The sequence below is a fragment of the Orycteropus afer genome, unplaced genomic scaffold (genome assembly GCF_000298275.1).
Source record: "Orycteropus afer afer isolate SDZICR_OR568_19922 unplaced genomic scaffold, OryAfe1.0 scaffold00054, whole genome shotgun sequence".
Lineage (NCBI taxonomy): Eukaryota > Metazoa > Chordata > Mammalia > Tubulidentata > Orycteropodidae > Orycteropus > Orycteropus afer.
In genome coordinates this window covers 10,528,479-10,599,807 of record NW_006921641.1, presented here as the reverse complement: position 1 = coordinate 10,599,807, position 71,329 = coordinate 10,528,479, and the positions used below count along the sequence as shown (strand labels likewise).

Here is a 71,329-nt window from a genome sequence, read left to right as displayed (position 1 = left end):
TGGAGAGACCATTGTGGTCACAGAGGCAGACAAGGTTGCCACTCCCTCCCTGCCTGGGGGCCTGCAGTGGCCACATCACTTCCCCTTGTCCCCAAGCCAGCCAAGCTTAGCCTATGAATGGATCCAGAACAGGCTTACCCAGCCCACTGCAGAGATGACAACTGTGTTCTGGGGGCCTGGGTCCTCCAGGCTTTCAGAGCCAGGCCTGCAACTGGGCAAGTTAGAAATGCTGATCTCTTCCAGAGCAAAACCCAGCTGCCATGGAGTTGACTCCCACTCATCATGGTCCCATGTGTGTCAGAGTAGAACTGTGCTTCACAGGGTTTTCAATGGCTGATTTTTCAGAAGTAGATTGCCAGGCCTTTCTTCCAAGATGCCTTTTGGTGGGATCTAGCCTCCAGCCTTTTGCTTAGCAGCTGAGCACTTAACCATTTGTACCACCTAGGGACTCCCTTTCCAGAGCAGCCATGATTAATTACCATGAGGAAGGGAGGACAAGGAGAATTTTAAAGGACTAAAGGCACCAAACCTGCTACTTCTGGAGGCTGGTCTAGCAGCTCCAGTCTGGCTAAGTGGAAAAGCATTCCTGCTGATTCCTTCCATCTCCTCCCAGATCCTTGACGGGCTTTTCCGTGCCACCCTAGCTGCCCCACACAGTCTGGGCAGGCCTCGAAGTGCCGTGAAGGTCCCACAATTTGATTTTCCCAGGGCCCCTCCCACTTGAGCAGGCCCAGGAGGTAGTTTCTCAGTCACGAATTGGCCTGTGAGACCAGCTAGAGCCTGGGCCTCCTGCCAGGAGCGTGAGAAGGGAGAGCTGGGTTCAGACACCAGACACCATCCCCAGCATCTGAGCTCGGGCCTCACTGCCCTTGGCCCTGCCCCTTTTCACCTCTAAGTCTCCCTGGGCAAGGCAGCCCAGCTTCAGAGGAAGGAGCCAAGTATGGGCCGGCGAGAGGATGGGCAGGGAGCAGAAAGGAGCTACGTGGGCACTGTGGCTATGGACCTGACCCCATTCGGACAGGGTAGGTCCGCCCAATCGTCATGTGGAGCTGCAGGCCAAGTGGGCAGGCAGGCAGCTGTGGTGGCCTAGAAGAAACTCTTGGGGACGAGTGACAGGGGACAGTGCCTGGGGGGTCCAGAGGCCCTGCAGTCAGCCCAGCCTGCAGTATGGATGCGCCTGGTTTTCCAAGCCCTTTCCAACTAAGATCCAGGATCCCTGGCCAAGGACTGAGTTGGCCGGCCTGGTTCCCTCCCAGACCACCCACATGGGCTCTATCAGCTTGGATTAGTCTCCAGATCTCCGTCTTCATCTTCGACAACAAACCCAGCAGTCTCTGAGCTGCACAGGCTTTCCTCTCCAGGATGGCTTTGTTCCAAAAGCTGACCGGGATGGGTATCTGGGCCACAGGGAGGGATGTAGCAGGCTGTTTTTAAGCTGAGGAGGTTGACACAGCCTGAAGAAGCCCCCTCCTAGACTAGTCTTTGGACTCAAAGACACAGCCATCTGAGAAGAGCCCAGACCAGAAGCAGGGGACCTGTCCTAGTCTCATATAATTGGCTCATCTGGCTCCCACTTAGCTCTGGTGTGGCCTTTATCTTCCTTCCTGTGCCCTGAGCTGTCGCAGTGCTCCTCCCTACCCTGGAACCTTTGCTTATGCCCTTTCCCTCATCTCTGCTAATCTAAATCCTGCTTCCCCTTCAACACTAGGTCGTTTATAGGGCTTTGGCCCCCTGCATGTCTAAGTAGGAAGGAGCCTCCCCTCTCAGGACACTCACATCTCATCTTACTAGCACTCAACTCCTTCCTCCTGGGGCTGAGTCATCGGTGTGCCAGTGTGCCGTGGACAGGACCACAGGCCATGCAATCTGACAGATTCAAATCCCAGCTCTGCCACTTCCTGGCTTGATGACCTTGGGCCAGAAACTGAGTTCAGTTGCTTCATCTATAAAATAGGCATGATAATGGTAATATCATAGGATATTTATAAGGATTCAATAAGATGTACATGTAACATGCTTAGCATGGGGCTTGGCACTAGCTGCTCAGTCAATACAGTTGTTGTGATTACCATGACAACACTGTGGGTGTGGCAGTGGTTACTGCTCTGAGCTCAGGCCTCTGCCCTTGGCCCTGCCCCTTTCCACCTCTAAGTCTCCCTGGGCAAGGCAGCCCAGCTTCTGAAGAAGGAGCCAAGTATGGGCTGGCGAGAGGATGGGCAGGGAGCAGAAAGGAGCTGCGTGGGCACTGTGGCTGTGGACCTGACCCCATTCAGACAAGACAGGTCTGCCCGATCCTCGTGTGGAGTTGCTCCATGAAAGGAGTGTAAGTTCCCCGAGGATGGGAGCCCTGTCTTCGCTGCCCCTCCCTCCACTACTCCCAGGTTCCCCCAGCACCCTGCTGAGTAATCAGGATGGGCACAGAGTAGAGGCCTGACGAAGTATAAAGTATAAAGAAATGGAGACACAGGGCTATCACCCCCAGCAGTGGGCAAGCCTGAGCTGAGATGACTCATAAGGCTTTGGCCAGCCCCTCCCAGCCTCCAGGCCAGGCTCCTGAGGGAACAAGGGCTTAGTAGTGGCCCTGGAAGCAAGGGTCAAGGCTCAGGCAGAAGCTCTCCTGCTGTGGGTGGGATTGTACTCAGAATGGAAATTAGTGGCGTAGTGCCTAAGGCATTTGACTGCTAACCAGAAGGCTGGTGGTTCAAACCCACTAGCCACTCCTCAGAAGGAAGACTAGGCAATCTACTTCCATAGAGATGCCACCTCGGAAACCCAAGGAGGTGTTGCTATGAGTCGGAGTCAACTCAATGGCAGTGAGTTTGGTTTTTTTCAGGGGTTTTGTCTTAAGTCTGGAGACATCTGGTTGCTTCTCCAAAGAAAGGTAGCATCTTACTTCCTCTCTATGTGACAAATATTCCTGAGTCCCAACTGCACACCAGGCCTATTGCTAACTGTGATCTTAGACAAGTCCCATACCTCTCTGAGCTGTCTGTCCTCTGTATGCTGAGCACCCTATAAAACACCTACTTCAAAGTGTTCTTAGAACATTAAATGAGATAATAAAGCACGGGGCTGGCCAAGGTCAAAATTTCTGAGCTGCCCTTCCCCCTTCCAGTACCCCTGAGTGACCTCCCTCAGGCTGGCACCAGAGGAGGTGTGGGGGAGGGGTGAGAATGGGGGTGGGAGGTGGAGGTGGGGCAGTGCTCTGGTTTGAAGAAGGGGAAGCCTCCCCAGGCTCAAACTCTGTTGTTCCTGCACTGTGTGGGTGGTGCAGGGCCTGGTGCTCTGCCACCTAGGGGCCCAGAAGGTCCAGCCAGTGGGGAGGAGGTGAGTGGAGTGGCAGGACTTCAGGGGGAGCTCTGCTGCTGTGGCTTCCTGCCTTCCCCACCAGCCTCCAGATCTCCAGCTCCTGGCCTGTGCCTGAGTCCCTCATTCTGAGAGCCCAATCCCAATCTGCACTAATCAAAGGCCTTGGTGTTGGAAACCCCCCTTCAGCCATCCCAGGTCACCCTGAATCTGGGCTAAGCTGGGGATCCCTCTCCCTGGGAACCTTCAAACATCAAGTAAGTTCAGGCACCATTTCCCCTAGGCTCAGCTGAAACTCACTGTGAGCCCTTAAAGTCTCTTCTGGTTTATCTGGAGGAAGGAAAATGACGTCATGAGGTAAACCGCACAGCCTGAAACTGAGAGGCTGGGTGCCCCAGTATGGTTTGCTTTTCAGCAAAATCCACTTGTGCATGGAGGGACAGGGGAGCCTGGGCCTTTCTGCTCAAAGGGTGGCTGGGGAGGCAGAGGAAGATTTTCAAACATGGAGCCACAAGAAAGGAGAGACCCCAGGAGAACATCAACATCAGAAGCTAGGCAGAGTGGCTTCCTCGGCCCCTGAAGAAGCCTCATCTGTGGGGAAGGACACCCTGCTGGGCAGGGCGGGCTCCACTGGCTGCTCAGAGGTCTCAGGCTTGGCACTTGAGGTCCCTAGGATCATGATTATTGTGGTGGTTACAGTAATGAAACCAGTGACAAGAAAAATAATATCAACAATAACACATTTTGTTCACGTGTCTTTTTTTTCTATTTCCTTCTCAACACAACCTAGTGAGATAGGACTCATGAGCAAGTCATTATCTCCCTTTACAGATGAGAAAGAGGAAGCCTATGGCTTTTAATGTTTGACTACAAAGCTTACTGGCCAGCAGGTTGGGCATTGGATGTCTGCCTGTAGGTCTGTGTGGAGGCTCCTGGGTTCAAGCCCCAACTCCCACCTACTAGCTGTGACCCTTGGGAAGCCCCTTACCCTCTTCAACCTTTGGTTTCTTTATCTGTCAAATGAGGTGGAACTCTGTCCTGCCTCACAGGTAAGTGATGTGGTGGAATTAATCTATTCCTCAATATCATTTCATTACCCTCGTCAGTGTTTCGAGAAACTTTCTGTAGAGAAATTATTCCCAAAGAATAGGCCCAGGCATTGGTCCTGGCGGGCTGGCCCAAATGGAAGCTCTGCCTGATGGCATGGGGTGTATAGAGGGATGTCCTCTGTGTAATGGGGGCCAGTGGATAGTTGGAATGGAGTGAGGACAGAGAGCTGACTGGTGAGGCCTGGGCTAGCTGAGGTCTTGCTTTTCTCAGGAGTGTCAGGGTCTCCACACCTCTACTTCAGAATTGTATAAGTTGGAGGAGAGTGTGCCTACAGGAAGTTCTCAGTGTGTCTGTGTGGGAGTTTAAGGGTAGATGGCATACCCACAGGGGTGTGTGAGACCCCACGTCTTATAGCCAAATTTTCCCCTGCACCCTGTCCTCCCTCAGGCCCACTTCCTCAAGATGGGGCCACAGCTCTGGCTTTGACCCACTCTGAGGCCTCTAGGGACTGTGATCTCAGGCAGAGGGCCAGGAACTAGGAGCAGAGGGGCTTCTCTCCTGCTGCCTGGTTACTTTGCCTCTGGCCCCAACTCCTCCAACAGGCCTCCTGGCTTATTTCTGATGTCCAGCACTTCAAATTACAGCTCCTCCTTGGAAGGAAGACTGGGCAATCTACTTCCATAGAGTTACCACCTTGGAAACCCAAGGAGGGGGTCACTATGAGTTGGATTTGACTCAAGGGCAGTGAGTTTGGTTTGGAGTTTGGTTTTTCAGACTAAGGTTCATCTTTTCCAAATCTATTCCTTTATAATGCAGATTCTACACAGGAGAGGCAGCATCTCTTAAAACTAGAATGTCAGGGCACAGAGAAATAGTGAGACACCCAATACAGCCCCTCACTTCACAGATGAGAGGAAAGGACTTGTCCAAGACCACACAGTTACCTGGCAGCAATACAGGAGCTAGACTCCAGGTCTCCTCACTCCTGCTCTGAGATGCCTAATGTGATTTGCCCATCAGAACCTTTGCAAGATGCCACCTACAAGCAGAGGCATGCCTGGGATTGAAGAACACTGGCATGTGGAGAGGTAGAAGCAAAGGAAGGGGCTTGGAGTTCAGGGGCCAGAGAAGCTGCCAAAAAGAGACTTGATGTCTTTCTCCACTTTCCCAGGGCCACCTCAGCAACTCACACATGAGGGTTAGTCATAACTGCTTGACCCCAAAAGTTGAAGTTCACTGGGTTGGTGTCACGATGATGCTTTTTCTGACTCATGGCCCAGGAAGGCAAAGCCCCACGGGACAAGTGGAGATTCCACTGGACCAACCAGATGCGCTGAGATTTCTCTTGCCTGCAACTCAGAATCAGTCCATTCTCTTCTTTGATTGCTGTGATTTTAAGAAAAGAGAGCAGAGACAGTGGGAGGGCACTGGACTGAGAGGGAGGCATGGGGGTGCAGCCCTGCATGTGCCCTGGGTTAACTGTGGTGCCCTGGCAGCTGCTCTTCCCTCCCCAAAGCTTCAGTTTCCTTGCCTGTAAAATGGGAGGTCATGCCAGACATCAGATAGTCTCTGAGTTTCTTCCCAGCTCTGAGAACCAGGTTCTGCTTCTACTGTCTTTAGGGCAGGCAGGGTGGTTTGGTCTGGGCTTGAAGGCTGTGCTCCACCCCACACACATACACACCCTGAAGGGCTGCCAGAACTTGGGGTCCTCCTACCCTAACTTCCTGTGCACCCTCTGAGTCTCACTGGGGCCTGGCTGCTCAACCCTCAGGAGCTCACCTTCTGCTTTATCTGTCATTAGAAAGAAGAGTTGTTGGGTGTCTAAGATGAAAGGTCTTCCAGATTTCTGAATCCCACTAGCCATTTCCCAAGTGAGCAGAGTGAGGCCAGGAGAGGGCAGGAAGCTTATCCAAGGGCGAGTCAGGGACCAGAACCTTCTGCATCATCTGTTTGCCCCTGAAGGAACCCTCTCATGGGGGAGCTGGAAGCAGCAGGCCAGTAGGGCTCCTCCCACCACCATCTCCATCACATTCCCACCCCACCATCAGTACCATCATCAGCATTGCCCCTCCAACACCAGTTTCATATTACCACCATCACCTACCACTCACTTCCTCCTCAGTGCTGTGGGCTTTCCATCCACTCTTCTGAGGCACCAGAGTTTGGCAGGTGAGAAGAAGGATGCCGGAGCCAGACTGCCTGGCTCCACCATTTACCAGCTGGGTGACCTTGGGTAAACTATTATCACATCACTGCAGTTGTCATGGCTGTAAAATTGGGATATTAGTAGTATCTTCTTCACAGGGGTGTTGTGAGCCTCAAATAAGTCAATCCCATAAAGTGCTTAGAACAGGGCCAGGCACATGGTAAAAAAAAAAAAAAAAAAAGTTGCCATCAAGTCAATTCTGACTCATGGCAATCCCATGTGTGTCATTGAAGAACTGTATTCCATAGTGTTAAAAAAAAATTATTTTTTAAATTTTATTGTGGTGAGAAAATACATACCAAAACCTATGCCACCTGAACAATTTCTGCACGTGCGGTTCAGTAACATTATGTTCTTGAAGTTATGTTCTTCATGTAGTACAACCCTTCTCCCTATCATTTTCCAAATCACACCACCATTAACATAACCTCAATGCCTTCTGTAGTAGTTCAGTTGGTGTGTCAACTTGGCTGGGCCTGCTTGAGTGGCTGGGCAGCTGGATGTAGTATTCCCCATGAAGAGACTGGTATTAACTCCATGGTGGAATCTACTGTGAGCAGCTGAGTAGCGGCCTTAGGGAATGTGGTCTGCTTCCTGTATGTAAGGAGAAGCCTTGGGGAATGGTCTCTAGCTTATGGCACGTTTAGACCCTGCATGTAGCTGTGTAGTTGTTCAGCAACCTGCCATGCTCTGCCAACTTTGGGACTTTCAGTGGACTTAAATTAATGGCCGTGTAGTTTGTTAACATTGGGACTGTGCCTTTTTATTTGTTGACCTTGGGCTTGTTAGCCTCAGCAGCCAGTAGCTGTCTAAATGAAGAGATGCCTCTAGCTTTAGTGGGCCAGGAGCCAGAAGCAGAGCTGAAGCCCAAGGTAGAGGGGCTTTCACACAGCCCCTAGATCCTGGCACTTTGAACTTGGACTTAAAGCCTCCAGACTGTAAGAATAAACTCCTGTTTATTAAGGCCATCCCATTTGTGGTATATTCTTGTCAGAGTAGCACTAGGTAACCAATGCACCTTCCAAGCAAAAACTCCCCTTTCCTCCTCTCTTTCCCACCCCTGATAACCATAAATAATCTTTGGTTTCTATATATTTGCTTATTTCATATACCAAAATACAAACTCACTGCCATCATGTCGATTCTGACTCACAGGGACCCCCATTGGGTTTCTGAGGCTGTAATTCTTTATGGACTGGTAGGTTTAAACCACTGACCTTCTGGTTAGCAGCCAAATGCTTTATCCACTATGCCACGAGAGCTGCTTGATTGTTTCATATAAGTATTTGTCCTTTTGTGACTGACTTATTTTGCTCAGCAGGATATTTTCTTTCTATGGCTGAGTAGTATTCTACTGTGTGTATACACCACATCAGTTTATTCATTTGTTGATAGACACTTTGGTTGTTTTCACCTCTTGGCTATTGTGAGAAGTGCTGCAATGAACATTGGTGTACAGGTTCTGCCTGCATTCTTATCTTCATTTCTGGATTGGGATTGCTGGATCTTATAGTAGTTCTATGTTCAAATTTTTGAGGAACCACTAAACTTTATTTCTACAGTGGCTATACCGTTTTATGTTCCCACCAGGAATGGATGAGCGTTCCAGTTTCTCCACAATCTTGCCAACGTCTGTCGTTTTGTGTTTTTTTATTTTTATCATTGTTATTCTCATAGGGGTGAGATGATATCTCATTGTAGTTCTGATTTGCCTCTCTAACGGCTCTAATTGTGTAGCGGTTAAGGCATTTGGCTACTAACCAAAAGGTCAGTGGTTCAAACTCACCAGCCATTCCGTGGAAGAAGAATGAGGTGATCTGCTTCCATAAAGATTTGTTGTTGTTGTAGTTAAGTGCCATCGAGTCACTTCTGACTCATAGCGATCCCATGCACAGCAGAAATGAAACACCGCCTGATCCCGCACCAGCTCCATGATCCTTGCTATACTTGAGCCCATTGTTGCAGCTACCATGTCAATCCACCTCATCAAAGCTCTTCGTCGACCTCCTTCGTCGATCCTCCACCTTACCAAGCATGATATTCTTCTCCAGGGAATGGTCCCCTCTGACAACATGACCAAAGTAGGTGAGACGAAGTGTGGCCATCCTCGCTTCCAAGGAGAATCTCGGCTGCACTTCCTCCAGGACAGATCTGTTAGTTCTTTTGGCAGTCCATGGTATCCTCAGCATTCTTAGCCAGCACCACAACTCAAAAGCATCAACTCTTTTTGGGCCTCCTTATTCATTGTCCAGATCTCACATGCATACGAGGCGATTGGAAATATCATGGCTTGTATCAGGCGCACCTTACTCCTCAAGGAGACATCCTTGCTCCTCAGCACTTGAAAGAGTTCCTTCGCAGTTGACTTTCCCAATGCTACATGTCGTCTAATGTCCTGACTGCTGCTTCCATTGGCCTCAATTGTAGAAACAAGCAACGTGAATTCTTTGACAACTTCAATTTTTCTCCATTTATTGTGATTTGCTCAGCATATAGATTGAATAAGTATGGGGAAAGGATACAACCCTGATGCACTCCCTTCCTGATTTTAAACCATGCAATGTCCCCTTATTCCATTCAAACGACAACCTCCTGGTCAAGGTACAGGTTCCTCATGAGTATAATCAAGTGTTCGGGAATTCCCATTCTTCTCAATATTATCCATAATTTGTCATGATTCACACAATCAAATGCCTTTGCATAGTCAATAAAGTACAAGAAAACATCTTTCTGGTATTCTTTGCCTTGAGCCAAGATCCATCTGACAGCAGCTATGCTATCCCTTGTTGCATGTCCTCTTCTGAATTCAGCTTGCACCTCTGGAAGTTCTCTGTCAATATACTACTGCAACCGTTTTTGAATTATTTTCAGTAAGTCTTACTTGCGTGTGATATTAATGATATTGTTCGATAATTTCCACACTCTGTGGGATCACCTTTCTTTGGAATGGGTACAAATATGGATCTCTTCCAGTCAGTTGGCCAGGTAGCTGTCTTCCAAATCTCTTGGCATAACCGAGTTAGTGCCTCCAGTGCAGCATCCATTTGTTGAAATATGTCAATGGGTATTCCGTCAATTCCTGGAGCCTTCTTCTTTGCCAATTCCTTCATTGCAGCTTCGACTTCCTCCTTCAGTACCATTGGTTCTAGATCATATGCCACCTTCTGAAATGGATGAAGATCAACCAGTTCTTTTTGGTACAGTGACTCTGTGTATTCCTTCCATCTTCTTTTGGTGTTCCCTGCAGCATTCAATATTTTGCCCTTAGAATCTTTCAATATTGCAACTCGAGGCTTAAATTTTTTCTTCAATTCTTTCAGCTTGAGAAATGCTGAGCGTGTTCTTCCCTTTTGGTTTTCTAACTCCAGGTCTTTGCACATTTCATTATAATAATTGGCTTTGTCTTCTTGAGCTGCTCTTTGAAATCTTCAGTTCAACTCTTTTATTTTTTCATTTCTTCCATTTTCTTTAGCTATTCTCTGCTCAAGGGCAAGTTTCAGAGTCTCTTCCGTCATCCATTTTGGTCTCCTCTTCTTTTGTTGTCTTTTTAGTTATCTCTTGCTTTCTTCATGGATGACGCTCTTGATGTCATCCCACAATTCATCTGGTTTCCGGTCATTGGTGTTCAATGCATCAAATCTATTCTTTAGATGGTCTCTAAATTCAGGAGGGATATATTCTAGATCATATTTTGGCTCTTGTGGACTTGTTTTAATTGTCTTTAACTTCAAGTTGAACTTGCATATGAGCAGTTGATGGTCTGTTCCACAATCAGCTCCTGGCCTGGTTTTAGCTGAAGATATTGAGCTTCTCCATCACCTCTTGTCACAGATGTAGTCAATCTGATTGCTGTGTGTTCCATCTGGTGAAGTCCACGTGTAGAGCCGCCATTTGTGTTGTTGAAAAAAGGTGTTTGCAATAAACAAGTTGTTGGTCTTGCAAAATTCTACCATGTGAGTTCCAGCATTATTTCTGTCATCATAAAGATTTACATCCTTGGAAACACAATGGGGGTCACTCTGAGTCAGGAATTGACTCCATAGCAGTGAGTGGGTGAATGAATGACTAATGGGTCCCTAAAACCAAACCAAACCCATTACCACTGAGTTGATTTTGACCCTTAGTAACTCTCATTGGATTTCCAAGGGTGTAAATCTTCGTAGAAGTAGATTGCCTCATTTTCCTCCTGCAGAGCTCCTGGTGTGTTGGCAGCCAAATGCCCTATCCACTGTACCACCAGAGCTCCTTAATGGTCCTCTGGGTAGTACAAATGGTCTTTTTGTCTATTCCCTGAAAACTTGGTGGTATGAACTCACCCAACAGTGCCACAGAAGATAGTCCTGGTGATCTGCTTCCATAAAGATTACAGCCAGGAAAACCTCATGGAGCAGTTCCACTATATAATATATAGGCTCACTATGTGTCAGAATTGATTTGGTGGCAACTGGTTTGCTTTTTGTGGTGACAGCTACGGATGTTGAATATCTTTTCATGTATTTATTGGCCACCTGTTTAAGTAAAAAAAAAAATAAGCCCTCTGCCCATCTTTTGATTGGGTTGTTTGTCTTTCTGCTGTTATGTTGTAGAAATTATATATTCCCTAGAGTTTTCAAGGGCTGATTTTTTGGAGGCAGATTGCCAGGCCTTTCTTCTGAGCTGAGTTATCTGTGTGGACTTGAACCTCCAACCTTTCAGTTAGCAGCTGAGTGCTTTAACTTTCTATACCACCCAGTGCCTCCTGGCACATGTAAAACCAAAAAACCAAACTTACTGCCATCAAGTCAATTCCAACTCATAGCAACCCCCTTTGGGTTTCCCAGGTGGTAAATCTTTATGGAAGTAAATTGCCCAGTTTTCCTTTCATGGAGTGGCTGGTGGATTTGAACTTCCAACCTTCTGGTTAGCAGTCAAATGCCTTAGGCACTACATCACTAGAGCTTCCTTGGCACATGTAAATACTTGGTAAATACTAGCTATCATTCATTCATTCCATCCAGCCTGTTTCCAAAAAGATTTGAGATGACTTACATTGGAAAAGGAGCTCTGGTAGCATAGTGTCTAAGGCACTTGACTGCTAACCAGAAGGATGGCGGTTTGAACCCACCAACCACTCCTTGAAAGGAAGGTTGGGCAATCTACTAATGCAGAGCTATGGCCTCGAAACCCCAGGAGGGTTTGCTGAGTCATGATCGACACGATGGCAGTGAGGTTGGTTGGTTGGTTAGTACATTGGAAAAGGAAACAAATATAATAAGATTTTAAAGTAAAGTTAAAAGAACATGAGCCTAGGACTGAGGAGAACATGTTATTCCAGAACCTTGGGCTAAACAAGCTATTGTATCTGAACACAACTTCCTGGAAGTCCTATCCAAAAAGTAAATACCGTGGACATCAAAATCTCTTTTTCTGATAAAATTAAGTAGGACAGCTTTTCAGGAGAACTTTATAAGTGATGTCGAACAATACATTGGACAGAGTTTCTTCCTTACCTCAACTCTACCATTTGGAATCAACCCCAGAGAAACTTGGGATCTCCTCTTCATTCCATTCTGCCCCACCCTCCCACGACCCACCCACCCCCAGCCCAGTGAGAGCTGAGGAGGCAGGAAACCTGAGAATTACTGTCCACAAAGCAAAAACCACAGCTGTCCCTGGAGAAGGTTGCTCAGGGGAGCCAAAGCTGACAGCTTTCAGCACCAGTGGAAAATTTGGGAAAAAGCCAGGTCACGTTGCATGATCTCTGATGCAAGGAGTGAGCCCCTTCCCCAGGGCTACTTCCCAGCAGCCTGAGTAGCAAGTGCCCTGGGGGCCAAAGGCAAGGCCTGGGAATGGTCCTGAGAAATCCCAGAGCTGCCCCCACGCTTCCCTTCTTCTGCTTCCTCTTCTCTCAGATGCTGAGAATTCCTTGGCAGGCCAGAGGAAGGTGAGCAAGGAATTGGGATCTTTCCCCTCCATGCTCACAGTTCCTTGAAAGCTTGGTGGGTTAGTGGGGAAGGGTCTCATTCTGCTTCCTCCAGGTAGCATGGTTCTAGGTGTAGCTATGACCATCTCCACAGATAAAGGTATCTCCACTCAGTCTAGCCTTCAAAACACCGCCCCCCCCCCCAGCTTACGGTTCACTGGAACTCTCCTGTCCTGTGAGGCCCTGCTACAGTTCTACCTCTTAGCTTCCAACCTAGGCTTTGAGAGGAGCAGCCCCCACCTTCCTTTCCCAGGCCTTAATCCAGGCTCCTAGGTGTTTTCCCAGTAGCCTGTGGACTTCCATCCTCAGCTACAGACCTCAGTGTGGGCAGGGAGGAATCCCCCTGGGCTTCCATCACTACAGAGAGCAGGCATAGGAGCCTATTTCAAAGTGCACCCTCCTCTGGGGCTGCTGTCCAACAGAGCCTGGCAGAGTTGGCCCCTACCTTGCCCACACCTTCTGTTTCCCCCAGTGTGCCTCAGGCAGTGGAGAAGCTTGGCCAGCAGCTTGGCTTTGTTGCTCTCCCTCTTGCTTGGTAAAATGCCTCTCAGCTAGAGGTGATGATTCGTCCACATCAAGGTCAGTTCACACATTGGTCATGAGAACAGTTTGCCGAGAGGGGTTTTTGAGGGGCAATGCTCAAAATGAGTATAAGGGAAGTCCCTGCGGGCCCTTGGACCTGACCTACAAGGTTGGTGTCACCCAGGGTCAGGGGGTGGAGCTGGGTAGTTGAAGTCCTGGTTAGCTTTGGGCTTGGAACTTGTTGGGTGGGTAGTGGGTGGAGTTGCAATGCCCTCCTCTCCAGCCTCACTCAGTCTTTTTCACCCCTTACTTGGACTGTAGTTGTAGTCTCCTCACTGACATCCCTGCCTCAAGTCTTTCCCCACCTAACCCATCCACACATATGCTGCTACTACTTCCTGAAGGACCACCAAGGCTGCACACAGTGAGCTGATTAAGGAGTCTCTCCCTTGCTCATAAATCTTCAGTGACTCTCCGTTGTCCATGGGAAACAAATGAGAATCCAGGTCTTGCACCCTTGGCCTCGGCCACATTTCCAACCACCTTGATCAGCTTTCCCCTAAGAGAACCATCCACCACACACCAAAGGCTGTGGGCTCCCCTGGCTCCGGGCCTCTCCTCTCCCTCCCCATCTCTCTTCCCTCATGGTACAGACCAAGTCCCACCTCCTCCAGGAGGCATTGCCTGACCATCCCACCACCAGGAAGAACATGTTCTAAACCCTTGGCATTCCTTTGGAGAGGAGAGAGCAGAGTTTTGAAGCCAGATAAGACTGAATGAGAGTCTTAATTCAGTTCTAATTCCATTTATTAGTTGCAAGTTGCTTAACTTTCCTGGAATAAGGCCCATCCTGTAAGGTGCTTGGGAGTGTTGGAGTCTGAGATGCCATCTACTACTTTGACCTTCCCAGTGTCCACCTGGATTTCCTGTTGGATCTGTGTGGTCCAAGTGGGGCTGACCTCATTTCCTAGCTCCAGAGTGAGTACATAACCCCAGCCTGGCCAACAAAAGCATTCCATTCCAGAGATTGGTTCCCTGGAATGAGTATGTGACTCAAACAAGGTCAGTGGGACTCATATGTGGAGCTTTAGCTGGAGCTACTGAAAAAGTTCTTTCCACTAGAGTCACTAAAATAAAAAACAAAACAAAACAAAAAACTCACTACCATCGAGTTGATTAGACTCATAGCAAACCCTCCTTGGGTTTCTGAGATGGAATCTCTATGGAAGTAGATTGTCTAGTCTTCCTTCCAAGGAGGGCTGGTGGGTTTGAACCACCAACCTTCTGGTCAAATGCTTTTGGCACTATGCCACTGGAGAGTCAGTAGGCTGGGAGAATAAAAGCTGGAGCTCTGGGCTATCAAATGGAGAGACCATGCCTGAGACAACCCAATACTGTGGGGATCGGAACCATGAGGGGGAAATACAGATTTCCTGACACCATAAGAACACTTGGATCCAACAGTGGCTAAAGCAAGATATCTACTCCCAGACTTTTCAGTTACATGAATACATTCTCTTTTTTATTTAAGCAGTTTGAATTGAGTTTCTGTCTATTACAACTGAGAGAAGCCTGACTAGTACAGAGATTAAATAATAAAAACAGTTGCCATTGAGTTAATTCCAACTTAGGTGACCCCATGTGTGTGAGAGTGGAATTGTGCTCCACAGGGTTTTCAGTGGAAGAGTTTTTGGAAGTAGATCACCAGGACTTTCTTCTGCAGCACCTCTAGGTGGACTCAAACCACAAACCTTTCAGTTAGCAGCCAAGTGCATTAACTATTTGCATCACCCAGGGACTCCGGTACAGAGATAATGGATGTAAAATGCCTAGCACAGTGCCTGGCCATTAGGTAGGCCTCTATAAATGGTTGTTATTATTAACATTGCTCTTGTTTATATTCCCAACTGGACTCTGAACACTCAGGAGCAAGGCCTTGTCTCTTTTGTCTGTGTCATCAACTGGGTTCCTGGGAAACAGGCTCTGAGACAGAGTTGGCACGCAGGATGTTGATTAGGGAATGCCCTGGGATCAATACCTATGGACAGGAGGGGCAGGAAGCAGAACTGGGCAGGAAGTAGAGCTGGGACACAGCCAAATGACAGCCTCAGCCAGCCCTGTGGGGAGCTCGGGAATTAGAAATGCTCTTCAGAGTTGTCAGGGCTTTGTACTCACTTCCATCAGTCACTGAGTCTGAGCTGCCCGGGAAGGGGTAAGATCTTGGGAGAAGCAGCTCCCTACAGCTGAGGCCACCCTCAGGGGCAGCCTGCTGAATAATGAATGGTGGGAGTTGATGTTCATTCCTGTACCCTATACTGCACAGCACACAGCAAATGCTCACTGTGAGAAATAATCATTCACTTCACTCATTACAACCCCAAGTCTGATGAGCAAAATTGGGGTGGCCCACCGAGGTGCTCTGAGTTGATGGAGCCCATCAGGAGTGGTGCCACAGTGGTGGCTGGGGTGGGATCAGAGTGTGATGGAAATACCAGGAAGGAGCTGGAGGGGACATAGGCAGGCTGGGTATGATGGGGTTGGTGGTGTTGCCCAAGGACTGGCCTTGTTTGAGGAATGAACTAGTGAGCCATCCAGTGCTGTGGGGGGCCACTTCTATTGTTTCTCTTTGGAACTTTAGGCTCCTGGGGCTAAGAGTTTTCCTTTCTTATGGTCAATTTCTTTAGGAAAGTGTTGGGAATGTATAGGGTGGAGCCTGGAGGTTGGCTAACCCTTTAAAAGCTCCTTTCTTGAGTCTCTCCTGCCTCCCCAGGTGATGCTCAGTAGTGGTGCCCACCAGCCCCAAGAAGGGACCTTCTGCACTTGCCCCACACACCCAGCACCTAGTGTTCTATGCCAGCCCTCACCTTGGCTAGGCCAGTCCTCACCCAGCCCTTACTGCAAATGCAGGCACTACCTCTTATCAAATGAGAAACCAAGACTCAGAGAGGAAGCAAGTTGTTCAAAGTAACAGTCAGTGGTTGAGCCAGGAAACGGGACCCACTTCTTCCTCCTTGGCCTTCTGTGTACGTGGCCACAGCTCCAGCTCTGCTCCTCTGTCTAGTGGTGTCCCAGCCCTCTGCCTGCATCAGCTCAATGCATCATGGTTGCTCTCAGCACAGCGGCACAGGCTGCAGATGTCAGGGCTTGGCTGAGGAGGAAACAGCGCTTGTTCCTACTCTGTCTAGGAAGCAATGAAGGCAGTCAGAGTCCACTTTGTTGCATTTTGTACCCCCCCCTCTGTTCCCCTCATAGCCCTGTAGTCCCCTCCCCACAATAACACAGGTGAATGGAAAATCAAGGTCCCGAGGTGAAGAGACCTTCCAAGGGGCCACACAGTGAGCCCAGGTTGGTTGTCTTGTGTTTCCCAACATCACTCTGCTCCCTGAGCTTATATAGTGCCCTCAACTCCATTTTATTTTATTTCCAAATGGTCTTGCCAGAGAACAACACAAGAATTGGTTTTATTACACCAACTAGATCATAACAAAGGAGCCCTGGTGGTGCAGTGATTAAAGTGCTTGGCTGCTAACCCAAAGGTCAGTAGTTCGAACCCACAAGCTGCCCTGTGAGAGAAAGATGTGGCAGTCTACTTCCATAAAGATTTATAGCCTTGGAAACCCTATGGGGCAGTTCTACACTGTCCTATAGGGTTGCTATAGGTCAGAATTGACTGGACAGCAGTGGGTTTGTCTGATTTTAGACCATCATATCTTGAGGGCAAGTTGCCAGCAAGGAAGAAAGATGGTGCTGGGAGAGGCAGATCACTTTACCTGTTACTCTCCATTTATAGCCAAGACTCCTCTTGTTCTGTGAGCACCTGGCTGGGTTGGATGTTCAGACAAGGGTCTAGAAAGAGTTAGGCAGAAACAGATGAAGAGGCTGAGTGGAAGCAGCCCCTGACAGAGGGAATCATCTGGAGCAGCCACATCAGGGAGGGGAAGGGTGAGGAAAAGACAGGGGAGAGGACACGGAAGACCGGAGCCTGTGAGAGGCCAGGACTTGAGACTTTGGAACTGTGGTGGGGAGGACAAGGCAGGTGAAAATTTCCCGACGGTCAAGTGACTGACAGGCATTTAAGAACTTGAATGGGCTATGTTCAATTGGAGCTGTTTGCTTTCCCCTCTCTGTCCTCCCTGTCCACTCTGAAGCAACAACCCCACCCCACCCCTTCCCATTCCTATCCCCAGGAGTGGGAGGGGGGTATTTGATGGAAACAGAGGAAGGGGTAGATGGCATGCCTGAGTTATCAGAGTGGCAATGCAAACACTCAAAAACAGGGCCCAGAGGCTGAGAGGTTCCCAAAACCTAAGCCCTGACCTTACCCCCAGTCTGAGGGATCTGCGGAAATCCTAAGGAGGATCCTGGCATGGGGTTTCATGCTGATTTTGCCTAGACTACAGGAGTCCAGGAGATCCCAGCTGACATCTGGGTTGCACCAACATTTTCCAACTTACTCCTTTTCACATCTCTCTGTGGAACTCTTCTTATCCCCATTATCTACCAGAAGCATTTGGGGTCCAGAGAGGTCATGTCACTCACACAGGCCTCTGACAGCTCATGGCTGAACATGAGGGTCCAGTCTGTGCCTTAGGGCCCAGCCAATGCTGTGCTCCCCTCTGACTCCGCCTGAGCCCACCCCCTATGCCCACCTGGCAGAGTGCTGGGCTCACCCTCAACCAACTAGGTGCTGTCGATTCAGCTCCAACTCATGGCAACTATATGTGCTTCAGAGTAGAACTGTGCTCCATATGGTTTTCAAGGCTCTGACCTTTCAGAAGCAGATCACCAGGACTTCTAAGGTGATGGGTTTGAACAGCCAACCTTTTGGTTATTAGTCATGCCCTTAATTATTCGTGCCACTCAGGCTCCTGGGTTCACCACCAGACTCTCACTAAATATATAAGGCATTGCATGTGGAGGGTATCAAAGAATACACAGGCTCTGGGGCTCCACTGACTTGGGTTAGAATCCTGCTCTGGCACACACCACTGTAAGTATATCACTTAAACCATCTGAGCTTCTGTTTCCTCATCTGTAAAATTGGGGCCATGATGTAGGTACTTGGTAGATACTCAATAAATATTAATATCATTATTACTACCAATCAGAACCAAGGACTGATGCTCTCCACTGGGGAAGCCCTGTTCTTCTGAGAGAGTCCCTCACCCTTTTCCCCCTCCTTCCTTTTCCTCCCCAGCTCTGTGATAAGCTGTGTTAGGATAAGCTTCCACATTTACCCTGGATTTTTCTGCATGCTTTAAAGAGTGAGGGTCCTACCCAAGGGAACAGAAATCCTGGCTGGGACCCTGGGGAGAGCCAGTGACCACACAGGGTTCAGAGAGAACCTTTAGGATGAGGATCATAGCGGGAAATGTGCAGGGTGAGGGTGTGTGGTAGTGACCAGTGCTTGGTTCCCAAATGAAAAGGGGAACTACAGAGACCACTCACCTAACCACAGCCAAAGGACCTGAGCCTTTCTGCGTCCTTCCCCCACGGACTTCCCAGTGTCTGGATGAAATAACATCATGTTCCTGGATCTTAAGACATGAGGATTCCCATCTGCATGGACTAGAAAACCCACTCCCAACACTCTTTCCTTCTCGCCCTTGAGAACTGCTCAACCTCTGAGCAGACGCAGCCTTATGGCACTGGCACCCTTTCCAGCTCCAGGAGATGTCATTATCCATTGTACAGCTGAGGCCCATGTGAACCCAAGCCCAGCAGCTTGTCAGTGGGGCTACTGTGATTTAAGCCTGGGTCTGGCTGATGCCAAAGACTACCTGAAGGATCTGGAAATGAGAGAGAGAGAGAGAGAGAAGGGCGAAACCATAACCAATTCCACCTGTAACCAGAAGGTGCTGATTGCATTTCTTGGGCTGTGTCTGAAACAGCATGGTTGCATCACTTAGAAAGCATTATTGTTGTTCAGTGCCATTGAGTGGATTTTTGACTCAGAGTGACCCCATATGACAGAGTAGAACTGCCCCATAGGGCTTTCTAGGCTGAAATCTTTATGGGAGCAGATTGCCAGGTCTTTCTTTAGCAGAGCTATTGGTTAACTAAAAAGCTGTTGGCTAACCCAAAGTGCTTAACCATTGCACAACCAATAATAATCACATTTGTGCTTATATCATGCTTATTCTGAGTGTCAGGCACTCTCTAAATGTTTTACATCTATTAACTCATTTAATTGAATTGGTCTAGGGTAGGTATTAGGAAAACCACCCCACCCTCAGCAGTGGCTCTAGCCATCCTGAGCGCAGCACCCCCCCCCCCCCCAAGCCTGGGCTCTCCTGGAGTAGGGCCTTCAGCTCCCTCAGCTCTCACCTCCTCACGCAAACTGAGCACTTTCCCAGCTCCACTCTTGTGGTCTGTATCAGGCTGCTTCACCCTCATTAAAAAGAAGGAACCACCTCCCCTTCAGGGTCTTTAACAACTGGGTCACCCTCTTTCTCTGTGTTGAAATCTTCCATGGCCTCCATGTCATGACACACTTGAGCTGGCACTGACTCAGCCAGCTTCTTCACCTCCATCTAGGGAGATGATGACACTCAGGGGGGTGACCCACCTAGCCCAGCACCCTTGCCTCAGAGTGCCTCGACCTCTCTAACCCCTCAGCTTCTCTTCAGGAAGCCACTCCTCTGGCCAAAATCTGAGCCTTGACCCCACCTGGAAGGGCTACCTTCTTAAAATCTGAACTTCTAGGACACTTCCCATCCCATCCTCACACCTCCACACTCCTACTGCAACTTCCTGAGTATCCATCTCCTCTTACACCTCACACGGACCCTCTCCACCTCCTGTTCTCCCACATCTCCTCCTCATTCCCCTTTGGGGCACCAGGACTCCTCACTGCTGTTACATACACTTTTACTTGCATTCTGTTTCCACCTCCCCTACACTGGCAGAATTTGACCAAGACAACAAAAAAGGGAAGACTAGGTTCTTCTCACTTATGAATATTGTTGCACAATTCCTAAATAAAATATTAGTACATGGAATCTAGCAGTATATTTTTTTAAAATAAGAAAAAATAAATATATATTCAGGGAAAAGCAAGCATAGTTTAATACTGTTAAACTTTGTACTATAATTCACATTAATAGGGCAAAAGAAGCAAAACAATTTGACCATCTAGACAGATGCCAAAAAATGTATTATATAGAACTCAACATTCATATCTGCTTTTAAAAAAAACAACAAACACTCAAAGTAAAATTGAAATACAAGTGTCCTTCTTTAACATGATTGAAAAATCGAATCCAGCCAAGAGGCAGCATTGTATCTGAAACACCAGGAATATTGCTTTTAAGTCAAGTATAAGGGAAGGATGCCAGGAATTGATATTATTTAACAATGTTCTGGAACTCTCATCCAGGGCTATTGATCAGAGGCAATTGCCTAGAGGCAATGATACTCCAATAACTTAAAGCTACTGAGCACCCAGATCTTAGTTTTTAACTACCATTCTCCCCTAAAAGGAACCAGGGCTCCTTGGAGAAATGGCTGATTCCAGGGCTGACACAGGAAAACCACAAGATGAGGTTGGAACATCTTCTTGTACCAGAAGGTAAGGAAATGCTCAAAGATTGATGGGGACATGTCCAAACAACTCCCTGAAGAGGTTTCTACTGACCAAATCTGGGATAATATGAGCATCAAACAAAATAATGATAGTAACAGATTACAATCCTTTGAATAAAATAGGAACCCATGAGTCCCTAGTGCTAGAAGTGAATTAATGAGTAGATGATAGAGAAAAGAAACTCTTCCTTAAAGCAGAGTGCCAACTCTTAAGTGTATAAGGAGAGATTAAAATGGCTGTTCACCATCTGGCATAGTGGTGGTTGATTAAGGCAGGAGTTACCAAAGAATGCTAAGGAAGATGGATGGAGATCTGATGAGGAACAGGATGTTGGTGTTGTCTTGGAGTATTTTCCCTCCACATACTTATCAAACACAAAGGGAAGGATAGTGAGTTTACGATGGAGAAACCTGGCAGGCACCAACTTGAATTGGTGTTCAAGATCAATAACATATGCCCCCAAATATGATGCACTGAAAGAGCATAGTCTCATTTCTGCAGTCTACCTGACAGGAGTGCATGGCCCAAGAGTTGGCATGAGGAAACAGTAGACAGACTCAGGTGGAGGTACAATGTACAAAATAAATGGCCTGTTCTCTTTAAGACTGACAAGGTCATGAAAGGCAGGGAAAGATTAAGAACCTGCTCCAGACCGAAGGAAACTAATGAGGCTTGACAACTAAATGTAACTTGTAATCCTGACTTGGGTCCTTGTCCAAAAGGCAAATTGTTGGGACATGATTAGGACAGTTGTAGAAATTTAGATGGGGTCCATAGTTTGGACAATGGTGTTAAACTAGTTTTGATTTCCTAACTTGGAGGACTGAAGGTAGTAATGAGGAAAAGGTGATGTTTTGGGGAAATACTAACTGGTGTATTTTGGGTATAGGGAGCATCATGGCTACAACTTGTTTTCCAATAACTCAGGATAAAGACAGATAGCTGGATAGAGAAAATGCTGCAAACATAAAACGTTAATTAGAGAATATGCATGAAGAGGATATAGAAGTGCTTTGTACTGTTCTTGAAATTTTCCTCTACCTTTGAAGTTATTTCAAAATAAATGTTGCTGTTATGTGCCGTCGAGTCTGACCTGACTCATAGCGACCCCTCCTTGGGTTTCCGAGGCAGTATCACTACAGAAGTAGATTGCCCCATCTTCCTTCTGAGGAGTGGCTGGTGGGTTTGAACCACCAGCCTTCTGGTTAGCAGTCAAGTGCCTTAGGCTCTACGCTACCAGAGCTAAATTATTCATTTTTAGACCAAACACCCCAGGTCAGTTCATCAAGCTTCTTGGCCTGGCCTTGGACTATCACCCTGCAGCTAGCTTTCAACAGGGACCACTGCAAATGTGTGGTGTCCAATGCTTGGAGTCCTTTTACTTGTCCCTGATCAACTGCCTTTTTGGATCCCAGACAGATATTCCAAAGTTTCACCACTGACCTCAGGCCCTCATCCATTTATCAATGCCTCCCCTTTTCCCAGACGACCAAACCTCCTACTTTTCAGAGAAAATATAGGTCATAATGAAGAACCTCTCCAAATTTTTCTTATTTCTACATACATTCGTAACATTTATTCTCAGTGCACTGCAATACAGTTTATCCAAATAAAACCTCTGGCAGAGCATAAACCCCTTTCAACATGAAGCACTTTTCAGCCATGGAACCAGTTCTCCTGGAAGCCTCCACCCTTAGCTGGCAGTTTGGAATAATGTATTCTGGGACAGCTGCATAGCTGTCATGTGAGACTTTGCTTCGCCACTTACCTATTTGTTTCCTAGATCTTTCTCTTTTTTTCTTGTTGAGGAAATACAACATCTAACAGCTTTCTGTGAAAGGATTCATGGGAGGAAACTTTTTTTTTTTAGATTTTGCGTATCTGAGATTTTGTATATTTCTATACTTAGTTAATAGTTTGAGTGTAGAATTCTAAGTTGAAGATCGTTTTCCCTCATAATTTTAAAAACACAACTCTATTATCTTCTTGCTTTCAACATTGCTTTTAAAAAGTCTGATTTCAGGGGAAAAAAAAAGGTGGTGGGGGACCAGTTTTGCTGGTCCGATAGAGCCTGGTGGAACCACTGAGACTATGGTCCCTAGCTGCCCTTCAGGTCTGGAATTGAACCCACACCTGTGGCTTCCAGCCAAACAAAAGACAGGCATGTGAGCTGAACATTTACCTGAGGTAGATACACTCCTTGGAGAGGACAATCATGGGAGAAAGAAGGGCTGTTTACGCACAAGGAGACAGCTCAGGGGGGCAGGAGTACATGGAGGGATGGACACAGGGAAGAGGTAACTATGGGGAGGAAGTGGGAGGGGAGCTGTTGCATTGGGGTAAATTGTAGTCAATGTCATGATACAAAGTGTATGTGAACTCTTGTATGGAAAGTGAATTTGCTGTAAACTTTCACCCAAATCACAAAAAAGAAAAAAAAAAAAGGCAGCAAACAAACAAACAGAAAACATAACAGGTAAAATTAAATTTAAAAAAAAAAAAAGTCTGATTTCATACCAATTCCTGATCCTTTGTGTATGGCTTATTCCCACCCCCTACCCCTTTTCTGGAAGCTCTCAGGATCTTCTCTTTACTCTGGTTCAGAAATTTCACCTTAGTATAGGTCTTTTATCATTTATTGTATTAGGCATTTGGTGGGCCCTTTCATATTGGCCTCCTACATCATCATTAGTCCTGGAAGTTTTTTCTTATATTTTTTCTCTAATTATTTTCTCCCTTCCAATTTCTCCAGTCTCTTTTTCTGGGACAGTTAATAGTCAGCTGTCAGACCTCTTGGATTTATTCTTTAATTTTCTTATCCCCATCTCCCCCTTTCCATCTTTTGCCTTTTTATTCTACTTTCTGGAAAGTTCCTCAACTTTACATTCCAACTTTTCTATTGGAATTTTTAGATTTTCTATCGGACTTTTTAGATTTTCTATCATAGTAACTTGAAAGACCTCTTTTTTATTCTCTAATGGCATTGATTTTGATATCATCTTATTCTTATTTCATGGATACAATAGTTTCTCTTATTTTTCTGAATATTTTATGCCATTTAAAATGGTTTCCTGGCTCCCTTACTAGTTAATTATTTATTTCTCTTGTTAGATGGCCGGCAGAGGGAGGCCCATAATGCTGTGTGTTAGGCTCCCAGATAAAGCTTCGTCCTTTCCCTTTGGACAGTTCCCTTTCCCTTATGTTCCCTCCCCTTTCTAGAAACAAACCCATCTTATACCCATTGCCTTGGCAACCTGCTGTCCACTTCTCAAGGAAACATCCAGCGAAATGGGCCTACAAATACAATCCCAGAGCAACAACTTTAGCCCTCTCTCTTCCCATTTATTGAAAGCAAGGAATTTGATAGGAATTTTCGGTGACTGAGAAAGACCCATGAAGGAACTACTGGGAGGGACCTCCCTCTACCCTTCCTGTGGCACTAAGTAAGCTCCCTCTCTCCCTAAAGAACAGGCATTAGGGAAGAGCAACAAACAAGAGCTGAACTGAACAAGTGTACGAGAATCAACTGTCAAAATTTTAGGAATCTGGTGAGCTGGTTGACAGGTAGGTTGAAATTAGCCACAGTAGGAGCATTAATATCATGGAAATGGGCAAATGCTACACATCAGGATTTTTTAAATCTTTCCTTTTCTGAGAGCTTGTCATTAAGTATTGATCAACACAGTCACGGAATATCAGCGTCTCTCATTCAGTGCTCGGTTACTTAGGAGGTAGGATTGAAGAGCAGGACAGTCTCTGGGATTGTGTCACATGGCAGTTCTGGTGGGGATTCATACTCCGAGGCTGGGTTTGCTGTTGACTACCCCTGCAGTTTGCTACATGAATGAATTGATTTTACTTTATGTACTTGAATCATGGCTTATTGTGCAAACAAGAATAATCTATCTTCTAATTACTAGCTGTGGGACACTTTGCTTTTTATAATCATGGCATCTACATGGCAGAGGAACCATCTACAAGCACCAAGGGCTCCTGTCTATCTCCAAGAAACAAATGGGCCTCTCCAGAAGGGATAGTCAGAAGACTCTTGTCCTCAATGGGGCTAGCTGCCTGGCACCCCCTACCCTTGGTCTTATGGCCTCATATTTCTTCTCCTCCTTGGCTGCCCCTCTTGGCTGGCCTTGGTACATCCATGCCTGAACATGATTCCACACACAAGGTGACCAGAGGCATTTGGGGAGAGAAGAAAGAAAGGGAGAGTCTGTGCCCAGAGTGCAGAGCAATGGGGCTACTCTGAGTCTGGCTTCTCCCTACTCCTTCATGCCTTGTCCCTCCAGCTCCCGCTGCCACCTTCCTTCAGTCCTCTCAGTGCCAGCTTCTGCTCCCCAGCCAGACTGGATGTGAGCAGCCCCTGCATACTCCCTGGGGCAGTGCAATGGGGAGGGAGGAATCAGGAAAATAGCTGGTAAGGAGCTGGCTCTAAGCCTGTCAGCAGTCCCTTCTGAATGTTGACTGACTGGTTGACTGGTAGATGTCCCTGCATGTACCATGGGGCTTAGGGGCACAAAGGCCAGGGCAGTGCTAGATTCTAGGAATAGTAGGCAGGTGCCTGCCCCTTCTGCCCTTCTCTCTGTGCTTTTGCTTTCCCATATGTGTAATGGAACTAATCACCCCCAAAACACCCCTGCAATGTACTAATTACCATCTGTAAGAGGCTTTGAGATCCTTGGATGGAATATAACAGTACTAATAATGGATAATAACACTCTGCCCTTTTCCAGGGCCTTTCATCCATGGATCTCAAAGCCTTTCACAGACCTTAATTAATTCTCACAACACCCCAGTGCAGGAGGATGATGGTCATTAGCCTTATTTTACTGGTGGGGAAACACAGAGAAGCCAGGAGACTGGCTTGAGGACACACAATAAGTTAGCAGCCTGTAAGGGTTAGAACTCACAGCCCCTGGCCCCTGGGAGGGGCTCAGAGGACATGGGCTACCACCCAGCCCAGCAGTGGGTAAGGAGGCAGAGCCTATCAGCAGCAGAGCTGAGAGGAGTATGGCCCAATGAGCTGTGTGGAGACTTGGGAATGTAGGAGACCCATAGGCATGGGTTTTGCTAGTCTGATCTTGCTTTGGGAAGAGAAATAACGTTTATAGGGCACCCAATATGTTATGCTATCTCATCCCACCTGTGAGGTAGGGTAAATTGTCCCCATGTCACAGATAAGGAAACTGGCTAGTTAAAGAAGCCACCATCTATTCTCATATACCCTGGGCCAAGAAACTTACTTTTGCCTCCACTGTCAATAATCCATACCAAAAGGCATTCAGATAGCACTGGGTATCTTTAACCACCATTTTAGAGATGGGGAAACAGAGTTACATGGAGGAAAACTGACTTGCTTAAGGGTGTGACCTTGGACAAGTCAGTATTCTTCAACAAACATCCCCATCCTTGACTCCTCAGAGACTCCCCAGCCTCTGCCTCTCCTCTAACCCCGTGCAGGCAGGTAAGGCCAAATGAGCTCATGTCAGGAAGGGCTTTGAAGTGCTTGGAGGCAGCAGCCCAGATCCTCCTGGGGGAAGATGAAAAGCCTCCTGTCCTGAGTGTCATCCCACAGGGAAGGTCTCAGAAGAAAAGAAACAGCTGGGTCACCTGGGCTGGCCAGGGATCACTTGGGGGCAGCTGCCTTGGGGACTGCCCCCTTACGTCCTTCCACAGTGCTGGTGGTGGCCCACCACTCTGATAAGGATAATGCTTCCTGGACAGAGGAGTGAGTGATGTGCTCCCTTGCCTGTAGGACTGCCTTCCTGCCAGGACTGTGTGATTACGAGATACTCCCCATCTCCAGGGCCCAGTTTTCCAAGAGGGTTGACCTAGGAGACCTTGGAGGATCCCTCCAGCTCTAACAGTCCCAGATTTCTGACTATTAGCCACACTCCCCAGACAATTGTCTGTTTTAACAATTGCCCCTGCATGACCTTAAAGAACTCATTAGAAAGCAGATTCATTGTAGGATCTATGGGAGACAACCTGGCTCTGGCCTCCGGCCATCTCACAAACAACTTGCATGGCCTTCTTGCTTCTTTCCTCAATTTCTCTGTTGGTAAAAATAGCAGCAGGGGATGCCAGTAGAGTAACTCACCCAGGTGGTTTTGAAGGCTGAGGAGAGAAATGCAGGGGATGGCAAGACTCTGCCATCTTGGACAGAGAGAGAGCTTGCAGAGAACATAGACTGGGTGAGGTGAGAAGGAAGGGTGATTGTTTTGGGAAAATGCTAAAACACCAATTAGCAGCTGCTTACAGCCCACTCAGTTTCGACAGATATCATATTTAATATTTGTATAGCTTTTTACCTGTGTTGTTTGTTGTTATGCACTGTGGACTGGGACTGACTCATATCGACCCCTCCTTGGGTTTCCGAAGCAGTATCACTATGGAAGTAGATTGATTGCCCAACCGTCCTTCCAAGGAGTGGTTGGTGGGTTTGAACCACCAGCCTTCTGATTAGCAGTCAAGTGCCTTAGGCACTGGGCTACCACAGCTCCTAGCCTTTTACCTAAGTTTGCAAAATGCTGTCTCCCCATTTTATCTCTTTCAATCCTTCCACCAAGCCTGCGGTAGAGGTATTATTAGAACCCTCAATAGACAGATGAGAAAACTGAGGCTCAGAAAGATTAAATAATCTGCTCCAGGGCACATAGGTAGTAGGGGCAGACCCAGTTCTCCAATCCAGATCTCTCACAGAGCCGTGCTTTTGTAGAAAGTTCTACACCACGGAGTACCTCCTGGAGCTAGTGCAGGGCATGTCGGTCCTAGGGGATGGGATTGTCATCCCCACATGCCCAATTGCGACTGTGGCTGGGATGGCAGAGCTCCACATACTGGGCCTGGAGAGGTGGGCGTGGCCCTTTGGGGGTGAGGGTCTGCCCGGCAGGAGGAGCCTCAGACCTCGAGGCCAGGATGTGGTCGCTTTGGGCGGGCGGGCGGTGCTGGACCCGCTGCTCGCTGGTTGGGCAGGGCTGGCACCGGGAACAATGTGACCTGGACAGCGAGATGTGCGATAAAAGGAGTGCGGCACGCAGCAGCGGCGGCGGCGGCGGCGACGGCGGCGACGGCGGCAGGGAGCCCCCTCCGCGCCTGGGGGCTCCCTCACCGAGCTCCGGGCCTCCGCGCCTCCCACCCTGCTGGCTCCCCTTCGCCAGCAGCTTCCAGGAGGCAATGTTCTTTCTGTCTCCCAACAGATACTCACCTGAGAGCCTGCTCAGACCTGCCCTCCCCACAAAGCGCGGTAGCAACTCCCTGGGGCAGAAAACGTCTCTTCTGAAAGCAAGACAAGAGTTTAATTAAGCCCTAAATGCGCACAGTTGAGCCTGAAATTAGGGCGGGTGAAGGGAGGGGGAGAAGGCAGTTGAGGACAGGGGGGGCTTCGGCCCAGCCCTGCCCCAGCTGAGCAAAACGACTGTGTCAGCAAATTATAGATGGAGCCCACGGACTTGGTTACAAAACGTTTCTGACCTAGAAAGGGGAGAATGCCATCATGTTCCCTTTTCCCTTTATGTTTTGGGTGGGTAGTTGGGTTTGTGAAGTATTTACGAAGTGGGAAGGAGACAAGGAAGTAGAGAGGTCACCTCCGAGACTGGATTCCCAGGTCTCTGGAGGGTTTGTGGGTCCTGCTGTGACTGAATGTGGGCTGGTGGGAACCCTCCCTACCCTGAGATGGAGAGAAGGAAGTGGAAGCACTGAGGCTATCTGGGCTCTGGTGCCCCAGCCAGATTGTATGCATAGGTGCACCAAGCTTGGGGCTCTTACCTAGGACCTTCAGCACCCGGTCCCAGGCTTGGATCTTCTGGGTGGGAAAAACTTACTTTGCTCCCAGAGAGGAAAGGCAGCAGTTAGCCCTGATTGGCTCAAGTGGCTGGGCTCTTGGCTTGACGGGCAAAGCAGTTGCAATTTGCTTTTTTTCTGAGGACATCTGCAGTCCCTGCATTTGGGCAGTAGTTTGAGGGAGACACTGGCTTCAGCCCTTCTCCCTCCTGTCCCCAGATCTCCCCCCACCGCTGCTGCTGAGACATTCTAACCACAGCCTTTACCTGGTAATTGATCTTCTTTTGCCCTGCAACTTGGGTTTGGTTTTAATTTGCCAGGGACTAAAGGCAAGAAGAGACGGGCAGGCAGGCATGTTATCGCTTGTCTCTGGGCAGAGAGGCTGTTGCAACAGAGCCCGTGAGTGTGTGTAAAAGTGCATGTGTGTAGCAGAGCGAGGGAACAGGCTGTACACAGGGGTGCATGCCTGGCCCTGAGCCGGTGTATGAGTGTGTGTGTAGGGGGAGGGGAAGGGGCATCAGGTCGATCCTGGGGGACCCAGGACTGAGAGGGAATCCAGCAGGATCTCAGTGGTCACTACCTGGAGACACAGTATGCTGCTGACCACCTCCTTGTACTGGTTAACAAGGAAGCTTCTCTGACAAAGTTGCTCAATGTTAATGGCCGCCACTCACTCACTTGCCTGGCAGTCCATCACCACTTGTTCATGATCAGCCCCCTGGGGGCTAGAAGCTGGCTATAAGTTCTTTGACTTTGAGGGGAGCTCTGGTAGCGTAGTGCCTAAGGTACTTGACTGCTAACCAGAAGGCTGGTGGTTCAAACCCACCAGCCACTCCTTGGAATGAAGGTTGGGCAATCTACTTCCGCAGTGATACTGCCTCGGAAACCCAAGGAGGGGTCGCTATGAGTCAGATATGACTCGATGGCACATAACAACAACTGCTGCAGAGACAAAAGCAGGTTCTTTTGCTGGTGACCGCAGAGAACATTGAGAAGCAGCAGACGGGGTTTGGCCATTAGGCTGCCTCCTTTGCTTTTCCTAACTTGAGTGTTGTATGCCAATGACTGCCTCTTCCTGGGACAGATGGAAAATCCTGACACACCTCCCAATACTGAATCAAAGGTATCATTGAGGGGTGGTGGCCTGGTGGGCAGAGAACCTCAGATCAGGAAAGTCCAAGATCACTCAGTGCAGCTTCCATATCCATCCAGTGCTTATCACCCCTTTGCAGTATCCCTACCTCTCCTAGTATCTTGGAGCCGCTATAACAAGTGACCACAAACTATGTGACTTAAAACAACACAAATTTACTCTCTTATGGTTCTTGAGGCCAAAAGTCTGGAATGAAGGTGTTTGCAGGGATGCTTTCCCTCTGGAGGCTCTCTGCAAAAATCTCTTCCTTGGCTCGTGGTTGCATCTGTCTCTGCTCTTTCTTCACACTATCTTCTCTTTTGCGTGTGTACTTTCCCTCTGCCTTAGTCTTATAAGGATACTTGTCATTGGATTTAGGTCGAGTCTACCCAGGTAATCCAGGATCATTTTCTTATGTCATGATCCTTAACTTAATCATATTTACAAAGACCCTTTTTTCCATGTTAGCTGACATTCACTGGTCCTGGAGATTCTGATGTGAACATCTCTTTTCTGGAGACATCATTCAACCCACTACACCACTCACTGGTCATTCAGCTGCATCTCAGACACCCCCAGTGACGGGAAGCTCAGTATCTCATGAGTTGGTTCAGTCCAGGTTCAGTCTAATTATTTTAAAGTTTTTACTGGAATTCTACTCAAAGGAACTTCCACCATTGACTCTGGGTTCTGGCATTTGGAGCACAGAAAATGTATCTAAATAAATAAACTCTCCATCCCTACCAAGGAGCTCTGGTAGCACAGTGGATAAGGCATTTGACTGTTAACCAGAAGGTCAGTGGCTCAAGCTCACCAGCTGCTCCATGGAAGGAAGATAGGGTGATCTACTTCCATAAAGATTTACAGCCTTGGGAACACTGTGGGGGTCACTGTGACTTGGATTTGACTCAATAGCAGTGAGTTTTTTGTTTGTTTTTGCTGTCCCTACCAACCTCGTCCCCTGATTACAATGCAAAATCCAAACCAGAGAAAGGGAAAAGTACAGGAGACTCTGATTCATTATGACTCTGTCCCTGTGTCCTGTGCCTCAGTTTCCTCACCCATAACACCACAGGATTGGTTGTATCATTGTTTCCTTGAGATGGTTTTAGGAAAGGGAACATACCCTAACCCCATCCTGGATATTCACAATTCATACTGGCATATTAAAGGCTCTGAGAAGTACTGAGCAAAGAAACCCATTTAACCCAGTAAATTCCAAACTTATCTGAAATTAGATATGGGGGCAATGGTACTTCAGTGGTAGAATTCTTGCTTTCCATGTGGGAAACCTGGGTTTAATTCCGGGCCAATACACTCATCTGTCAGTTGTGGCTTGCATGCTACGTTGCTGAACAAGTTTCAGCAGAGCTTCCAGTCTAAGATGCACTAGGAAGAAAGGCCTGGTGATGTACTTCCTAAATCCAGTGAAAACCCTGTAGATGACAATGGTTTAGTGTGTGAGAGAACGTGGGGATGGTGAGAGATGGGGCAGGACTTTGTTCTGTTGTACAGGGGTCACTATGAGTCAGGGCCTGTGTTCTGGTTCCCTAGTGCCGCTCTGACAGATATACCACAAACGGGATGGCCTTAACAAAGAGGAGTTTATTCTTACAATTTGGAGGCTTTAAGTCCAAGTTCAAAGTGCCAGGCTATAGGGGCTGGGTGAAAGCCCCTCAGCCTTGGGGTCCAGCTCTGCCTCCTGTTCCTGGCCCACTGACGCTAGAGACATTTCTTCACTCAGACAGCAACTGGCTGCTGAGGCTGAGAAGCTCCAAGGTTAACAAGTAAAAAGGCACAGTCCCGATGTTACCAAACCACACGGCAGGCCATTAACTTAAGTCCATTGTAAGTCCCAAGGTTGGCAGAGCATAGCAAGCTGCTGAGCAACAACATGGCTGCATGCAGGGTCCAAGCGTGCCATAGGCTGGAGACCATTCCCAAGGCTTCTCCTTATATAGAGGAAGCAGACCACATCCCAAAGGCAGCTACTCAGCTGCTTGTGGTAGATCCCACCATGGAGCTGATTGCCAGTCTCATCATGGGGAATAACTACCACCAGCTGCCCAGCCACTCAACCAGGCCCAGCCAAGTTGACACTCAAACATAACTACCACAGGCTGACTCAATCTCCAACAACCTTTGGAGATAGTCCTCTCATCAACCATCTTTCATCACCCTGCAAAACTTCCATGCTACTTTGGGAAATGCTTGTCTCTACGATTTCTTGGAGTTCTTTTCTAGCTCTCACAATCTGTATAGCTCCAACTAAATAGTTGAGTTCCTTGTCTTTGCTTCCCATCTCCAGCCTGATGGCTAAGCATTTTGCTGGAGGTAATAGGCTATCCATTATAGGATAAGATTCAAGAATCTGAAAAACTAGAAGCCCCTCTCCCAAACCACAGACAGCAAGAGTGAAATTGTGGGCAATGGCCTCCCCCAGGGGCTCAGGGCCTCTTTGGCCCTTTGCTGGGACTGTGGCTTAGTCCCTGCCTGGTACCACAGAGGCCCAAAACCTGTGGGAGGAAACCAGGGAAGGAAGGAGCATTTCCGCAGCCCTGTCCCGCAGGACCCAGCTCACCCTCTAGGGATTCAGATAGTGCCTTAACCTCAGAGTCAAGGCTGCTCAGCCCTCCCTCTTTAGGTAACACTGCCTCTGAATCTGACTGAAACCTTTTCTGATGATCTAAACTAAATCCTTCTTATCTTTGCCGGAAAAAAAAAAAAAAAAAAAAAAAACAATTTCAGAGAAGTTGGAGTTTTTGAGATGGGAGCAAGAATACCTGGACCTCACAAGGGCAAGATACTGATGGTGGGAGGAAAGGACGGGTCTGATGGGTGTGTCCTGAGAGGAAAGGCTGAGAATTACTGATGCCTGGGGTGCAGAGGGAGTCCCTGGTGGTACAAACTGAAAGGTTGGAGATTGGAGTCCACCCAAAGGTACCTCAGAAGAAAGGGCTGGTGATCACCTTCCAAAAACATCATCAATTGATGCGTGGAAAATTAAATTGCTCTGTAAATTTTCACCCAAATCACAATAAAAATTTAAAAAAAAATCAGCCATTGAAAATCCTATGGATCACAGTTCTATTCTGACACACATGGGGTCACCATGAGTCTGAGCTGACTTCATGGCAACTGGTTTCGGAGATGCGGATGGTGGATGGGAGATGCGGATGGTGGGTGGGCTCAAATTCCAGGCCTAGGGGCAGAAATGAAAGCTTTGAAATGAAAGCTAAATTAGGAGAATGAAGTGGACAGAAGAGGGTACAAAGTTTATTCCTCTGCCCCTGAATGAGATTACACCTGGGCTATTACCCTCTCCTGTCTTTAAGACCTCCAGAAGGGGCAAGGCAGCCCAGAGCCAGCCTTGTATGTGGTACCTATTACACGACAAATTCATCCACAGATACAAAATTCACCACTGTTAGGTACAGCTCAGGAACTGTTTATTGCATACTGATGTGTCAGGAACTATGTTGGCTGCTTTCATACATATATTATTTAATCCTTGCAACCTCTAAAATGTTATAGGTAAAGAAACTGAAGTTCAGGGAGGTTAAGTATCTTGCAGAATGTCCAGAGGCAAAGTGAGGAATAGGACCAGATCTGTTTGACTCCCAAGCCCACACCATAGCTTTCAACTTTATTTAATAACAAATCATCAAATCCAAATGGCATGAGAAGTTCTCTCCTACCCTCACCTGAGTTGGATCCAATGGAAGGACCATGTAAGTAGGTTGGATCTGCTCTCAACCCAGCCTCGAGAGAGATCACCCATCCTCTGGTGCCGGTAGTAGCCTTCCAGGTACTGGGGTGGGGAGTGTTTGCCTTCTGTTAATGAAAAGAAATAGATGTGATAATAAATAAATGCCCAACCCAGTGCTGTAATAGGTGTCCTTAACAATAAGGCTCTGTGTTTATTCTCAGCTGGGGGTTGTATTCATTGGCTGTAGTCACTGCTCAGGAGCCCCTGGGTATGTCAGCTAGGGTGGGAGCCCTAAGCACACTAACCAGGGAAAGGGGGTTAAACTTTCTGCCTTTCTGCCTCAAAGTCCCAGAATTCACCTGGAGGAGGCCCCTGGAACACCAGGTTCCAGAGTCCATGGGACAGTGGAGTCCTGTGCTTGGCATCAGGAAACTGGTGTCTAGTCCCAGCTTTGCCTCTACCACCCTGGGTGATCTAAGGCAAGGCCATTTCCCTATCAGGGATTCATTTTCCTCATTTCTATGATGGCAGGGGTGGGGGTTGTACCAAAGGAGCTTCTCAGGTTCCTTCCAACTCTGACATCACATGACCCTGTAGGCACTGTTCCTTCCAGAGTTGCTTTATGCTCCTTGTGCTAAAACATAGGGGGAGACCCTGTACTGGGGGTGCTGGTGGTGGTGAGGAGGTGCTGAAGCAGAGAAATGACTTTCCTTCCAGAGCCCCTCATTGGTGGATGGAAGACCTCAGAGATCTAAGAGCCCAATCTCTCCCTCCATGATGTGGTTGGACTGCCATTCTGCCTCAGCTTCCTGGAACCCTTTCTTTCTTTCCCACTTTCTCTAGCCCTTGCGTATATGGGATTTCCCAGATTACAAGACATTTTCAGAAACATTATCCCATTCAAAACATTTTCACAACCCTGTGAGATAGTCAAAGAAAGGAATGCAATGCTTTTGAGCACCAACCGGGTCAAGCCCTTCCCAGATTATTTCAGTGAATCTTCTCCCATACTCACCAGAAAATCTTTGGGGAATTTAAAAAAAGAAAGAAACGCTGTTCAATTCCAACTCACAGTAACCCTATAGGACATAGTCAATTCCAACTCATAGTAATCCTATAGGACAGAGTAGAACTGCCCTATAGGGTTTCCAAGCCTGTAATCTATGGACACACTCTGCCACATCTTTCTCCCACAGAAGGGCTGTTGGGTTCAAACTGTCGATCTTTTGGTTACCAGTCATGTGCTGTGACCACTGCACCGGGGCTCTTTTAGGAATAAAGCACTATCTATTTATTTATGCTTTGGGAATAAGGCTGAGCATAAGTAAATAGACAGTGGATGGATATATAGATAGATATACATACATGCATAATCCTTACCACAGTCCTGAGATCTTAGTGCTGTTATCATCTCCATGGCACAAGGGAGGAAAGTGAGGCTCAGAGGGGTCTCGTAACTGCCCAGGTCCCTCTGCTGTCACGTGGCAGCACAGATTAGCATTCTTAGCCCCACTTTGCAAATGAATAAACTGAGGTGTATAGAGACTGAGTAACTTTCTCAAGGTTATTTATGCAGCTCTGAGTGGCAGAGCCAGAAATCAAACCTTGGCCATTTGCTGACAAATCTAAGCCTGTTTCTGGACACATCACAGCTGCCTCAAAAGAAAAATCATCCTTTCCTTCCTTCCTTCTTCCTTCCCTCGCATCCTTTCTCCCTTGCTTCCTTCTTTCCAGGAACATCCCTATCCTCTCAAGTGCTCACATGTCCTGGGCAGGAAATCACATGATGTACTCACTTGTGAAGATAACAGAGCCTAGGCTTTGCATATGTTTAGAGATCTTGGTGGTGGTGGTGGAGAGTTGTGATCAGACAACAATGCTGGTGTGCTAGCCCCATGCAGCAGCTCATGTGCCCAGAGACCCACAGCAGCTGCCACATAGCTGCCACACTAGACTGGGGTGCCCAGGGTGGTGTATACTGAGCATGAGGGCATTTAGTAAGGGTCTGGCAGTTTCTGGCCCAGCTCTGTGTGGGTCATCCTTGGGCTGTCTGGCTGAGTCTTTGCAGATCTGCCCTCTCCATCTGAGCATGACCCAGACAGTTGGAGTGCAGGAGCTGCCCAGGACAGAGCACAGGACGCAGACTCCCCCTCTTTGGGGCACCTGCATTCCTCTGCTTCCCCTCACCGGCCCTGCTGTCATCCGTCCCTACCTCTCTCCTGAACTGTGGCAGCAGCTGTCTCCTCCACCAAGGGCTCTTCCAGCTCCCACTTATCCTTATCCTCTACTCTACCATAGGGTGATCAGCTTAAAGTCTGATGTTCCAACTTCAGGCTACAGCCCAGTCCCCTTGGTCATGGGGGAACCCCCCCCCCCGAAGGTATTCATCAAAATCAAAATTGTTTGGAAAACTTGAGCTTAAAGCATAACCCAGGTCACATCTTCCCTCTTTTCAAAACATCATCAACAGCATCTCTGGAGAGTCGTAATTGCTTCAGATCTCCCTATCTGTGTGTGTAGGGGGTGGCATGTTTTGGAAAATGTATGGAAGTATAAAATGTGTAAAGTGCACAAATTGTGTATACAACCCCATATATTTTCACAAAATGAACACACCTGTGTAAGTGTTATTCAGGCCAAGAAAACAAACTTGGTCAGCACTGGAGGCCACTCAGGCCTTGTAGTCTCTACCTGCCCCATCACCCCTGTGCAAAGGCAACCACTATCCTGACTTCTAGCACCATAGATTTGTTTTGCCAGCTTTTAAAAATAAACTATACAATAATATACTATTATTTTGTGTCTGGCTTCTTTTGCTCAACATTATGTGTACTATGTGTGTGTATGTTGTTGTTGTTGTTAGGTGCCATTGAGTCAGTTCTGACTCATAGCAACCTCATGTACAATGGAATGAAACACTGCCCAGTCCTGCACCATCCTCACAATCATTTCTATGTTTGAGCCCATTGGTGCAGTCACTGTGTCAATCCACCTTGTTACAGGTCTTTCTCTTTGTCCATGACCCTCTACTTTACCAAGCATGACATCCTTTTCCAGAGACTGGTCTCACCTGATAACATGACCAAAGTATAGGTACGAGAGATGAAGTCTTGCTTCTAAGGAGCATTCTGCTTGTACTTCTTCCAAGATAGATGTGCTATGTGCTGATTCTTCTGGCAATCCATGGTGTATTAAAAAATTGCTAACAACATATATATGTATAAAGAAAGCAATGCATATATGTATGTGTGTGTGTATATATATATATATATATATATATATATATATAATCTGTCCTATTCCCCTTTTTCTTGTTGATATATTTAAAATAAAAACCCAAACATCATGATATTTCATCTCTATGTCCTTTATTATGCATCTCTAAAAAATATTGATGTTATCAATTGTTATAAACAATTCCATCATCCTACTTAATAAGATTAGAAATAATTGCTGGGTATCATGTAATAAAAAGAAAAAAGCCCCACTGCCATTGAGTCGTTTCCAACTCATAGTGACCCCCACTGGGTTTCTGAGGCTGTAAATCTTTACAATCCATATTAAAAATTCCCAACTTTTTTAAAAAATAAATTTAAAAGGAAGAAATTGTGTAATTTATAAAAGAAATGAACAGACACAGGTTTAGCTCTGACTCCACACTTCTCTTGCTTTCTTTCCTCTCCCTGACCTCCTCCTGGAGATAACTGTGCTCCTAAAGTTGGTGTCTATTAGCATTGCCTTGGGAATTAACTCCAAATCCCTCCAAAATCTTCCACAATAGATTCCCATGTTGACACAAAACTCACATCTGGTTTCTGATGTCCCTTTACAACTTCTACCATGCAGCTCCAGTCTCTCTTTAACAGTTTCCTTGAAGTGTTGGCGGTATTTTTTTCAGATAGTGCTGTCTTCCTTGAGCTAAGGTCAAATCCATCTCCTCCAATATCAGCATCCATCCTTAGTCCTAGCTTTGTCCTTTGTTGTTATTGTTGTTAGGTGCCGTCGAGTCATCTCTGACTCATAGAGAACCTCTGCACAGCAGAATGAAACACTGTCCGGTCCTGTGCTAGCCTCATGATCCTTGCTACACCTGAGCCCATTGTTGTAGCCACTGTGTCAATCCATCTTATTCAGGGCCTTTGTCCTTTGGGGCCATGCCAAAGAAGCCTACCTCTTTCCACAGGGAACACCTTCAGATATTAGAGACAGGTCAGGACCATTCCATCCCTACCCTCTACCCACACAGACTCTAATTTTTAGATCATTCTCCTGGTCTAAATCAATCCAATCAATGTACTCTTGCCACCTCATACCATACTTTCTGGGCCCTCCAAATGCTATCAGCCCTGCAACCTCCCCACCATCACCTGTCAAGATCCTATAAGACTCCTGAGGCCAACGTCACTGCCACCAGCTACCTGCACGAGGCCTTTTCTGATGCACTTGCTGTGGTATGCTTTCACCCTCTGCAGTAACCAGAGCACCCTGGTAGCTGCCTTGTGGTGTTTATTGTGTTCTGACTTATTTTAAAGTTATTTGAGAACCTGTCTCATCCCTCACCAGATTCCAAATTCTTTGAGGACAGACACCTTCTTACCTGTCTTTGTTTTTCTTGAAATGTCTAGCAAACAGAAGGTGCTCTTTATGTGTTCACTGATGGATTACTCAGGGTCCTTTTAGTTGTAAGTGACAGATACCCAACTTGGACAGGTTTACACAAAAAAGGGAATTTCTTGGCTCATGTAACTGGAAAGATGAGGATTTCAACCACTTGTAGCATGATTTGGTTCAGGTGATTAAACAATGTCATCAGAAATTCGTTGCTCTCCATTGCTTGGCTCTACTTCCCTCTGGGTTGGCGTTATGCCCAGTAGCCTCTCCCCAAGTACTAGCAAACAGCTCAGTCTGCCAGTGAAGAAAGAAAGCTTCTTTCCCAAGGGTTTCAGCCAAAGTCTCAGGTCTGATTCTCATAGTCCAGTCTTGGATTATCCATATGCTCAAACCTGAACAAATCAATGACTGTAGCCAGGGAAGTAAGGTATTCTGATTGGCCAGGACTGGATCATGTGTCAACTACAGACCATCTCTACCCATGCAGACACATCACCCACACAAGGTTTCATTTGATCCTCTCAACAACATGTACTGTGAATAGGACCCACATTACTGGCCCCATTTTCCAGAGACAGAAACTGAGGCTCTGGTAAGTTAAATCACAGGTTTAAGGTCACACAGAATTTGTGTGCAGAGCAGTAGTGTAGCAGGTCTTCTGAGGCCCCATCTGCTTGTCCTTCTGCTTTTCTCCTCCATGACACTGGGCCAATTGTTTTTAGGTGCCGTCAGATCATTTCCAACTCATAGTGATGCTATCACAGCAGAACAAAACACTGTCTGATCCGCGCCAGCTCCATGATCCTTGCTATACTTGAGCCCATTGTCAAAGCCACTGTGTTAACCCATCTTGTTGAAGGCCTTCCCCTCTTTTGTCGACCCTCCACCTTACCAAGCATGACATCCTTCTCCAGGGAATGGTCTCTTCTGACAACATGACAAAAGTAGGTGAGACCAAGTCTGGCCATTCTCTCCTCTAAGGAGCATTCCGGCTGCACTTCTTCCAGGACAGATCTGTTAGTTCTTTTAACAGTCCATGGTACTTTCAGCATTCTTCACCAGCACCACAACTCAAAAGCATCAACTCTTCTTCAGTCTTCCTTATTCATTGTCCAGCTCTCACATGCATATGAGGCGATTGGAAATATCATGGCCTGTGTCAGGCGCACCTTAGTCCTCAAGGAGACATCCTTGCTCCTCAGCACTTGAAAGAGTTCCTTCACAGCCGACCTGCCCAGTGCTACACGTCATCTAATGTCCTGACTGCTGCTTCCATTGGTGTCAATTGTAGAACCAAGCAATGTCCAATAGGGGATACTAATGTGAGTATCGGTGTTTGATTACTCAATAAACAAGGTAAGCACAGGCTTACTTGTGCTTACTTACTAATCTGTAGTGAACAATTCCACATTTTTCCATATCAAAGATTCTGCTTCCGAGTATGACTGGCATCTCTCTCTCTCCCAACTCTACCACACCTTCCTACAGAATCAAATCAATGTCTCTTTTCAAATTTACAATTCCTGACAGGGATGGAACACCCAGTAAGCAAGGTAAACATGGGCTTATTTGTGCTTACTTACTAATCTGTAATGAACAGTTTCACAGATGTGGTGAAACCCATGTGAAACTGTTCACTATAGATTATTTAGTAAGCACAAGCCCATGCTTACCTCATTTGGTAATTCACTCCTGGTGAGGATTCATTATCTCCCTCTTGGTGTACCGAGACTCTGGGGCCAGAATGCCTGTGTTCAAATCCCAGCTCTGTTGCAGTTTAGCTTTGGAACTTTGAGTGAGTTACTCAATCTCTCTTGACTTCAGTTTCCCTCATCTGTTGAGTGGGAATAATAATTGTAACTTCCTGACAAATAAGTGTGTATTAAGTGAGTTAATATATATGATTCAATTAAAACAATGTCTGGTGCAAGGTAAGCTCCATAAAAGGTTTTTATAGATGTCACCATCATTATTGCCTCATGCCCTCACTATTTTGTGTGTTACTCATTCTTCTCAGCTAGACTGTAAGTTGCCTGAGGCTTCCAGCATCTCTTATGCCTGCCTGTCCCCAGTAAGTGCTCAGTAAATCTCTGGGGCCAGGCTGAGGGATGGTTGTGAGACCCTGCCAGGATCTTGGGCTCAGAGCAGATTAGAAATAGATGGAGCTTCCTGGAGCTCCTGGCCTGGATGCAGATCAGGAGGGGGAGCCTTAGATTGTGCCTGAAGAGCCCTTTCCCTCTTGACTTCCACGATCCTCATAGCAGGAAGGGTGGGAGAGATGTATTTCAAAGTGGGACTGGGAGATGCCTGACAGAAAACTGGTCCTGGATGGAGGAGTGGTGGGGACAGAGTTTTCCTCCTTTAGGATGTCTGTGTCTCCCCTATCCTAACGACAGACCCTGGTAGCAGATCTGCTGGGTTTCAGAGCCAGTTGTTAGAGATGGTCCAATCCAGCTTGTTGGTAGCAGATGAAGATACAGAGGCTCGGAAGTGTCAAGGGTTTGGCTAAGGCCACACAGCTGGCCATAGCAGAGACACCCTCACACCTCCATTTACCAACTCCAAGGCCAACCCTGTGCTCTTCTTGTGCAGATCTTCAATCCAGAAGAAGTAAAGGACGTTGTCTTGTTCCACTTCTCCAGGCCCAAAAGATTTCTTACTAGGGGTGACTTCTCTTCTGACTCATAAAATATTTCTGAAAAATAGTGGTCATGTTATCTCTGGAATGTATCTGGCTTTAAACATATACATGCAAAAACTGGATATGGGGAAATACCTTCTTCCTGTCCCAAATCCTTCTAGGGCAGTGTTATGGATTGAATTGTATCCCCCCAAAATATGTGCTGTAAATCCTAACCTCTATGCTTGTGGTTATAATTCCATTTGGGAATGGTTTGTCCTTGTTATGTTAATGAGGAAGGATTAGTGTAGGGTGTGTCTCAAGTCTTTTGAGATATAAAAGAGGTTAAACAAGCAAATGAAAGCAGAGATGGGGAAAGAGAGAAGTCAAGACACATGGAGATATCCAAGGATCCAGGAAGCAGAAGCTGAAGAGACAACACTCTTCTTTCCTCTAGAGTTTACAGAGACAGACAGCCTTCCCCTAGAGCTAGTGCTCTTAATTTGGACTTCTAGCCTCCTAAACTGTGAGAAAATAAATTCATTTGTTAAAGCCATCCACTTCCAAATTGGTGGCAGTGAGTTTGGTTTTTGAGTTTTATGGTAATTCTGTTACAGCAGTACTAGAGAACTGAGACAAACTGTGACTCTACTTAGAATTTCCCAGGGGCCTCAAGAGGTGCTCTTGAGGGACAGAAAGGCCTTGTTTGCATATACTTTCTGAAAAGTCTTTCACAAACTTTGATACAGCTCTAAGTGTTGTCTAAGACAACAAAAAGGCTTTTTTAAATTTTTTTTATTTTTTATCCACATGTGTAAAGTGGATAAAGTAATTAACTCAACACCTACTATATTAAGGGTAGAGGACACAGGTGGTTCAGTGGTAGAATTCTTGACTTGCATGTGGGAGACCCTGGTTTAACACCCAGCCAATTAACCTCATAGTTAGTCACCACACATCTGTCAGTGGGGGCTTTCGAGTTGCTACAATGCTGAACAGGTTTCAGTGGAGATTCCAGACTCAGAAGAAATGCCAGGAGACCTACTATTCAAAATCAGCCAATGAAAACCCTACTTCACAAAGGTCTGATCCCACCACCACCCAGATGAAAAAACATTCAGTTTTAATCTTACTATTATGATGGCTGTAGGGCGGTAAGTTCTTGATTTCTCTATTCCTATTTCTTCTCATTGGTATATATCCCATGTATGAATCTCCTCTTATTGAGGGAAGGTATGTGTCACATTGTGCACTACTTAAGGTGGGAGTGATCTCCTTGGAATTTAAAGGAGGTCCTGTAATGTGCCACAGGAGAGGATATCCACACAGCTTACACAGCCCTTCTTTCAGATGCTTTGTCCAGGGGTTCCCAACCTTTTTCCTGCCCCCATCCTGAGGGATACAACTCATTCCTTAAGGATTAGTGGCTTACTGTATCAATGAAGTAAATCCATGAAAAGAGCTGACCAAGTTATTCTGATACTCATCCTCACTCCTGGAGAAGTGTGAGACTCACTGGTTGACTGTATCTTCCCTACTCTGCAATGCCATCAATGGCAAGAATATTAGGATTTTAACAGCAGCTATGCTATTAACATAATACCTAACAACAACAACATGCTTATTATTTCCCATTTGCTGAAGCATGTCCCCCACACTCACTCTCCACCCTTCTTTGCTTTTCTCTGTGCTCTGGAAGGACTGCATTGATTGGACTCCCTGACCTTTGGCAGGAGATATGGGAGGAAGTAGGAGTTAGGGCATTTCTTCTCAGTTCCCACCCCTCTTGCATGGACCCAATGCTCACTAAGCTTGGGTTAAACTATTTCCTCCCCTTTCCCTTTCAACTCTCAAGTGGTCATAATTTCCAGCTACTCATAGACTTGGGTGCCTTAAAGGCCCTTGTTGTTCCCTTAAACCTGTCCACACCTCTATGAGGAGCTTCTCCATTAAGGCTCTTCCTTTGAACCATCTGTAGTGAAGTGTGTTTTCTGATGGATCCCTGACTGACCCATAGGTGTTTGGACAAACACTTCCATGGTAAATAGTCATTGATTCTAACATATACCAGGCTTTCAGAAATATGAAAATATCAACAAAATGTATGGCTTGCTGTAGAGAAACCATGGCAGATACGTTCAGGTAAGATAGATAGAAGGCAGTGAATCATTAAGAAAAGGAGTTTGCATCTAACATTTCAAGGTTGAGAGCATGGGTAATGAATGGTCAGAACACTGAGTTTAAAATCAGGTGAGCTGGGTTCAAGTTCAGGGTTGGGAAAACTTGAGTAGGTTGTTTTGCCAGCCTGTTCCCCAGCCTCCTCTTTGGCAATCCAGCATTACTTTGACTGAGTCCACATCCCTTGCAGGGATGTTGAGTGAGAATAAGTGAGACTATGTATGTGAAAGGGCTTCAGAAGCCAAGAGTGGCCCAGAAGCCACCCTTGGAGTCAAGGTATCTCTTAGTTTGACTCTCAGGGATCAAACACTGGGTTGCATGGGCAAATGATAAAACTGGCAAAGGCAGAGCAGGAAGACTGAGAAAGGCAGCCCAAGCCACTCTTCCTCTCTCACTTTAGCTTCTCTCCTTTCCTTCTCTTGCTTGACATCACCTTCTCCTTAAACTAAGTGATAGTGCTGGGCTGTTTATTTACTCAGAAGAGAATTAAGGAGCATCTGGTGGCATAGTGCCTAAGGCATTTGACTGCTAACCAGAAGGCTGGTGGTTCAAACCCACAGACATTCCTTGGAAGGCAGGTTGGGTAATCTACTGTAGTGATACCGCCTCAGAAACCCAAGGAGGGGTCACTATGAGTTGGATTCGACTCCACGGCAGTGGGTTGTGTTTTTGCATTGTAATAAAGCCACAAACCACATGAAGCCCTTGCTTTCAGGAGACCAGTTGGAGAGAAACAAAAACATTCCAGTAAGTAAGTCATTGTCCTAGGTAGTAAGAGCTTGGTTCAGATTGTCCCAAATGCACTCCCAAATGGATCACTTCTAACCCATTAACCAGTTATCTTGGACAACTTACTTAATCTCACTTTCTTAATCATCCATAACTAGGGAAGGATGCCCACCTCATACACTGTTGTGAGGATTAAATGAAACAAGCCCAAAGTGCCTGACCCTTGGTAAAGGCTCAATATGTGCTAGCCTCTGTTCTTAGCCTCTGTTATTCTAGGGAGGCAGAGGACTTCAAGGAAAGCCCCTTTCTAACTGGGTGATCCTGGAATGATTCCTGAGGGAGGGGGCAGTGAGCTGGGCTGGGAGGCTGAATTCTCGGTCTGACTGAAATGGTTCAGGAGAGGCACTGGTTGGATCAGGCAGTCACTCCTGCGGCGGCACCGGGGCGCAGCTCTGTATGTCTGGCGCTCCAATGACTGAAGTGAGGGCAGGCTGCGGAACAGAGACCTTCCGGCAGGCAGGGGTAACCAGCACAAGTCCTGGAGCAGGTGAAGGCCGGGATCAAAGTGCTCTGAGGCAGGCCGGGGCGCACCAAGGGGAGCCTGGCTACTTGCATCAGCACAGATTCCGTGATGCTCTGCAGACGTCTTGAGGATACTGGGCTTTACGGGAACCCACAAGAAAGGAAAGGGCCCCGGGGAGCGCGCAGGGCGGGTGTGGGCGAGGGCGCGCGGCTGCGCTCGTCCGCCCGCGCGCTCCTGGCAGCGCCGGCCCAGACCCCAAGCGCGTCCTGGGCGGCCGAGGCCGCGGAGGAAGCTCCCGCTTCCTTTCACCCTCCTCCTCTCCCCCGCATTACTGGAAGGATTGTGTGCTAGAGACCCAGAAGCACCCACATTTTTGAGCGCGGGGTGGGGGTGGGGGTGTAGGGTGGGGGCTAGGGGTGCAGGGCAGCCTCTGCAGCTCAAAGGAAAACCAAAAGTGCGTCTGTTCGCGCACCTCGGATACGCTGCTGCACTGGACAGGGCCCAGGACGCCCCGGCTGTGCCTCCCTTTGCAGCCCCACAGGATCTCGCTGGGGTGGCTGAGGACCCGCGTGGCCCGTATTCTCTGAGCCCCAGGGTCTTCGATGTCCGGCTGCGGCCGCCAGCGCGGGGAGGGGCTGAGAGGCAAGTGGGAAAGTGTCACGATTTCTTCTCCTGCCTCCTCCCCCTGCCGCCACTCCCAGTATTCTGGGTTTTGCTGCCGTCGCTGGGGAATGGGCTGATCCGTTTTGCGTCAAAGGACTACATTTACTCAGCCCTGCTGGGAGAGGCGCGTAAACACCTAGGCAGGCCAGAAAGCAGGGATGAAAAAAATCATCAACAACAAAACCCCACCACAACCAAGGTGCACGCGTCCGCCTGCCCCACACCCCTCTTCAACAGGGCTGCGGAGCTGGAGACTATGCCTGGCGGGCAGCGGCAGAGGTGCGAGGAATCTGGCTGGCCCAGCCTCGCTGAGCGCGTCCTTGGGGATGGAGCTCAGGACAGAATGTGTTTCATAGCCGTAAACAATGACCCCGAGTATTGTTTGGGATTACCGTATCTCGAGGCCACTAGGGCGGCCAGATGCCGCCAGCCGTCCCGGAAACACCAGCGCTTTATATAGAGCCTCGGGAAAGCTTCGAGTTTCCGTACTATTTTTCTTTCCTAGCAACACCCCCACTTTACAGATATGGAAACTGAGGACCGGATCTGTGCTGTGTTACAGTGCACAGTTGCTTCACAGTCCCAGTCCACTATGGACTCTCAAAACACATTCTCCCATTTGGTCTTCAGAAAAACCTTGTTGGGTACCAAATCAAACCCAATCCACTGCTGACGAGTCAATTCCGACTTGTAGTGACCCCCACTGGGGTTCCCAGGCGGCAAATCTTTACGGAAGTAGATTGCCCAGTCTTCCTTTCGCAAAGTGGATGGTGGGTTTGAACTACCAGCCTTCTGGTTAGCAGTCAGATGCCTTAGGCACTGTACTACAGGGGGCGCCACTTATACTGGGTATACTGAAGCTGAACAGAGCCTGAATCAGAATTCAAATTCCTTGACTCAGTACAACGAGGTACAGCGCTCTTCGGATGACACCACGGCATCTCTGCAAGGGGTTGACGCTCCCGAGCTGATAGGGGCCTTAGGAAGTCATCTGGTCCAACCTCCACACTTTATATGAAGAAACTGAGGTCCAGAGAGGTTAAGGGACTCGCCCAAGGTCTCACTGCTCGTAAATAGCACAGCTCCGCCTTCATACTCCAAAGCCTGTGCTCTTTACCCTGCACTGCGCCCCGCCTAGGGAGGCGGGAAGATCCCGGAGTCTGGACTACCCACGCCCTGAACTTCGCTCCAAACAGCTGAAGACAACGTTGGGACACACCCTTTCTCTGGTCGCCCTTCTGCACTCCCTCTCCCCCTTTTAAGTCACAAGTCTGTTTTTTGCGTATAATGCCGGATTACTCCTATCAGATACTTCCCAATTGCTCTGAAAGGAGGGCTGCCGGAATGTCTTGACTAGTCTTCAAGGCTACTCCTTACAAATCAATTGTAGGGCCTAAAGAAAAGAAAAAAAAAGAAAAGAAGAAAAGGAAGCAGTGGGTAGCCCGCCACAGAGAGAAAAATAGGCAGCCCGGCCTCGCCTGGTGGCGCCGCGCCTCGCCAAGGTCTGGCCGCAGGGCGGCGCGGGTGCCCTACGCGCTTAGGGCGCCTGCTGCACCGGGCGGCGCCGCGAAGGGCGCCGAACGACCGCTCGCGGCCGCGCCCTTCCTGCGAGTGGCTCTGCGTGCCCGGCTCCCGGCCTCGCGGTGGCGCCTCACAAACCGCCCGTCTACTTCTTCAGAACTGTGATTATTTTTTAAAACACTTAGCCGAGGCCTGCGCGGCCGCTCTCTGAACCCCCGCCCCACGCCCCGTCCTGGAGGGGGTGGGGGGAACGGGAGCAGCGCTCTCGGGAGCGGGCAAGGGAATTCCTCTCCCTCCACGTCACCCGAAAGCAAGGAAACCCGCACTCACGTCCTCTAACGCAAATGACCATCTTTGGCAACGTGCGCCAATGGGGCAGACCAAGGGCACTGGGCCTGGGGGGTGAGCAGGGAGTGAGAAAGGGACAGAGCCGCGTGGATTCCCCTGAATAGCGCCGCGGGCCCGCTCCCAACCAGTCGCTAGCCTTTCCTTCCTCACACCCGGGTGTGCAGTTGGCGTCAACGCAGCCTGGAGCCCGAACAGGGAGGGGAGCACTCTGCCCGTCTCCTCCAGCTTCTCTTCCTCCTCGCAGTCCTCCTCACCCCCGCCTCCCCTCACGCGCTCCTCCCTGCAAGGTGGAGTCTGGGGTTGACGTGAGTGAATCCACATGGTACAGGGGTGGATAATAAAGAGTGTGGAGTTGAACTCGTGCCATTGTAGTGACTCATCTCGGGCAGAGCTCAGGGGCTCCAAACGAGCGAGCGAGCGAGCGGCGCTCCGCGGGGAAAGAGAAAAAGAGGGGGAGAGGCGCAGACAGGCAGAGGCAAAGCCCGGGGCTGACGGGCGAGGCGCGGGCGAGGAGGCCCGTCTGGGAACGGGCACCGGGGAAGGAGTGCAGATCTCGGGCACCGGAGCTGCGGCGCGGGAAGCCGGGTCCGTGTCCCTCGCTCAGCGCGCACAGGCGGTTCAGTTCGAATTTCACGGGCCAGCTTTCCTGCTGGCGCGTCGGGGCCGCGGGACGGGTGCGGGCTGCTGTTCTTTTCCTACTCTGAGTAGCGTCGCAACTCGGGCGGCGAGTCAAGCCACAGGAAGTTTATTCTCGGGCTCTTCTAAAAGAAGGAAATAGCAGAACTTTCTCAAAGCGGACAGCCTCGCTTCTCTCTCTATTTTATTTCATTTTTCTTTCTCTGAAATCTGGGGGACCCAGACCTGGCCGACAGGGCTTCTTGGGCCCCTAATCTTTTTTAATTTTTAATTTTTGGTTTAGACTAAGGTGCCGGCAGGGCTCCGGTTGCGGGGCGGAGGCGGGAGGGAGCGCGCGGGGGAGGGACCGAGGGACGCACGGACTTTTTTAGAGGGAGGGATTGGGTGGACAGCTGGCCTCGCGGCACTTACAGAGCAGGGAAGAAGTTCAGCTAGAGGCGCTCGGGGGGCACTGTTGCCGCCGGCTGTCGTCGCTGACTCCCCTTCCGCGACCAGTGCTTAGGGGGAGAAGCACGAGCGTTGGAAGGCTAGAGGGAGCGCGCAACAGCCTGTGTGCGGCCGCGACGAGGGCGGGGGAAGAAAAACACCCTGTTTCCTCTCGGGCTCCCACCGCGGATCATGTACCAGGATTATCCCGGGAACTTTGACACCTCGTCCCGGGGCAGCAGCGGCTCTCCTGCGCACGCCGAGTCCTACTCCAGCGGCGGCGGCGGTCAGCAGGTAGGTGCCGGCCCCTGATGCACCTGGCTGCGCAGGCGGACCCTCGCCCTCCTCTCGCCGCCACTGCCTTTTTTTTTTTTTTTTTTTTTTTTTTGATTTTGCGAGAAAATACCTACAGTCTGTGGTTGTAAGTTCTGAATTTTCGTCCGCACCTCCCCGCCCCCCCCCCCCAAAAAAAAAGGTTGGCGCTGGGAGCAGGTTTGAAGAGCCAACAAATCCTTTCCTTTCCTCTACATCTTATCCAGCTCCTGTTCTGGAATTGCACTCCCTTCCCAGAAACCTGATACCTCTTTTCCCAGAAACCGTTTCCCCCAACTCCCTCCTTGCTTCCTTCCCGCTTGTTTGACTGACAAGAAAATCAGAAAATCTTTGCACCCACTGGCCCCTTCCAACACCCAGGAACCCTACTCGTGTGGTAAAACCTTCTCCCCTCCCTTCTCCCGTTCTCCACGTCTTAGTTCATTTCTGAAAGAGATTTGGGACTTGAAAACGCGACTGGGCTCATTCAGGAAACCCAAAGTGAGGGGGAGGGTTACCCCTCGGGAATCAGGTGCGAAGGTCAGGAAAGAGTAGGCAAGCCTTAATTGGCTGTGGTGGCCGCCTGTATGACCCGCACCCATCCTCTGTACTGGTCTGAGACGGAAGCACAGAGGAGTGTCTTGAGGGTCGGGCAAAGAGACTCAGCAGAAAGAACTGGGGGAAAGAGACATCACTTAGGCTCTGGGTGGTTCTGGAAGTGGAAAAACAACTTGTTTCTAAAGCAGCCGGACTGGTTTGCACTAGAGGGGTTGTGCATGCTCTCTGTGTGTCTATAAATACCAGAAAGGTGCTGCTAAGGTGGTGGTAGGGTGCCTTCCGGGTGGGGCTAGCTGCCTATCCTCTGCAGCAGATCCCTGATCCCAGGCTTGTGGGGGGCTGGGTTCAAACAGAAGACCCCCTATATTCTACAGCCCACCTTGGGCAGGATCTGTGGAGTCTCTAGCCAGCCAACTTGTGCAGCAAGAGTTGCCCTGGTAAGGTGGTAGCTTTGACCTCTAGAAGCCAGCCAGCTAGGAGGGGCTAGGGTGGGGTCCCAAGAGGGGTAGATTGAGTTGGGGAATAAAATGGAAACATGGCTCTGTTTTGGACCTGCAAAAGGATACCTTGTTGCAGAGTGATTCTTCTATCTGGTGAGTTCCCAAAATAGCTTTTCTGTGCCTTCCCTTTACCATCCCTTCTTGTTGGGTACTAGAGTAGATTTTCAACTCATATTGACCCCAGGTGACAGAGTAGAACTGGCCCATAGGGTTTTCAAGGTTGTAATCTTTATTTGAGCAGATGGCCAAGTCTTTCTTCCACAGAGCCAAGTCACTGGGTGGGTTCGAACCGCAAGTCTTTTGGTTGGCAGCCAAGTGTGCTTAATGGTTAGGCTATGAGGGCTCCTTTTACCTATCCTGTTGTCTCCCTAATCACCCATCGTGGAAAGCCAGATTGGGGTCTTTGCGTTGAGGGTGCAGTTACTGCACTCTTAATAAATGTGTACCAAGGTGATAAGTTTAAAATCTCACCCTAGAAATAGTTTGTTATGTTTGCTTTCCAGTCATGTTGATGGGTTTTATTGGATTCAGACATCATTAGGCAATGGGTTGGAGTCATTTATACGCATTCCCTCAATGTCCAATGCAACAAGCCCCCAGTGCCCCTCTTTTCCTCCTCATATCTGGAAGGGATCCTTTAATTTCTTCCATGTTTCTGTGGTGGCGAGCATTTAAATATTATGTACCTTTGCTGCCTGACTTCATTCAAACCCTGGGGGCCCATATGGGAAGTTAGACTGGACATCAGTGCCCCGACTGAATAATCTGTGTCACTAGGGCTTTGAGCCCAGGATGTGAGTGGAGGCAATTCCCTGTTTTGGAAGAAAATCAGACAGGAAACCAGTGCTAGGAAGAAGGAAGAGGATTGAGTCCAGCAGAGTGTAATGGGGACTCATTACCGAAGCAAAAAGCAGCTGTTGGCTAATTCCTAGCATGCTGTAACACATGAAGATTTTGCAATTAGTATTAACCAGTGCTCAAGGTTCTTGCATATAAGGCTGCCTCTTCGGCACAGCAGTGGGAGTGAGGCTTCTTTCAAATCAGAGGGGTTGGCAGGGTAATGCCACTTTAGACAGGTTTCACAGCCGGCCCACTCCTTGGGAGCAGGGGAGGGTTTTTCCACTTTCTATCCAACTTTGAGCCAAGCTGTTCTATGGTCACAGGATCTCAGAGGCTTTTTTTGTTCCTTCCCAAGTCTGTGCTATGACTCTGCCCAATTTGGGGCTCAAGCTAACTTTATTTCGTATCAGGCAGAATCTGTAACCACTTTATTTCCCTCAGTTTCCTTTACTAGGAGTCTTTCATGGCAGTTAAGTGGATGGGCCTTCCTCTTTTATGGCGTCTCAATGGATCAATCAATGTAAGATGGTCCCCAGTTTTCCCTTGTGGAATTGACTGTTCTTTTTGCCCTGATCTCTTTCTTCATAGGATCTAATATTCCTGAGAAGATTGTTTACCCACCTCAGAGCTTTCCGCTCCTCTCTAGCTTCTTAAAGTTTGATCTTAACACATGGCCATGAGTTCGAGTGACTTTGGGGAGGTGCAGATAACTTTTTTTAAAAAAAGCTTCTGTTCTTGAATGTGACTGGAACTTGAAGCATGAAAAATATTTCCTGTACCACTTGTAGTTTTAATCTCAAAAGTCGGTCATTGGTGATTTTGTTTTGTCAGTAATCGTTGTGGTATCATGTGCCTTCCCCTTCTGGATTTTTTGTTTTTGTTTTTGTTGTTGTTTTCTCTCTCCTAACTTTCCTGGGAAAACACCTCCCAGATACATACCCTGTCTGGCTGCTTGACTATTACGGTTTCAAGGCCTGAGTATTACGTAATCCAGCCAGTTACACAAACATAGGTCATTTCATAACTTGTTTTCATCAGCTGGGCCCCCTTTTTATAAAAAAGCAAAACAAAAACAAGACCCAGAACTTTTCCAAGGCTGCTGTTTGTCTCTTTCTCAGATAACTTGTGAAAATAAATCAAAAGGCCTCTTTCCTTTCTGGAATCAAGGAATACCAGACTAGTTCTCTTCTTTTCTTCAGCAACCACCCGCTCCCAAGACACACACACATGCACACACCACACACACAAAATTCCCCAGAGTGAACTTTTGCCAACTGTACCAGGCTGGGACATTCCTCACATCAAAGAACTTTTACCAGAAATGACTGTGATTCCCAAGTCAGCGCCAATCCTACCTCTCTAGTGCCCCCTACAGGACGTTAGTAGACGAACCATCTTGGGAATGTATTTTTCCAGTCCCGGAGTGTTAACTAGGTTAGTTTTTGTAATTCTTTGTTTTTCTTTTCCCTTTTAATTAGGAACCAATGCATACCATATATTTACAGTAATTAACTAGGAATTGCTGTAACTTCAAAATGAAGTTTCTTCTTTTTTAAAAAAATTTCTATTTTGTTAAGTTCTCAAAGTCTGGTTGAAAAAGGAATGCTTTTCGCTGTCCCTGTTTTGATCCCTCTGTTCGTTAAGCAGTTAGTACAGTGCCTTCAAATTCCCAAGGCTTACTCTCTTTTTTTTTTTTCTGAAAAAAATGCATTTAACCAAATTTGCCATTTTAACCATTTTGAAGTATATGCTTCAGTGACATTAATTACATCCACCATGTCATGCTATCATCACCACTATCCATTTCCAAACTTTTTCATCACCCAAACAGAAAATCAGTGCCCCTTAAGGAACAACTCCCCATTCCTTCCTCCCTTCAGTTCCTGGTAACTACTTTGGTCTTCATGCCTTTGCCTGTCTTAGGTATCTCATGTAAGTGGAATCATATAATATTTGTCTTTTCATGTCTGATTTACTTCATTCAGCATATTGTTTTCTAGGTTCATCCACGTAGTGGATTTGTCAGAACTTCACTTCTCTTTGTAATGAATAACAAGGCTTGATTTCTTGATGTGTTTGTATTAGGACACTAGGATTTTTTTTGGGGGGGGGGTGGGAATTGGGGAGAAAAGGGTGAAAGGTTCAGAATTGGTGGGAAGCTGGGAGATGGATATTGTGGTGCACTTTTTTTTGGCCTTGATCTTACAGATGTTGTAGATTAGGATCAAACAAACTGTTATCCCAGGAATTTGTGTGTTCCTCTGATTCTTGATGGTGGAAGTCAGCGTCACTTTTTCATCAAAGCGAATGGGGTGAAATAGCAGTCATGTATTGTCCAAATGGCAGTTGCATTTTTCTATCTAAAACCCTGAATGCATTTCCATTTCTTTATTCTGGCCTGCTTTATAATTCAAGGAGGGAGCCTTCATGGTGCAGGGGTTAAAACACTCAGCTGCCAACTAAACAGTTGGCAATTTGAACCTACTAGCCTCTCTGTGGCAGAAAGATGTGGCAATCTGCTTCTCTTAAGATTACAGCTTTGGAAACTTTATAGGACAGACACATTCTGTCCTATAAAGTCACTACGAGTAGGAATTAAGTCAATGGATATGGATTAGTGGCAGCTATTCAAGGTGGGTGTATAGTTGGAGACTTGTTTTTAAATTTCCTTTCTTAATACAAACACAACCAGAGCCTCAGCATTCAAATTGCTTTTAACCCATTTGTAATTATTCCTAGAGGAGACAAAATGACCCGGGAAGGTTTTGTCATGCCTCTTTTTTGGAATTGCTCTTAGTAAATTATTTTGAAAATCTTCCCTGTCCTTTGAGGGACAAATTAATGAATTTTGGAAATTACCAAAAGATCTTTGGAACTAAGGCTACTGTGTGATCAGACTGGGTCCAAATCCCTGGGTCCCTCTGGTTTTAATCTCGGGAGTCTGACAAGGGGATAAGGGATGACAGTAAATTTGCCTTTTCCATGTCTTGGATTTTTACTTCTGTTAACCAGGAACAAAGACATTGTTTCCAAGACCTAAGTAAGCTAACTTTCTGGTCAATTTGTTGAAAGAAAGGGAGAAAAAAAAAATAGCTTAATTACTTTGTGGACATATCTGTGTGTGTGTGGTATCATCTGGTGGATACAACATTTCAAAATGATGGCATCTGCCCTCATTGAGGCAAAGGTATCTGTTATTGTTCCAACCCTACTGGGTAATTTCATCCTCTGTCAACTCACTAGGCCAAGAGGGAGTATAGGACTTCTCTTGGCCCACCACTGTCTCTCATTTCTATCACATGGCGCTAACCATGCTGTAGTTCTTAGGGAAGCCGAGATGACATGTCTTTCCCGTTGAGTGCATAGCTGCTTGAGGCCTGGTGGGGGTATAAGAGAGGTTCACAGAATGGAAGAGTGACTCTCCAGGGCTTGGGGGCATGGCTTCTGGCCAGAAGGGCCTTCTGCAGTTTCCTTCTGTTAGAGTCTCTGGGAGGAAGGAAACCAGTGACACTGGAGGATGACTCCATGTCAGCCACTTTTTTCTTTCTTCTTTCCTCTGGAAGTTAGGTGAAGGAAGATAGGGTGGTTCTTTCACCTTTCACTGGGAAAGAGAAGAGGCTGATGCAGGCAGGTCACCTGGGGCAGTGTTTGTATCCTGTAAACTTCAGGGAAATCATGAGTTATAACATCAGTTTTTATTGTGACATAATGGCATTTTCTCAGATTTTAAAAAAGTTGCATTGCGTGGACTCCGGCTCATGGCCACCCGGGTGTGTCAGGGTAGATAGAACTGTACTCCATGGGGATTTCAGTGGCTAATTTTTCAGAAGTAGATCATTAGTTCCGGTCTTTCTTCCAAGATGCCTATGGGTAGACTCAACCTCCAACCTTTCAGTTAGCAGCTGGCACTTAACTGTTTGTGAGGCCAAATGAAGGCCCAGAGTATAAGGGAAACTCTGTGATGTCCAATCAGAATCTGTGAAGTGTGATTGAATTCCATACAGAAGACTTTTGAGAACATCCCAAGTTCAGTAAAACTGTAGAGCAGCTGGGTGAAAATGGACCTCAACAAGAGTATTATGGGAAGTAAGAAGTAGCATATGCCCTTACTCTTTCCTCTCTGCATGGACCAGTGTCCTGGGATGTCAGAATTTGCCTTGCCTGTGTTTAGGAGTTCTGGTGGCATAGTGCCAAAGGCACTTGACTGTTAACCAGAAGGCTGGCAGTTCAAACTCACCAGCCACTCCTCAGAAGGAAGGCTGGGTAATGTACTTCCATAGTGGTACTGCCTTAGAAGCCCAAGGAGGGGTCTCTATGAGTCGGGTCTGACTCGATGGCACATAACAACAACAACAACAAGAAAAAAAACCTAGTTCCTTACCAGACACACACAATCACATTCTTGGTTATACAGGTCACAGAGCTGACAGGGGTCATAGCTTGAGTGTTTGGTGGCCTAGTCAAAAATCAGTTTCAGAATTGCCCAGCCAAGGGGACAGGCCAAGAACACCATCCCTGACTTTCATTTCTGCCCACCTCAGGAGTCTCTACCTCCTCTATACCTCTGGGAAATGGGTCCAGACTCTAGCAATAGGGCTTTTTTGATGAGAGGCATGGTTGTGACCCTCCTTTCTGAATCCAGGGCCCTTTGGTAGAGTCCAGAATGGTCATTTCCTTAAATCAACAATTGCTGAGCCTATGAGCTGATGAAGAGGCTCTGTTCTGAATAGTCTGTCTTTTAGGTAGTGGGAGAACCATGTACATTTTTACTGAGCAGCATCACGGCACCCTTAGATTCAGGGGCCCAAGGGTAAAGAACGTTCTGTTGCCCAAACACCAGCAGCACCCTAACCTTTGGCCTTGGGGTCTGGAGATTCAAGTTGATGAGTGTGAGCCTATCCTCTGGGCTTCTAGGTGAGAGAAATCTTTCAGTCTTGATTTTCTGCTTTTTTATTTCTTCTTTGTTCTTTTGCCTCCCACCTGAGCATACATTAGGAGAATGATCCTGTAGGACAGGGGTTGGGTAAACTCTGGCCTGAGTGTTTTGGTAAATAAAGTTTAATGGAACACAGCCACGCCTGGTTGTTTGCATATTGTCTATGGCTGCTTCCAGGAGACAATTACAGGGTTGAGTAGTTGGGACAGAGACAGTATGCCCCACAAAGCTTAAAATATTTACTATCTGGCCCTTTACAGCAAGAATTTGCTAAACTCTCTTAGGAAGTTGGTGGGGGCCACTTTGTCCTTTTATAGGCATTCTTGCCCACCCAGTGTCAGCAGGGTGATGCAAGGCAGTAGAGCATCTGGAGGCTTTGTCAGGATGGAATGTCACATGGATGCCTAGCGTCTTCATCCAGGCCCCCAGAGGAGGAGTTTCCAAAGGGGCTAAAAGGCCCCAGTGGAGCCAGTTAGATCCTGGGTAACCCTGTCCACCTGTTGTTGTTGTGTTGTTATGTGCTGTCGAGTTGGACCCAACTCATAATGACCCCTCTTTGGGTTGCCGAGGCACTATCACTATGGAAGTAGATTGCCCAACCTTCCTTCTGAGGAGTGGCTGGTGGGTTTGAACTGCCAGCCTTCTGGTTAGCAGTCAAGTGCCTTAGGCACTATGCTACCAGAGCTCCCAACCCTGTCCACCTACCTTCCCCTAATACATACCTGCTACTACAGCAGGAGGGATAAAACGGCCCTATTGTCCACAGCGGGAGCTCTGGTAGCATAGTGGCTAAGACACTTGCCTGCTAACCAGACGGCTGGCGGTTCAAACCCACCAACCAGTCCTCAGAAGAAGGTTGGGCAATCCTACTTCCATAGTGATACTGCCTCGGAAACCCAAGGAGGGGTCGCTATGAGTCGGGGCCGACTCGACGGCACATAACAACAACAACAACATTGTCCACAGCTGGGAAATGCTGCCTTAGTTTCAATTGAATATTAACTAATTTATAGAGACCTATGACTTGTCCCCAGCATGATATTTGCCTGATTTTGGGGTTCTGTTGGCATAGAAGAATGCCAGGCTAACTTCTGGGACCACAAGCTGTTAACCTCACTACTTCTCTTCTACCCTGGTGTCATTTTCTGAATAATACATTCAGAGCTCAGACCAGACACATCTGCCAGATCTAATTTAAACTTCTGTGTGTCTCCCAGAGATGCTCCTCTTGGAGACAAAAGCATTCTTTATTAGAGGCCCAGTTCCCTCTGGGGATGGGACATTGTTTTCCCAGCAGTTTAGAGCCAGTGTGTTATCCAGATGGCTTTACCTCCTGTCTGAAACAAGGTGTGCATGCATTTCAGAGGCAGTCATTACCTACTGCCTTGTTTTTATTGCTGTCTTGTTTTGTCTAGACCAGGCCAATTGCTGCGAGGGATCTGGCTGACATGCGCAGGGGAACACATTCTGTAGACCCGCCATCCACAGAGCAAGTGGGCTGGAGAGGCCGAGGCCCATCCACTTAGTCCCTCGGGGATCTTAGTTTGCAAGCGTTGCTTCAGATTGTTTGCTGGCTTCCTCAAACTGGGAGCAGTTTTGTTTGCTGGAATGGAGAGTGAATTTCTTGGGTGCTTTCCTGAGAGGAAAGCTGACAATCCCCCACAGAGGTGGGGTCATATTAGACCATTGTACTGGGTGGTTTGGGTGCACATCAGCCCCAGGCCAGCCTGCTGAGATAGAACTTGACTTGGGAAGAGAAATGGAATAAAAATGTTGGGTGCTTCCCTGGAGTGGGGAGCTGGCAATCCTCCCAGGAGCCACCCCATGCAGAGCACAGAGACACAGTGATGATAAGATGAAGATGATGATGATAGCATCTTCTCTTTGTTGGAAGCCTGTTTCTCAAACCTGGTTGTACATTAGAATCTCCTTAGAAGCTTCCCCCCCCACACACACCAAATACCGTTATCAGTATTCCACTCCAGACTAATTATTTCAGAACTCTACGGGTGAGGCTTAGCCTTAGTGGTTTTTCTTGTTTTGTTTTGTTTTTTAAATCTCCTCAGAATATTCTAATATGCAGCCAAGGCTGAGAACCACTGTTGTAATGCTTTATACTCTGATTATCTCTTCTTGTAGCTACTTATTTAATCCTCATGACAGTGCAGTGGGTTTGGTGGTAGTCTTCCTCTTTATAGACAGGGAAACTGAGTCCTCCTCAGTGATTCGCCAAGGACAAAGCACTTAGTGGCTGAAGTAGGCCTCAAATCCAGGGCTCCTGTCAGCAAATTTAGTGCTGTGCTCCTCTCCCCACCCCTCCTGTTCAGCAGCCTAAGAGAAAAATAGCTTCTGGGACTTGGTGCTTCTGCACATACTTAGCCATGCCCACGTGTTCTCACGTACTCTGCCTCCTCACAGCCCAGCCCCTGTTGTCTCTTTTTTTTTCCCCTTGTCTTTGTAGACCATTTCCTGTTTGGATCCTTCCTTGTCTGCTACACCTTTCCCTTCTTTACACACACACACACACACACACACACACTTCCTTCTTTTCAATCAGCTCCTAATAAAGCCCAGTTGCCTTGCCTTCAGAGGTTCAAGGTTAGAATCCATTTCACTAGTTAGCATTCCTCACAGAATCCCAGAACCCCTTGTTCTGGGCAGCTTTCTTTGTGGAATCCCAGGATCCATTGTGCTGGATAGCTGTCCTCGCTGAATGCTATTGGCCTGGGACCCTGGACAGTCTGGGAGGTGAAGCAGCCGCATTGTACCATGCAGACTGAGGATGGGCAGGTGGCAGGGGAATGAGGGAGGGAGGGTCCCCAGCTCCCTCAATTAGAGTGAGGTACCCTAAGCTTTATTTTAGTTACACAGCAGGAACCCAGAGGGACAAAGACCTAGTTGGTCTGATAGAATGGGGTAAGAGAATGCTAGAATTGAGTTCCAGGGAGGTCAGTGATAATGATAATGGAATTTCACTTGGGGCCAAACAGACCTATGGGGCCTCCTTGGTGAGAGGGAAGGTCTTCAGGGACCCATGGCAGGTCTGACCAGATATACTTGGGTCTGAATTTCTGGGAAGAAGGAAGCAGTGCTAAAGAAGCTTTGTAGCCTTGTTTAAGAGCTTCAGCTTTATTGTCAGGCTGAACTTGGCTTGAATCCTGACCTACTGCTTGTTAGCAATGTGGCCTTGAATAAGTTATTTAATCTCTCTAAGCCTAAATTTCTGCCTCTAAAATGGAGATGATAGTTCCTACCTTATAGGGAGAATTAATGAGATAATGTGTGTAAAACACTATTATGGTGCCTACCATTGAGTCAATACTGACTCATGGGAACCCTATAAAACATAGTAGAACTGCCCCAAAAGGTTTCTAAAGCTGCAAATTTTTATGGAAGCAGTCTGCCATACCTTTCCCCTGTGGAGCAGCTGGTGGGTTCAAACTGCCAACCTTTGGTTAGCAGCCGAATGGTTTAACTACTGTGCCATCAGAGCTCCTTTTAAGTCACTAAGTGCTAGCTGTTACTGTTGTTGTCATTTAACCCACTAGGTAATGAAAGAAAGTGTTTAGAGAAACTTTGTGGAAATCGGAATTGTCTGAGGATAAGGGTTCACCTGGGTTCCATTAGAGTGGCCTTCTTCCGAAAAGCTGGAAGTGAGGGATCCTTTTCTTCTCCTTCCATCTATTTTTCAGTAGCTGCCCTGAAGAAAGGTTAAGCTCAACTATTAAGGAGCACAGCCCATTTTAGTTTTTGTACTCTGTCATCATCTTACATTTTAAATAGAATGCCTCCTGCAGTATATCGCAGGGAGTGCTGCAGTGTGGTCTGGACATACATTGAGACAAGGAGAAAGCTCTCAGCTAGCAACACCAGAGTCTTCACAGACATATCCGTGAACACAGGTAGATAAATAAAGAGATGGGTAGAGAGAGATGTAGTGTCTGTCCCAAGCAAGATGTGGGTAGGTGAAGAGGAGAAGGGATGAGGCTACAAGAAGAAGTCTGGCCTTAAGCACCCCTACTTTTCAGTCTCAAGGGTTGTAGGATACTTTTTCAGGGACCTGGTTCACCTTCATGAAGTCATTTGGAAATTGACACACGCAGGCACAAAAGCATCCTGGTGATCTCCGAGGCTTTAGGCGGTCGAGGTGGGAGGCCTACCTCCTGCACATATAGGCATAGCTAGCCTGGAGGGCTGCAGAGAGGGCTTGCTGAGTGCCGGCAACTGGGAGCTGCGTCTTTCTTGGAAGTTGCCTAGGATGTGACAGTATCTTCCTGAGTCCCCAGGACCTTAGTCAGGGAGCAGAGAGAATATGAGGCTCTAGGACCAAAGCTCACCTTGTGTCTTGGGTATGCAGGACTTGCCAGCACTTCTTCAGGAGGCACCCCTGGTGTCCTGACTTGCTCTTCAAGCACCGGTCTTGCTTTCTTTGATGGTTCTCACCTCTTGGATCTGTTTGTCCTGCTTCTGCTCAATATTTACCAGCTCCATCATATTTTTCTTATTTCAGAAATTCCGGGTAGATATGCCTGGTTCAGGCAGTGCCTTCATCCCTACCATCAACGCCATCACGACCAGCCAGGACCTGCAGTGGATGGTGCAGCCCACAGTGATCACCTCCATGTCCAACCCGTACTCCCGCTCACACCCCTACAGCCCCCTGCCAGGCCTGGCCTCTGTCCCTGGGCACATGGCCCTCCCGAGACCTGGTGTGATCAAGACCATTGGTACCACCGTGGGGCGCAGGAGGAGAGATGAGCAGGTACACCTCAGACCAGTTGAAATGGGCCACACTGGGGGGTTTTGGGGACTTCATACACATAGAGTGTTTTTCTGCAGACTGGCAGAAACAGGTTAATGTTCTGGGAGGACTGGGGAGAGGGCAGCCAGGGGATCAGGCACATCACCCTCATCACTGAAGGCAAAGCTGGAGACCTGAGAGTCAGGCCTGGCTCTGTCATGTCATCCATGTTTCTTGGACTTTCTGAGGCTCAGTTTCCTCCCTTGTAAAATGGCAATAAGTACCTGCCATACAAATGAGATCATGTGTGTGAAAGCATGTCTGAGTGGTCAGATGTCAACAGATGGGAAGGACTGTGATGACCTATCTGCAAAAGTGGCCTTTGAGACATGGGACAAGTAGCCACGGAGCCTTGGGTGTGGGCTCATTTGATTCACCCTTAGCTATCTCCCAGGATCTGGTGCAGGCAGACAACTAGCCGACCCAAAGGGTCAGACTCTAAGCTGGCACTGCTCAAATTACTTTCCATTCCTTCTCAGCGTCCCAGCCTCCAACTTGAAGCAGGAGCCTATTTTGGGTACTTAGAACGCATATTTCAGAAGTACACTGATTCTGGGGTCTTAGGAGTCTGTTCAGCTGACTTAGCTGATAGGGTGAGGGTGGGAGGTCAAACATCAGCCTTTCTTTTCCCCAAGGGGCTCAGCTTTGAGAGGGAATCAGCCTGGCTGGGAGAGAAGCCAAGAAGTGGGGGCAATGTTTTCCCAGCACTCAAAGGCCCATTGTCGATATCGACAGTGAGCCAGGGCAGCAGTGAGCCCCCAGTCCCAGAAAGAGAAATCATATCATGCATGATTTTAGTGAGAAGGGAATGTGGTTTTCAAAGAGTCCCATCTCCCTTCACAAATCGTATAGCTAAGGCCCAGAGACACTTGCCTGGGATCACTTAGCAAGTGAGTGGGAAAGTCTGGACTAGAGCCCAGCTCCCTGGACTCCCTGTGCAGTGCTCATCATACAACGCCATGCCACCTAGAACCCAGAGGGGAAATACTCTAGCAGTGGAATCCCTTTTTCAAATGAAACGTTAGCATTGCAAACTACTGCAGTTACAGCATTGGAATTCTTCCCCATTTCAACCACAGTCCACCTCCTCTCTAGGATCCTCAGGGTCTATCATTTTCTAATATATGATCATTTCCAATATATGATCAATATATGATCCTACCAGTGGGTAATCATGGCTCAGTGTATTAGTTTTCAGGATGCTTAGAATTACCTGGATCATCACTTCAAGGAATTGGACACTTTCTCAGAAACTGCTCGTCTGAGGACAAAGCTGGGCCTGTATATACCCCTTCTTGTTTTTTTCTGCTAATGCTAGGCCCATGGTACAGGGTAACAAGGGGAGGTATGTGTGACACATAGTATAGTAGCTATAGCCCACGGTCACATCTTGGGCTTCTGCTTCTGGGGCAAATGGCCAATGTGCCCCTCACTGTTACTTTCCATAATTGCAGTTATAAATAGTGCAGTAGTAGTGATCATAATGTCATTTACAAATATGCTTCCTCCAGGGAGTCCAAGGTACAAAGCTGAATAGCAACTTATGAGCTGGGTTCTGTCAGAATATAATGGCTTCTGAGTGACAGCCAGGTCTATAAGGGACTCTTTTTGGCTAGAGGACAATAAAGCAAGATGTGCTTAACACTTCACTATCTTCTGGGCCCAACTCACACCAACTTTAAAACTTTATATCTGGAAGTGACTTTGGAGACCATCTTTTCTAGTTTTCCCTATGTACCCATTTTGTAGATAAGGAGACTGAGGCCCAGAAAGGAGAAGAGCCTTGTCCAGGGTCACACAGTAAGTAGCAGAGCCAGGCCTGGAATCCACTCCCGTTGACCCTTAGCTCTGTGGTTTTCCCACCACCCCACCTAGGCGTGCCTTAAGACAATCTGTCTAGAGAATTTCCTTCCTTTTTTTTTTGAGAGGGAGGGAGAGAGCACAGAACATTTTATCTCACATCAGTTAGAAGTTCAGATCTGACAGCTTTGAGGAGTCTTGGCATAGCAGCCTAGAGCTTTGGCTAGTTGGGTTTCTAGCGTGAAGATCATTTCTCTGGAGCCTACTTCTGTCCCTTCCTGTGAGGGAGGAGCCTTTTACGGAGAGCCAGCCTGGTGCCTTAGCTGCCCTCCTGACCCTGCCCAAGAGGCTCCCTCTGAGGCCAGTGGCTATGACTGAGGAGGCGGGGTGGTGGTGGTAGAAGGGTGTGTGTAGCTTGTGGGTGTGTATTTGGCATGCTGACATACTCAAGCTATAGCCATGTTGATCTCACTGTTCTGAACACTTCCCATGTTGACAGCTCCACAGGTTGCTCCATACCTCACCAGATGGGTGTAGGGGGAGGAAAAAGTCTAGGCCAACTAAGACACCACAAGGTGTCCAGAAGCAGCTAAGGGGGAAGGGAGGCTGAAATAGACCAAGACTTGTTCTCCCTCTTTTCTGGCCCTCACCAGTGAGGGACCTGAGGGGTATGCTGGGCCTCAAGGGAGTCCTGGTGGCCCTTTCATGGGTGAACCTGAACCCAGGACTGCAGCAGGGGCATAAGGCTCTCTTGATAATTATATTGGGCACAGGTTCAGACAAGTTTAAGAGCAGCAAGTATTCAGGGCCTTTGCCAAGCAGCCTCATGACCTTGGCTGGGCAGCCCACCCCTGCACAGAGCACAGTACGTGAATCTGTAGACTGTGATCTCAAGTCTGTTTAGATACTTTCAGGACTCAGACCATCAGAGAAGAAATCTCTCCATCTTTCTAGCATTTTCTAGCATCTTCTGTCTTTTTAGCACTTTGTAGATTAGAAAAAGCTTCCACACTGTGTCTCATTTGAGCATAGCAAAAACTTTATGTGAAAGGTTGGGCAAGTATTATGAGGCTGGCACAGTTCCTGAGAATTAGGTACAGGGATTTTGGCATGCTGGGGTCATGGGGTCACTTCAGTATAAACAGGCCCAAGGCTCTCTGATGTGCCCTGCTTTGCTGTTCAGGACATCACAATGACAGACCTCTAGGGGTGCAGGGAGAGTCCTGGGAACTCTGACGTGGACAACAGGAGAGGGGCTCCCTCCCTCCTTGGGTGGCTGACAAGACGGCTTCCCCCTCAGAGTGGCTTCTCTTTTTTTCCTGTGTGTTTCTTGAGGGCAAGACTCAGGTCTTACTCTCCTTGATCCCTTCTAAGGCCCCAGTACTTCACTTGGCACATAGTAGGTGTGATAACTGGCACATAGTATGTCTGATAACTGAACGGGATGGTCTTTCCTTTTGATTTGCTTTCTGCTTTGGCCCACAGCCATCTTCTGGGGTTGTGGCTCTGGAAGGGCCATGCATAAACAGAGTGCCAGACCTTGCCCTGGTGGGTACCTAACCATCCTCATTGGAAAGAGCTAGGTTGTAAGCTCTTTGCAGGAGGGATATTTGTTTATTTGGTTCACAGATAAATCCCAAGCCTTTAAACTGCCTGGCACACAGGAGGCTCTGGTTTGTTGAATGTGTGAATGGGCATGGTGGGTAGTAGGTTTTAACGTGCCTAAGGGCTCCTCTCCCCTTTTGTACCTCTTGGCCAGCCTAGCGCTGTGCCAGGCATCTAAGGGAGTCCTCTGGGATGGACTGTGAGCAGCGGGCACTCCAGGGCTGGCAGAGGAAGTTGGGAGTGAAGTGATACCCTTTTCCCTCCCACTGGCAGTGGAACATTCCCCCCTGGCATTCTAGCATTTCTTAACCTGTGTGGGGTATCCAAGCCCAGCTACTTACCAAAATGGGGATAATGAGGCTTGCAGAGCAGGCACAGTGATGGGGAGGAGTAATTAGCCAGGGTTTGAAAGAAGCTGTTTATGTGGGTGGGGCCAGGCCCACTGGCGGGAGGGGGACTCTTAGGGATGCCCTTCCAGCTCAAGTTCTCTGGCCTTGGCGCTGAGTCAGGGCTGACATGACAAATGCTGCCATCATGCCTGGACCGGTGAGTCCCTGACCCACAGCTGCTCTGTTCTCCCTTAAAACAGGGCCATCACCCTCCAGGGTGGGTTCATGGGCTCACAGCCTCCTCCCAGGCAGCTAAATGGCAGTGAGCTGTAAGTATTCTGGGTCCCTGGACCCAGAAGACACTCCTCTTACCCTCTTACCTTCCCCTCCCCAGTTCCAGGAGAGCTTCCCACCCTATTTAAAAGACAGTTTTTGAGCAAATGCTTTGCCCCAACCTAATCATGCTTCTCAACCTTGATCTCTAGCTGTCTCCTGAGGAGGAGGAGAAGCGTCGAATCCGGAGGGAGAGGAACAAGTTGGCTGCGGCCAAGTGCCGGAACCGCCGCAGGGAGCTGACAGAGAAGCTGCAGGCGGTGAGGAGCTCTTGTGGGCTGGGGGCACTTCTGGGTAGGCCAGAGTGAGAGCCACAGGGCTTCTGGCCCTCCCACCCCTCCTTGCTCACTTGTACCCTGCAGATGAGACAGTGGAGACAGAAACATTCCTTCCTATGAGCACATGGCTTAGCATTATGCTGACTGAAAAGGGAGAAGGTGCTGGCCGATGGCACCAGCCTGGCCCAGACGGAGAAGAACTAGACAGCTTTCCTTTTTGTGCTCAATGTCTGAGCCTTCCCTGCTCTCAGATCTGCTGGGAATCTCAGGTGAGGGATGGCAGAAGGTGTTGGCCTTCTTGGTCCCAGGAAACCAGGGCAAGTCCAGACCTGTCCCCTCTAGGCTACTTCCAACGTTCCAGCTGCCCCCATTCTACCTCCAGCAGGAACCAACTCCAGCCTGGCTTAAGTGCTCTGGTTTGGGCAGGGAAGAGACCTGCCCTCTCCATTCCTTAATGTCTGCAGAAGTCTGGGTCCTGCCAGGGATGGACACATGCCAGTGAGGCTTGTTTTCTTGGGGTTTTCTCATATCCTAGATAGGCAGAAGGGTTCCCTCTCTCTGCTCTGAGCTTAGAGCTGTGACCTTGGTACCTCCATACTGCCCTTTGAGTCACACTCTCATGCTGCCTGATTGTCCCAGCTAGGGGCCCACGGCCCTGCCCTTCCCTCTCTAAAGCTGGACTTGACCAAAGGCATGTAACTCCTTTCAGAGTCTAGCCCTACAGGAAAGGCTGTGTGCCACGTGGGGGAAGCACAGAGCCAGGACTGACTCTCCTGAAAGGTTTTCAAAGTGGGGAGATGAAGGAGACTGTCAGTGGTCCTTAGGATGACCAGCCAGGACGAGACTTTGCATGTCACAAAGTGTCTTGCACCTCTTTTCATTTTATTTAATCATCGCAGGTACCGCACGTTCCTTAAGCTCCGCATTCTCCATCCTGGAACTCTTACTCTGGGTATTGAGTGAATGCTGTGTGGATTCTGTAATGTCTATAATGTTAGCAGGAAGGGTCCATTAGTGATTAGTGACCAGCATTCCACAGGGAGGTTATCTCAGGAGAACCATCCCCACTGTTAACTCTTCTCCAAGCTGGCACTTTCAAGACTGTGCCCTCAGTGTCTACTCTGGACGCTCCTTACCACCTGGTCCAGAATAGCCTCCAGCCTCCAAGGTTCCTGCTTTCCTCCCCTCCTCCCAGAAACCTCACACCCTACTCCCCTGCCTCCCCCACCCCCGTCCCAGCCGCCCAGGCCCCTGAGCCACATCCTCCACAGGAAACCTCTCATAAGCTTATGACGTTTGTCAGACCCTTGAGACAGATGGAAACTTTTTTTTATTTTTACTGAGAAATATGCTATACTTTGCTTAGTGAAGCTCTTGCCCTCTAGTTCCTCGTTCCTGAACGGGAATCCATCTTGGGGAAGAAGGGAGGAGGCTGGTGACGCACATCTTTCACTCTTTTCCCCGTTACTCCCTCCGTGTGCATGTGCGCACCTCTTTGGCTTTGTGTCAGAGAAGGGGGCTGTGGTTCTGGCTGTGGTCCTGGCATCCTCTCACGTCCTCACAAGCTCTCTGTTCCCTCATCTGTCAAGCAAGGGGCTGAACTGAATGTTCTCCAAGGGTCCTGTGAGTCCTGAAACACATTTTCCAGAAATTGGAGCCAAAAAGGGAAGAGAGGTGTGTGTGATGGTCAAACAATTATTGACCAAGCACTTACTCCATGATGGGTACTGTTCTACGCACTGGGGACATAGCAGTATGTATGACCAAGTGTTCACTCTCATGGCGCTTACAGTGTAGTGTGTGTGTCCACAGGGCTACCATGGGGTTGAGGAAGTAGGAGAGAGAGGGAGGAGTGGTCCCATATGCTGTGCTTCCATCTCCATTTGAATCTTCCTATTTCATCATGCCTTTGAGGGTATCCGGAGGGGGGGGGCAGTTCTGGGACTAAGACAGTAGAATGCAGCGGAGCATAGACTCTAGAATTAGATACTTTGGGGTTCAAATGTAGACTACCCTACTTGCTTGGTCTGTGATTTTGGGCAAATTACTAAATCTCTCTAAATCTCAAATTTCCTCATCTGCAAAATGGGGATTGAATGAGATAATGCCTGTGATATGTTTAACACAGTGCCTGGCACAGAGTAAGTGCTTAGTCATGACAGCTACAATTATTATCCACTCCTCATCTAAGCAGGCTTTCCTCCTTTCTCAGTCCTGAACTTTGAAAATACAAGGAGGCCAGCTATGTGAGCCAGCTGTTTCCGTGGCCCTCTGAAAACTTAGCTGACCTTCCCTTTTTCACCTAGCTTTGAGCCACCCCCCAGCAGGTCCCTGGCATGTTGCTCTCTCTCATGTTCTCTCTTTCCCCACAGGAGACAGAGGAGCTGGAGGAGGAGAAATCGGGCCTGCAGAAGGAGATTGCCGAGCTGCAAAAGGAGAAGGAGAAGCTAGAGTTCATGCTGGTGGCCCATGGGCCCGTGTGCAAGATTAGCCCCGAGGAGCGCCGTTCACCCCCGGCCCCTGGGCTGCAGCCCCTACGTGGTGGGGCTGGTGGAGTGGGCGCTGTGGTGGTAAAACAGGAGCCTATGGAAGAGGACAGCCCCTCGTCCTCATCAGTAGGGCTGGACAAGGCCCAGCGCTCCGTCATCAAGCCCATCAGCATCGCAGGGGGCTTCTACGGGGAGGAACCTCTCCACACTCCCATTGTGGTGACCTCCACACCTGCCATCACACCAGGCACCTCGAACCTCGTCTTCACCTACCCCAGTGTCCTGGAGCAGGAGTCGCCCGCATCACCCTCTGAGTCCTGCTCCAAAGCTCACCGCAGAAGCAGTAGCAGTGGGGACCAGTCGTCGGACTCCTTGAACTCCCCAACTCTGCTGGCTCTGTAACACAGTGGACTTCTTCCCAGCTCCGGAGGGGGCCCCATCACTGCCTCCTTCCCAGGGACCAGCACCTTTCAGCACTCCAGGGCCATGAGGGCAACAGGGGAAGCCTGCCAGAGAGCTTCCTGGCTCTGGGGAGACCCAAGTGGGATTTGGCGGTGAGGTGTTAGAGGACCTTGGGATGATCTCTTGGAAGTCATGGGACCTCCACCCTCATTCGTCTTACAAGCGAATCCTGTTTCTTGAAAAGCCTTGGAGAACTTGATTTGGTGGACTCATACATCTCTCTGGCTTCTGAAGAGCCTAAAGCTGGTCTGGACCATTCCTGTCCCTTTATTATAACATTGTCTCTGGAGTGATGGTGTCCTTCCCCACCCCCACCCAGCATGCTCAGTGCCTTTTGGTTTCACCTTCCTTCTATGGTCCCTTCCTTCTTCTAGTGTCAATTTCACTCCTTCTTGGTTTTTATCCAATTTGCCATGACATTTCATCTAGGTGGTCTGAATATTAAAGCTCTTCATTTCTGGAGATGAGGCAGCAGGTGACTCTTCTGCGGGGACTGACTGCTCCAGAGGGGACAGTCAATGTGCAATACAGAACCTTCCCTACCCTAACACTCCCCGGTCCACCACCATCTCCAGAACCACCAACAGGGCTCCCTGAGCTCACACAGAGATGCTGCCATCACATGGAGGCTTCGAGGACCCTTCCTTCCTGTCCTCAGAGACGGTTCTTCGCGGAGTGACTTGGCCAGAAGACAGGGTGTGAGTGAGTGAGACAGCCAGGGCACAGATTTGCCAAACGCCTAATTACCAGGCCAGGAGTAGTGCCAACAAAGCTACACGGTGTGCTAGCCAGCTTTCCTCCACTCCGTGTGTCTCGAGCTGAGCAGGGCGTCTCCTGTAATTACTGCCTGGCCATTCTGCCCCTGGACCCTTCCCTCCAGACCAGGCAGGCGCCCCTCCCTAGGAACCACACATCACTCCCAAGTCCTTGCCTTTCCCCTTCCCTGGCTTTCAGGGTGACGCCACCCACGGAGATTTAATGAGCGTGGGCCTAGACCCTCCTCAGATTGCTGCCAGGAGGCCCCTCCCCAAGCCTCAAAGAAGCATTTGGTGTGGATGGAAAAGCAGGGAGGGAAGAGAGAGGCAGGTGTCTGGATTGGTGTTTGCTGCAGCCTGCACCTGGCTTTCCCTGCCCTGGCTGTTCCCTGGTTTCTGTGAGGCACTGGGCCCTTTCTCCCTTCTCTGGTCATCTGATACCTGATGGATCCAGTGCTGTCTCTTTTTTGCTACCCCTTCTCTTCTGGTCTGGTCATAGCTGTTGCTATGGCTTTTGCCCCATTCCTGGTTGTCATTGTGGATCCTTTCCCGGCTGCTGAAATCTGAGATAAGATGTGTTGCTACCCACTACAGGGGTGCTGCCCCTTCAGAGCAGGGTCAGAGGGGAAGGGCTCCCGCTGGCCTTCAGCTCCAGCACAGCTTAGCATGGCCCTGCCTCCCCTCTCTGAGCCCTTTTCTCTGCAGGGCACAGCTCCTGCTGACCTTCCTGTCCACATTGTCCTGGGAAGCAGCTTCTGGTCAGAATTGGCCTCTGCTAGGCCAGTGCACTGAGGGAGACTGCTGTTGGTGATTCAGCTCTAGAGGTGATTATATGAGAATTTAAAACTATATGTATGTGTGTGTATGTGTGTGTGTGTGTGTGTGTGTATGTATATATATATATATATATATATAATTTAAATCAAGCCCAGTGAGGATTAAATTATAAAATTAGACTCTAGAGCAAGCAGTGAGGCCCTTGCTCAGCTGCTCTTGTTACACAGGAGCCTTGTGCATGCTCATAATTTAATGTGTTACCATGCACTGTGCACTAAACACAGGTGGGAGGGACATCCTGAGGACTAGAATACACGTCCCAAGACAACCAAGTGTGGCATTTGGCAGGATAGACCCTGCAGAGGGAGGAGATTTTTTTTAAAGAAAGGATTTTGTTCAAAAAATATAAAAAATGTATTTCCCACATTCCTTGGCTGTGGTGCTGCCCTCCTGGTACCCTAGAGGCTCTGGGTGGGATGCTTCTAATGAGGCTGGGCAATTGGGTGTCTGCCTTCCAATTAATGAAAGAAACAGGAGGCAGCCGGGAGTAGCAGGAGACAGAGAAAATTGGGGTGGCCTCAGCTCTGAAAGGCTTCATCATCTCAAGTAGTGTTTATAGCCAAGTGGGAACAATTTGTGTCTTTGTGCATACATAGATATATTTCTTAAATGAAGCTGCTTTCTGGTCTTATATTTCTAAAGGCCTCCTTACTCCCTGCTTTGCTCAACACTGATGCTAAAGTTGCTCATAGTGTGTGACTTGGGGCCAGGCTGGACTTTGCTGAATTTAGCTTCAGTTCAGGTCTCAAGCTGGGTTGGTTTTGGGACCAGCAGAAAGCAAAACCCAGCCAACCTCCAGGGCTGCCAGAGGTCTTTAAGCTGTGTTTCCATTCAGCACTCTCTTGCTTTGTTCTAGGAAGGATTTCTCAAAGTGAGAAGTTATTTGGGGAAGACTGAATTTGCACCTAAGTCATGAGCATATCCTCAGTTTACTTCCTTCTGGTGAGCTCTCCAAGTTCACATACACCCACACCCTTGCTCCAGAATCACCAGATGCCAGGCCTGCTGCTTCCTCCTTGGTGGCTCCATCTGAGGGAGCAGCTGGAGTGGGGATACAGTCAAGCTTGGGTTGAGACTGCTGTGCTTCCCCTGTGTCCCCAGCCATGAGGCAGCTGGTGTGAACTCCGGTTGGGCTGCAGGCAGCTCTGGGACGGCACAGGGCAGGAACTCCTTGATAGGTAGTGTGAAACATGCAGTCCTCTTGGCCACCTGGCTGGCCTCTCTGGGAACAGTTCACTCAGCTGGGGGGATGGGGAGAACTGGTGACACATGAAAGTAAGGAGCTCCCAGGTGAAGCTTTGAAATTACAGGAGTCAACCCCAAGCAGAGAATTCACTCGGAGAGGTTTTTAGAAAGAATCAAACGTTTTCCTGCCTGTGCAGAAGGCCAGGTGTATCCACTGCGCCCATCACATGAGCATCTTAAAGCCAAGAGCCATCAAGGCTGCTGCTTCTCTTACTCAGGCTTTAGGGAAACGAGTCTTGTCCCTGCTCTCACTTGGCTACAAGTGGAAGGTGGGTTGGACTCTTTGGAGCATTGGGGCCTTTCTCCCCTTTTCTTGATGGACCAACAGTGCTCTTGCAATTTCACCATTTACGTTTTAGGTTGATTCCTTCCCAGGTCAGGTATCTGCATTACCCTTTGAGGAAAGAAAAGAATAAGCATTTACTATGTGCCAGGCACTGTGTTAGGCACTTTTATATACTCTCCTTAGGAACAGACTAAGGGACGAGGGCACCCCCTTATGAAAGGTCCTCAGGTAATTGAGGGTCAATTACAAAAACAGTTGGAGGTGAGAAGGTCATGCTCAGTCTCTTCTCTGAGGCAAGATTGCCTTCAGTCTGAGGTTTGTTTTCAAAGATCCATCCCCTACAATATCCTCCCACCTCCAAACTTCTCCCTCTTGTTCCTCCAACCCTGTGGTGTGCTCCTTTGCACTCCACAGATGGTGGGAGGGGTAACGTGAGTCCTTATGGAATTCGTGGACCAATAAGATACATGGTGTGTAGAACTTTCTTTTCAAAACTGAAATAGAGGGGTCTTACTACTTTCTGCTTGTTAAGTCTTCTTGGCCTTCATCTTAAAAGCCAGCATCTCGCTATTTATTGACAGATTGGTGTGTGTGTGTGTGTGTGTGTGTGCATTTCCAGGCGTGGCCCTGTCCTCCTACAGCTTTTTAAAAGGAAACCCAGTCATCCCTTTACTAATTTGACATCTTCTTATGCTTCTAGTGTTTTGACCACACATCAACAAAGGGTTTTAACTTTTCCAGTGCTGACATGTTCAGGAGGGGATGGGTCAGATTTTGACAGGGGGACATGGGGAGGGTTGAGGGAGAAGAAATTGACATTTATTTTATTATTTATTTTAAATGTTTACATCTCCTTTGTGTTATATCAAGCCTGAATAGAAACAGACAGCATTAAAATACTAAGTTCCTCTCTCCCCTCTTCCTTCTTTATTTTTTAAAATTTCATCTATTGATGCTTTGTTTTTTGTTTCTAAAATGATTTGTGATTTGTGCTGTATAAACTGTATAAAAAGGTCCTTTTTTAAAAGATGGATTGTCATTCTTCTGGGGACAGTGGTTACCAAGAAGTCTGCATGGTGAGAGAACACAGTAAAAGATCCCCTGCCCTGTTCCTCCAAAAATTGTTTTCTCTGTATGATTAAAAGTTTATTCCATTTATTTTAGTTTGTGGTCACTTGATGCTGAAGAAGAAAATATTCGACATTGTATAGAGAATAGGTATCAGGGTGTTGTTTTCTGTGGTGGGAGATGTATATATAGTATTTTGGTATATAGTGGAAAATCATATGCCTTGTGTATCTGTATCAGAGGTATGTCAGTGATGTGGACTGAAGTCTGCTATGAGACCCCAGAGGCAAGCAAGTTGTACAAGATTCATTTAGCTCTGTGGGGGATTTAATTATCTTTCTGAGCACCACTTTTTAAAAAAAAAAAAATAATAATAA

The 71,329-nt window shown here is 48.0% G+C and overlaps 1 protein-coding gene across 1 annotated transcript; it reads left to right on the top strand.

The window, feature by feature from the left end:
* The first annotated feature begins 47,710 nt into the window (after window positions 1–47,710).
* Window positions 47,711–66,701, top strand: FOSL2 (FOS like 2, AP-1 transcription factor subunit). The gene is made up of 4 exons (XM_007938822.2): window positions 47,711–47,812; window positions 59,175–59,426; window positions 63,685–63,792; window positions 66,183–66,701. Exons 1-4 carry the CDS (start codon window positions 47,711–47,713, stop codon window positions 66,699–66,701), a joined length of 981 nt encoding a protein of 326 aa, XP_007937013.1.
* Window positions 66,702–71,329: the final 4,628 nt, after the last annotated feature.

Excerpts from the sequence above, each read along its gene's own strand:
- FOSL2 (XM_007938822.2), top strand. The coding sequence starts at position 47,711 with ATGTACCAGGATTATCCCGGGAACTTTGACACCTCGTCCCGGGGCAGC. Across the intron at positions 59,427-63,684 it reads GCAGGAGGAGAGATGAGCAG|CTGTCTCCTGAGGAGGAGGA; the intron begins GTACACCTCAGA and ends CTTGATCTCTAG. Across the intron at positions 63,793-66,182 it reads TGACAGAGAAGCTGCAGGCG|GAGACAGAGGAGCTGGAGGA; the intron begins GTGAGGAGCTCT and ends CTTTCCCCACAG.